Raw genomic sequence first — 61,566 nt, 5'->3', positions numbered from 1 at the left:
AGATGAGATCCTGGAGGATGGAAACAAATGAAACTCTCCCAGTAACATGAATAAGCTGACCAAGTTGAAATGTATAAAACCAACACCCAATAATCTCCAATGCCTACTGTGATGTTAAAGTTCCACTATTGTCTTAAAGCTTGTCCTTGTCTCTCTAAGGGCTGGGGACTTCCAGGAGCTGTCTCAGTCTGAAAATTGTACCTTAATAAAAAGGCAAAGGTCAGATGAGCCACAACACTATTTTTGCCAGAAAAGTTGAAAGAAGTTTTGAAAATTGAACACTTATATAATCACCAATGTGCATAACCAGGCTGATCACCAAAAAGAATAAGATGGGCAAATGAGTCAGAGGGTGGGGTAGGAAATAGGCCAGAAACCAACACCATGTAAACACGGTGTATGTCAGAGTAAGCACTGCATCTGGGGAGATGGAAGGAAGCAGTATGGTGGACTACTTGGTTGGTAAATTGTGCTGAGAACTTGGATTAACTATTAGGAAAAGAAATGAAATTGGACCCCTATTGCATGTCAATAAAAAAATAAAATTCCGTGTAGACTAAAGACCTAAATATGAAAAGTAAAACTTCATACATTTTGAAAGAAAGCAACAGGAAATTGCCTTGATCATCTCAGGGTCCTGAGAGATTTCATATGATATAAAAGCAGATTCAAAAATGTATTTGCAGGCCGGATGTGATGGCTTATGCCTGTAATCCTAGCACTCTGGGAGGCCAAGATGAGTGGATTGCTTGACCTCAGGAGTTTGAGACCAACCTGAGCAAGAGAAAAAACTAGCGGGGCATTGGGGCGGGCTCCTGTAGTCCTGGCTACTTACTAGGCTGAGGCAAGAGGATCGCTTGAGCTAAAGAATTTGAGGTTGCTGTGAGCTATGATGCCAGAGTACTCTACCCAGGGTGATGGAGTAGACTTTTTCAAAAAGAAAGGAATGAAGGGAAAAAAAGTAAAGTATCTGGAATAAAATGAAAAACTTCTGTGAATGAAATCTGGGCTGAAGCCCTGGGAAAATGACATAGGAAGACTTTGGATCTTGTCCTTTCTCACTCCAGAGGCCAATGGTCACAGATGGAGCTGGGGATGGCAAACACAGAGAATCTCCTCTGAAAGAAACAGCTTTGCCCCAACCTCAGGGCCCTTGGCCATGCTGTAGTGGTATGGGAGTTGGGGAGGAAGCTGGCTAGAGGAAGGGCCTCCCACCTGCCTTTTATTTAAGCCAGTATTCTTTGTTCCTGCTTGTAATAAAACTTTTGTTTAAAAAAAAAAAAGAAAGAAAATATCATAATAGGGCTTGGTGCCTGTAGCACAGTGGTTATGGTGCCAGCCACATACACCAAGGGTAGCGGGTTCAAACTCAGCCTAGGCCAGCTAAACAACAATGACAACTGCAACAAAAAATAGCCAGGCGTTGTGGCGGGCGCCTGTAGTCCCAGCTACTTGGGAGGCTGAGGCAAGAGAATCACTTAAGCCCAAAAGTTTGAGGCTGCTGTGAGCTATGACGCCAGGGTAGTCTGTCAAGGGAAACATAGTGAGACTCTGTCTCAAAAAAGAAAGAAAGAAAGGAAGGAAGGAAGGAAGGAAAGAAAGGAGAGGAGAGGAGAGGAGAGGAAAGGAAGAGGGAGGGAGGGAGGGAAGGAAGGAAGGAGAAAGGAAAGGAAAGGAAAAGAAAAGAAAGAAAATATAATAGGCCAGGCTCAGGGGCTCACACCTGTAATCCTAGCACTCCAAGAGGCCAAGATGGGAGAATTTCTTGACCTCAAGAGGTCAATGCCAGCCTAAGCAAGAGCAAGACCCCAACTTTACTACTAAAAATACAAAAAAGTAGGGGGACAATTGTGGCAGGTGCCTAAAGTCCTAGCTACTCAGGGGGCTGAGGCAGGAAGATTGCTTGAACCGAGGAGTTTGAGATTGCTGTGAGCTGGGCTGACACCATGGCACTTTAGCCTGGGCAACAGAGTGAGATTTTGTCTAAAAAGAAAAGAAAAGAAAGGCTTAGCGCAGTGGCTCATGCTTGTAATCTTAACACTCTGGGAGGCTGAGGCAGGAGGATTGCTTGAGCTCAGGAGTTTGATACCAGCCTGAGCAAGAACGATACCATGTCTCTACTAAAAACAGAAAAATTAGCTCACCATTGTGGTGGGTACCTGTAGTCCCAGCTGCTTGGGAAGCTGAGGCAAGCAGATTGCTTGAGCTCAAGAGATTGAAGTAGCTGTGAGCAATGATGAAACCAAGGCACTCTACCCAGGGTGACAGCGTGAGACTGCCTCAAAAAAAAAAAAAAAAAAAAAAGAGAGAGAGAAAAGAAAAGAAAATGTAATAAAATCCGAAAAAGCCACAAATTGGGAGACAGTATTTGCAATGAAATGATTCATATGCAGAATATATAAATACATAGATATGGACATATGATACAAATAAGCCTTTGACAAAAGAAGAAACAAGGATGGTTAATAGATATGAAAAGATGATTAAACTAGGGTGGCGCCTGTGGCTTGGTGGGTAGGGCACCAGCCCCATATACTGAGGGTGGTGGGTTCGAACTGAGTCCCAGCCAAAATGCAACAAAAAATAGCCAGACATTGTGGTGGGCTCCTGTAGTCCCAGTTGCCTGGGAGGCTGAGGCAAGAGAATCGCCTAAGCCCAGGAGTCAGAGGTTGCTGTGAGCTGTGACACCATGGCACTCTACAAAGGGCGATAAGGTGAGACTCTGTCCCTGAAAAAAGAAGGTAAAGTGAGATTCTGTCTCAAAAAAAAAGAAAGAAAGAAAAAGAACAGATGATTGAACTAATTATTAACCAGGGAAATACAAATTAACATCCTATGAGAGGTAATTAGCAAAAACTAAAAAGTCTGATAATGCCAAATATTGTTGAGGATGTGGAATGGCAGAATCTGTACGCTGCTGATGGGTGCACAGACTGGTTGTTTTGTGCTGGAATAGCACAGCCACATTGGAAAACTATCTTGTTATCAAATCAAATGGAAGGCTCGTTCTCTTAGGTATCTGTGAGTATAGGCTCTTGGTATAGGCTCTAAACAGTCTATCTCAACACAGACTGAACATTAGCACCATAAGGATCTTCTGAAAAATACTGACTACCAACCCTTGCCTGAGAACCATTCCTTGGAACATGCAGAGCAACACTGAATAGTACAAGACTGGAGGCAGCCCAATCTTTATCACTGAAGGAAGAGATGAAGTGTGTAGAAAACCATACAATAGGAAGAAAGTGAACAAAGTCGTTATATGTAACATTTTAGATATTTCCTGATGCTGAGAACAAAAAAGTCTCCAAATGATACTTGCCACCTAAGCTCAAAAACATCAGAACTTGTATGATAAGTACACAAAAAATAGTTGTGTTGGATTTTTACACACCAGCATCGAACAATCTGAGAAGGAAATTAAGATGATTCCATTTACAATAGCATCCAAAGGGATAAAATGCCCAGGGATAAATATAAATAAGGAGGTAAAATACTTGTACGCTGAAAACTATACAATGTTGCTGAAATAAATTAAAGAAAGAAGACCTACACGAATAGAAAGACATTCATATCAATGGATTGGCAGACTTAACAGTAAGATGGCAATATTGCCTCAGTGTCCTTAGCACAGTGGTTATGGCACCAGCCACATATACCGAAGGTGGCAGATTCAAACCCAACCCAGGCCAGCTAATTAACAACGACAACTGCAACAAAAAGTAGCCAGGCATTGTGGCGGGTGCCTGTAGTCCCAGCTACTTGGGAGGCTGAGGTAATAGAATCACTTGAGCCCAAGAGTTTGAGGTTGCTGTGAGCTATGATGCCATAGTATTCTATCAAGGGTGACTCCGTCTCAAAAAAAAAGATGGCAGTACCACCCAAAACAATCCATAGAGTCAATGCAATCCCTATCAAAATTCTTTTTTAAATTGAGACAGTGTCATGCCCCGGCCCGCGGGGAATTCAACGGGGACCTGGGAAACAAAGGGGTCAGTCGAATGAGGGGACAAGAGACACGAAAGAATGAGAGCAAGTCAAGAGTCTGATCAAGCTCCGTCGAGTTTATTTTTCAGCTGGACGTATAAGCACACAAACGAGGAAGTAACTAAGGGCTATTCCTAACAGGGCGGGGAGGGGGCTAGTTTCTGGAAAATTACTAGGAGAAGGACCCTAAGGCGAGGGGTGCATTTTTGAGGAGATACGCAAGGGGAAAGTACCGTTGCTGTTTACGGTTGAATTCCTGAGAATAGTTTGCTCGTAAAATCAAGATAGCAAGGGGCATTTTTGTGATATGTTTTGGCTCCCGGCAGTGTCACTTTTGTCACCCTCAGTAGAGTGCCATAGTGTCATAGCTCACAGCAACCTCAAACTCTTGGGCTCAAGCGATTCTCTTGCCTCAGTCTCCCAAGTAGCTGGGACTACAGGCGCCTGCCACAACGCCTAGCTATTTTTTGTTTGTTTGTTTAGCAGGCCCAGGGCCGGGTTTGAACCCACCAGCCCTGGAGCATGTGGCCAGCGCCCTAACCACTGACCTATGGGCGCACCATCCCTATCAAAATTCTAATGAACTTTTTTTAGGATATGTAAAATCCCATACTGAAATTCACATGGAATTGCAAGAGGCCCTGAATAACCAAAACATGTGAGAAAAACACGAACAAAGTTGGAAGACTCACACTTCTTGATTTCCAAACTTATAACAAAGCTACAGTAATCAAAACAGTGTGGTATTGGCATAAAGAGTGACATACAGACCAGTGGAATAGAATGAGCACAGTGGTTCCTGCCTGTAATCCCAGCACTTAGAGAAGCCAAAGGGGAGGATTGCTTGAGCCCAGGAGTCTGAGACTAGATTGAGTAACACAGTGAGAGACTCTTATCTTCAGAAAACATTTAATAATTTGCTAGGGATAGTGGCAAGTCCCTGTAATCCTTGATACTCAGGAGGCTGAGGCAGGAAGATCACTTGAGCCCAGGAGTTTGAGGTTGCAGTGAGCTATAATGATGCCACTGCATTCTGGTCAGAGTGACAGAGCAAGATCCTGCTTCAAAAGAGAAGAAGAAGAAGAAGAAACAGAAGGAAGAAGAAGAAAAGATAATCTTTTCTCCATTAAGTTGCTTTTGTACCTTGGTAACAAATAACTTGCCCTATTTGTGTGGATCTTTTGCTGGATTCTTTGTTCTGTTCCACTGGCCTACAGTAGTCCCTCTCCTTATCCATGTCTCCAGTTACTTCTGGTCAACTGTGGTCTAAAAATATTAAACGGTCTTCTACGTGCCTCTTTTCCTGGGCAAAAAATAAAAACATTAAATGGAAAATTCTAGAATAAACAATTTGTAAGTTTTAAATTGTCATATATGCTACCTGCTTAATAGTTATTTAGTATACTGCCCTTTCTGTTATGAGATTGAAACAACATAGTGTATTGTCAGTACTAGCTGAGGTTTTCAGGCATTCATCAGGGGTCTTGGAACATATCCACCTTGTATATGTTGCAAACCTTCTTTTGTATGTATGAAGTCACTCTTCTTCTCCCTAAGCTGCAAAATGCACTGTGGAGGCCCCTTGGTGTCTGTGGAGAGTTTTGATTCTCCAATCCTGTGATAGTGCAGTCCGTCTGTCAGCCCTAATGACAGGGTTGCAGGGATACACCCTATAATCAGCCAGGCTGTTGGCACCATGATCTGCCTACACTTTCCCCATTACTTGTTCCCTACATCCCATCCTGTCCTCCCAGCACCCCCCAATCAAAAGTGGATCCTTGCTCACAGGTAGTCTTCACCCACTTCTCCACAAATACCCACATCCTAGCCTCCCACAAGTGGAAGCCAGAGCTCCCCTAAAAATTCAGTGGGTAACCAGTCTCCTATGGGGGAACCCTTGGTTATCCTGGAAGAGACAAGAGTTTGTGGATGGGCTTGGTGCCTGTGGCTCAAGCGGCTAAGGCCAGCCACATACACCTGGCTGGTGGGTTGGAATCCAGCCCGGGCCCGCCAAACAACAAAGACGGCTGCAACCAAATAATAGCCCGCTGTTGTGACAGGTACCTATAATCCCAGCTACTTGGGAGGCAGAGGCAGGAGAATCGCTTGAGCCCATGAGTTGGAGGTTGCTGTGAGCTGTGATGCCACGCACTCTACCCAGGGTGACAGCTTGAGGCTCTGTCTCCAAAAAAAAAAAAAAAGAATTTGAGGATGCACTCTCAACATGGGTGGGGGTAGCCTGGCCCAACCAGGCCCTTCTGCTGCTGGGCGCGCGCGCGCGTGTGTGTGTGTGTGTGTGTGTGTGTGTGTGTGTGTGTGTGTGAGAGAGAGAGAGAGAGAGAGAGAGAGAGAGAGAGAGAGAGAAGAGCAGTGAAGACTAGAGCCACTGCTGCAGGGAGGACAGAACATTCAACCATGAGGGCTTCCTCTGGAGGAGCCCAGCCCACAGATCCCAGCTTGCCTGACTCGTGGGACAGGGCAGAGAGCTAATGGGGACAGGGCTGTCACTTTCTTACCATTGCCTCTGGGCAATCTAGTTCCGTTTTTTTTTGCCCTGTGTCATCCTCAACTGAAAAATAAGAACTTGGACTATTAATGGGACAATTTGAGAGGTCCTTTCGTCAGTCGTGCTGTGATTCCAAACAGCTTGTTTCTTGGAATATAAGGTTTCCTGGTCCTGAGCTGGGCTAGGACCTGTGTGGAGGAGCCCCCCCCCCCAGTCCTCCTTCTCTCCTCACCCCCTGAAGTTGCAGGGGGGCCTAGGAAGAAATGAAGTTGTTAATGAAAATGTGAGGCATGGAATGTGTTACTCCTGCTATGGATGGGGATGGATGGTGAAATGCTTTAGAAAAGTGGGTGTGCATGGTTAAGGCCCATCCGTTCTGTGAGCACGAGCCTTCTGCTGCTGTGAAATTAGTTTTTCAGTTGCACACCTGGCTGCGTAGATGCCATAAAAATGGATGAGACATTTTGTGAGTGGCAATCAAACTGCCACCAGGTGGCAGGCTGGTCCCTGGGGAATGAGGCCAGGGTGGGACCAAGTGACTTTATTGTATTGTTTTGTATAAAAAGGGCCTTAAGAGAAGCAATGCCTATCTCACAGAAACACATTACCGCGAGGCTTCAGGCCCAGGGGCAACAAGAGAGGGCTAGGTCTAAGGTGGCATCTTTCAAACTGTAGAGGTCCCTGAAATCCCTTCACCTTGTAGACATGAGCCCTAGGACGTAAAACAAATTGTCTTAGAAGATCTTAGAGTGTCCTTTGGTGATTTGGCTCCATCGGTACCTCTCTCTTCTCACCCAGACACCCAGAGGGTGGAGACTCACCCAAAGTCACACAGGACAGATGCAGGGGAGCCACAGTTAATGAGGGGCAGGGAAGTGGAGGGCGGGGCTCCTTCCTTAGAGCCAGCCACAAATGTCATGCCCACAAATGGACATTCACAGCCCGCTGGGGTCCAGGCACTGGGCCTGGGACAGTGACCATGACCAGCAATGGCTCCTGCCCTTGAGAATGAATGGTCAACCAGAACTACATTCATAGGCAAGATCATCTCAGGTCATGGAAAGTGACACATGAAGGAGCCTCTGAGAGGTGGTAGGTTCTGAGGGGAAGAAACAGAAAGTGTAAGTAAAAATAGCTGATGCATGTGCTGTGTTCCAGGCACCGTTCAAGGTCCTTTTCATGAATTAGTTCATTTAATCTCATCACAACTGTAGGCAGTAGTAAGATTATCATTGCCATTTTATGAATGGGGAACTGAGGCACAGAGGCTAACGAACTTGGCTCTGATAAGACCAGGACCTAAATCTAGGTAGTCTGGCTCCAGAGTCAGCTGGCCCACCCCTGACAAGCCTGGCTTTAGAATCTGGACTCTGTCTTTGCTGCAGGGGTGGGGGTAGAAACGGCAACCCTCCCTTCCTCAACCCTCATTCTGCGGGGTGTCCTGAGGTCCCAACTCCCTGCCCCCAGCCTCTTGGTTCACAGCTAACTGGGCCACCTCATTCTAAAGGGATTTGACTCTCTGAGATAACTGGAGACTGGTGAGAAAGGGCTTAGGGATTAGACAATGATACCAGAAAGGTAAGGACTTAATCAGGAGGTGTGGGAAGTGGGGCAGGGAGAGGATTTGTTTCTTCACAAAGCCGGGGTGGACTGCGGAAGTGAGGAGGAAGTGGGGCTTCTAGGGAGGAGCCAAATGGGTTTTCCCTTTGTGTTGTACTTTCAGAAACTACATGTAATAGTAGTAACAATAATCCCTCACATCTGCGCACCCACTTTTCTGGCCATTATTTCTGCTGTTATTTTTCTAACCATTATTTCACTTGGAATTCTCACAGGGGCAGGATTATTTTTCTCCCACTGGATCACAGTCTCCTGGAGAAGGCAGGTGACTTGAGGCAGTAGCAGTCCCCACATGGCCAGGCTGGGAGGAGGGGAGGAGGCTAGAGCCAGGGCCTTTCTGCACAGCTGCCTGAAAGCACAAGGGCTTTCCAGAGAGTTCCTGTTGCTCTGGCTCTGTGGAAGTGGAGTGTTCCACAAATATTTGTTGAAGGGTTTAAAGGGCTTAAAAGACTGTTCTTTCTGACTTTCAAATTATGGTGCTGATCTCTGCACCAGCTCCGTCCCATTGGGACCACAGATTCCAAGGTGAGGGCACCAAGGGGGTTGCTGATCTCAAGGCCATGTCCTGATTTTAGTGAGGAGTTAGCCAAGGCCCAGAAGGCACAGGCAAGCAGTCCTGAGGAGATTCCTATATGTGCTCCTGGCTGAATAGCCACTGCAGCACATTAATTCAAGAACAGTCTACATACAGTCTGGGCTGTGGACTCCAGTCCACTACTCCTTCCTGTTCCCAGACTGCCTCCCAGAAGAATCCAGAGGGCAGAGTTCTAACTCCCAAGACTAAGACTGCGAGCCCCATGTTCCTCCTAGATTGCTGCACTCCACCACCTTCTTTAAGTTGTTCGCCCTCCATGCTTCTGCCAGCACATCCCGGCAAGGTAGACACGGAATGACACACTTGTCACAGAAGGTTGAAGGTTCTCCCCTCCAGCCTGGTTGATCTGAGAGGCTAAGTACTTGCTGTTGGGCCAGGCTGTTCTCTGACAGTGACCACTACAATACAAAGTAGTCCATGTCAGGGTTAGGAGAGAGCAGCTTTTGGTTAGCAGAGGTCACTGTGCATTGGGTGGATTGGGGTGGTTCCTGAAACAGCATTTGATCAGGGCCTTGAGGGCCAGGGAGGACCTGACAGGAGGGCACAGCAAGGCTAACAGAGGCAGGAGGGCAGAGGTGTGTTTCAGGGCCAGCAGACAGGTTCTTTGACTGACATGAAAGTGTGTGGAGGGTGTGAGTGGCCATCGAGGCCACCAGGGATGCTGGGATGAGGTTGGGGTAAGTCTTTTTTTTTTTTTCTTTGCAGTTTTTGGCTGGGGCTGGGTTGGAACCCACCACCTCCAGCATATGGGGTGGGCGCCCTACTCCTTGACTCACAGGTGCCACCCGGTGGGCAGGGAGTCTTGAATGCAGGTCAGTGGGATTGGGCTGATTCCTGAAGGAACTGGGGAGCCAATGAAGGTTCTTGAACAGAAGTGCAACATGCTCGCAGAGAGAGAGAACTGTAGAACAAGGATTGTAGGATAGAGAAAAGGTGTGGATGGGAAGCAAGGACTTTATCTTAGGAACCAGCTTGGAGGAGTTTACTAGATTATTTATTTAGGATTTATATTATCAGATTAACGAGCTGTTTCACAGTGTCCAGGAGATAGGTACGTCTCAGTGGAGGAAGAAGGAGTGGGCACTGAACCTGGAAGGGAGGCTGAATTATGTGAATTATGTTCCTATGCTTGAGGGCACCTGGGGACATTTGGCCTAGAAGCCAGTTCTTGGGTTCAAGTCCCAACTCCACACCTGCTCATAAGACCACCCCTCTCCCTCGAGTTCCTCAGTAAATTACATGACCTGCCTATCTTAGAGGATTGTCCAACACACAAATGACAACCTAGAGCTGAAAGTGTCATGTAAAATGTAAAGTGCTGAACCAATATACGTTCTACTTTCCTTTGAGTAGACACCACCGTGTGAAAGTTCTTAAATAAAGATTCTAGGCAACTATCCAGTAAGGAAGGCAGCCCTGCCCTGCCCCAAGCCAGAAGCCAGTGCTTCTTTATCTAGGGCAGGACTGCTGGGACTGCCTGAAAACTGTTTGCAGAGGTTGGGGTCAGGGGCCTCAACCCTCACTCTGCACCCTGCAGCAGACCTCTATAGTGTGGGACACGTCAGAGGCAGAGTAGAGTCCTTCCAAATGTCATTAACAGGCTTGGTGCACCTGCCTTGGCCTTCTACTGTCTCTAGGTGAGGAGGGACACTGTGCCATTCTGCATTCTACTCTCCTGGAGATGTGAGCGCTGAGACAGCTGGGGCATGGCTCTGGGAGAGGACATCCACAGATCCCTGGGTCTACCTTTGCATTAATTCCAAGCTGGAAGGGGATGGTTCCTGAAACAGCATTTGGAGGTGTTTTCAGGTGCCAGGCAGTGGGCATTCCACAACTGTCATTGCCACTAATGACTTCAGGTAAGCCATGACCTCTCTGGATCTCAGTTTCCCCAGCTGTTAAATGAGTTGAGCTGCACGATTCCTGAACAGTCTATGCTTACCTCTCCCTCCCCGGGCACCCCCAGCACCTGGCTCTGTGCCTTTATTGCAGCATTTCTTAAATTCATTCAGCACACATTTATTAATAATCCCTGTGTGCAGGATGCTGTGCTTGGGGGTGGGAGTGGCGGGAGGTGCTGAGGATTTAGAGGTGGGTAAAACAGGTCCCTGTGGCCAAGGACCTCATTGTGTAGCAGGGCAGATGCTACCAAGCTGGACCACATCAAGGTTCCGAAGGTCCTCTTAGCTTGTTCCTTCTCTCCCCACCTCTTTGGTCAGAGCCACACTTCCCACAATCCACCAAAACTTTGTGAGCACCATTGTGCTGCCACAGAACAAACGATTCGTCCTTCAGTGTCCCCACATTTTAAGGTCCAGCTCAAATTCCACTCCCTCCATAAATTGTTCTAGGGGTCTTCCAACCCAAAGCAAATTCTCCCCTTTTAAAACACCCAGACACTTGCTACCTCTCCTTTGGGCATTTATTTTGCTCTTGGATTCTAGTTGATAGTGGCTGTTTCTTTTCTTTGGGAGGGCAGGGTGGTGTCTGATTCATTTCTGGGTCCCAGAACAGTGCCTATGGCCTGGCAGACACTAGAAGGAAAGACTGGCCCAAGGCATGTGACCAGGTGCTCCTGCCCTTGGGGGTAAAGTGCCATGGGACCCAGGCAGAAGGGGAAAGCTGTTGAGCTTGCAAGGGAGGAAATGGCTTCATGTATGGGGAAGGGGCAGTGATTGGGGTGTAGCTAGATAGTCAGATGGCACTGGCTGGTACAGGCTGGGCTGTAGTGGCCAGAGCGTCCATCCCACAAGTCAGACTTGGCTTAGTATCTGGGAACCCACATCTCTGGCCCCTGGAAGGCCACTTCATCCCTATCCAGAGCTGAAGCCTGGCCAGGCAGTTGGCAAAGGAATGTTGTGCAGGGAAAACCAAGAAGTGGTAACAAAAGAAGCCAACCCTGTGCTAGGAACCAAACTAAGTGAATCCTGGACATTAGTTCCCTTTAGCCTCCTGCTGACTTGGAATGTAGATCATCATCCCCATTTAGTAAAGGAAAATCCTGGGGTTCAGAGAAGTGAAGTTGCTCCCTGAAGTTTGACAGAAATGGAGGATTTGGGATTAAAACCAAGTCTTTGGTCTTCCAGAGAGGAAGCGCTCGGCCACCGCAGCTGAGTTCAGAACAGAGGGCAGGGTCCTAGAGAGTAGGCAGGGTCTGTGCTGCCTTGTCCCCTTAGTGTTGTGTGCTGTTCTCATCTGCCTGCCCCACAGGTGAAGGGGAAAAGCTGTCAACGGAAAGGCCCCACGCTGGATCTGGCAGCAGTAGTCATAAACCAATGGCAGGCCAGGTGGAGGGCAAAGGCCTCCTAGAAGAATGGTCAATACCATGGCTCCGGGAAGCAGGGCCAAGTTAGGCCTAGGGGACAAGCCCCTCATAGTGGCCTAAGGCCAGCTCTCTGCCGTCTTGTCATTTTGCCAGGAGTGAGGGGACAGGTTCCACAGCACTGGAGCCTGATCTTTAGGGGAGCTCATTAGATAGCATCTTCCAATCTCTTGTTGTTCAGAGGCCCAGAGAGCTCCGGTGTCTTTCCTAAGGTCACACTGTGAGCTAAGGGTAAACGTAGGACTAAACCCTGACTCTTGCTTTTCTGATGCCCACTGGCCTCAGTCCTCTGACTTGAGGAGGGCGGAGGGGCGCTGCTGCCAGCCACCCATCCCAGCGCATCTCTGGGTGCCCCGCCTCTCGGGATCCTTTAAGAGGCGGGGTTTGGCCGCCAGCCGCGCAGCCAGGGCAGAGGCTGGGACTTTACTCCCGCAGCAGCGAGAACCAGTCTGTGCTCCATCAGCTGCAGCGACCGCCAACGCCGTGACTGAGCCACGATGAGCGGCAGAGTCGGCGATCTGAGCCCCAAACAGAAGGAGGCACTGGACAAGGTGAGCCCTCGCCCTGGCTCAGGCTCCGGTCTCGGTCTGTGGCCCCCGCCCTCCCGCGGCTGCGAGACCGGGAGGGTCTGAGTAGGGGGCGAGGGAGGAGGGTCAAGTCTCCCGGCAGGCGGTGGAGGAAGCAGCCCCAGCCTCTCCTGCTGGCCCGCGCTCCCGACAGCCTATCCCTCTGCCCACCTAGGGGGCCATGAGAAATTTGGCCATCTCCGCCCCAGCCCTGCAGCCGTGGGTGTCACCTGGGAAGAAGTGTTGCTTGGAAGCCCTTAGAGGCCACTTAGGGCACAAAGGCAACATTCATCCTTGGAACTGGTAGCCAGGCCCTGGGGCAGAGTCAGGGCTCCAAGTTTCTTCCCATTTCCGGGAGGTTTTCCCCTTGCAGGGCCGGGGGCACCGTGGTAAGGGCCCTGGACAGCTCCTTAGGGGATTTGGATAGCCCCCTGCTTTGCCACCACATCGCTGTGCCACCTCGGGCAAAACCCTACCCTCTGTTTGCTCCTTGATGAAATGAAATGAAATGATATGAAATGAGGAGGTTGGACCAGATGATGTTGAAGGAAAAACTTCTACGTGTGAATTCTGGGTTCCCCCTGTGACTCACTGGGCTGGGGTTAGTTTGAGCCAAGGCCAGCACTATTTTGCAATGTAGGCCTGTGCCTTGCTAGGTACTTAGGTTGATTCTCCTCTGAAGGCAAGGAGGTGAGCCTGCCTTTGCCTCGGCACCTGGGAAGAGGAAGAGGGCAAGAGTTTGAGGACTGGACTCTCCTCTCCACCAACTGAATCTCCTCTTCTCTATCGCCCTTGGGGAGAGGGGAGGTCACCTGTTCTCCTGGCCAGCCGATTGGGTCCAGCCCCAAGGTTTGGAGGCTCCACAGCTGCCCATTGCTGGCCAAGGGGGTGGGGCAGATGTCTTTTGCCATGACAGCATTGGGAAAGCACCAGTTTCATGAAGGTTTTTTTCCCAGGCTGGGCCTCCCGCATGTCAGGAAGGCTGGACAGGGATGCTTCAGAGTTTACTGGGGAAGACAGGCAGAGAAGGGATTAGGTGGTGATTAAACTGGAGACCAGGGGCTAGGAAAGGTCCTGTCTCAGGGGTGGCTTCCTGCCTGCAGTTTGGGTGGGTAGTTTTTCCAGGGCACTGGGAGCTGCTTTTGAGAGCAGGATAGTCTGAGTCCTTGGGTGACCTAGGCAAGGGGCAGAGGTAGCCAGTCCTCATTGGTCCCCTCTGGAGATGAACTGTAGGTCAGTGACCAGGGAAAGGTGAGTGGCTGGGAGCAGAAAGCTTGGGGAGGGCACATGGGGGCCTGCTCACCTATAGCTTAGTGAGACGTTGGAGATGGGTGTGGCTGTCCCTTGAGGTCACTGTCTACCTCCTTTATTTGGCACTCCTTGTACTCTCCTCTTGATGGCTTCCTGCTGGGTCCCCACCTCCCTTTCCCTGTTGTCTCTGAAGTCCTTAAACATAGTTATTTTTCATATGAAAACATATGAGAGCATTCTCTTCCTTCCCTCTGCAGCCCCAGCACACTACTCATCATTTATTTATTTATTTATTTTTTTGTTTGAGACGGAGCCTCAAGCTGTTGCCCTGTGGAGAGTGCTGTGACATCACGGCTCACAGCAACCTCCAATTCCTGGGCTTAAGCGATTCCCTTGCCTTGGCCTCCCAAGTAGCTGGGACTACAGGTGCCCGCCACAATGCCCAACTATTTTTTGGTTGTAGTTGTCATTGTTGTTTAGCAGGCCTGGGCTGGATTCGAACCTGCCAGCTTTGGTGTATGTGGCTGGCACCTTAGCCGCTTGAGCTACAGGTGCCAAGCCTACTCATCATTTCATAATGAAGAGGGCAGAAGAGCTTGCTAGAAAGAACATGTGCTCTGGACTCAGACAGACCTGAGTTTTCATCCCAGCTCTGCTAATTACTAGCTGTTTGACCTTGGACATGTTGCTAGCCTCTCTGAGCTTTGTTTCTTTCATCAGTAAAATGGAGACAGTAATACCTCTCGGGGCTCTGAATGAGGAGTGCCAAGATCAGTGATGGGCACACAGGGAATGCTTGGTAACTGACAACTTTTGCTATGGCCTGTATCAGAGCACCTACTGTCACAGTTGGCTGGGACACATCTTTTCAGACTTTCCAGACTTTCACACTGGCATGTAGAAGTGCTTGTGGTGAGGCAGGGGCAGTGTCTTCCATCCTTCCCACCTCCTCCCCTGCTGCCTGATGGAGAGTCCCATGTAGCACAGGTTTCCAGCCAGTGTCTGCAGAGTTGAACTGAGTGAAAGAGGGGTCCACTGAAGGCCTCCATGGAGAGTCCTGGGCATAAGGGTGGTCAGGAAGGGTGTCCCACTCACCTAGCTGCCTCTCCCTACAGTTTCGGGAGAATGTCCAGGATGTGCTGCCCACTCTGCCGAATCCAGATGATTATTTCCTCCTGCGCTGGCTCCGAGGTGAGGGAAAAGGGGCTGTGGGAGGCTGGAGCAGGGGCTTGTTCTGAGTGACAGAATAGCACCCTCTGAAAATGCTGCCCCTGGCAATCTGAGAATTCAGAATGTACAACCTTTAGCAAAAGGGCTGTTGGCGGTTACATAACCTAAACCCTCCTGGTGGATAGATAGACACTGAGGGTTAGAGAGGTGAAATGACTTGCTCCAAGTCATACTGCAAGTGAGCTAAAGGCAGAGAAGTTGAGAGTCCTGGTTGGCTTCCTCTGAGCCCACAGCCCTTTCCATCCACTCAGAAAATCTGCTCTGCTGCCAGGCATTGTGGCAGGCACCTGTAATCCCCGCTACTTGGGAGGCTGAGGCAAGAGAATTGCCTAAGCCCAAGAGCTGGAGGTTGCTGTGAGCTATGACACCACGGCACTCTACTGAGGGTGACAAAGTGAGACTCTGTCTCAAAAAGAAAAAAAAAAAAAAAGAAAAACTGCTTTGCTGATGGATCTGGGGAAGTGGGCTGAGGACAAGCTAAGAAAGGCCCCAACCATGTGGGAAGTTGAAGGCAGAGTTTAGAACCAGAGTCCTGCCCTCCTGGGAGCAGCTGGCCCCTCTATGCCCTGTTGGGATGGCAGGTCCCCTGCTGATACCATGTTAGGCAGCTTGAAGGAGGAGCAGTGTGTGCATGGGGAACCTAATGAGCTCAGCCAGGGGTGGCAAGAGTCTCCTCAAACCACTGCCAGGCTCTGGAGCCTGATTTCTAGTTCTACCTTTGCCCCTGGGCCTGGGCCTGGTACCTGGGCCAGGGCAACCATCTTCCCTAGGCCCCTCCTCTGGGAGAGGAGGATGTGACAGAGTGCCCTGCCTGTTGCAGGATGTGCCATGACAGAACTCTGCATGTGGCAACGAAACATATACACTTCTACTAGCATCAGGGGTTAACTGGCCCCATCCTTTACTCTTGAGATCTTCCCATTCTTTTCCCTCCTTTTGTCTCCTGTGATTCAGGTCATGTGCCACCCTCCCTGGTTCTTCTGACACACTTTTTTTTTCTCTCTGTAGAAACATTGTTAACAGACACAGAAATAATAAAGAAAATTCCTTTGTGTCAGATTAGCAGAGTTTAAGTTGTGAGGTAGAATTGGATCCCAAAATATTAAAGTACAAATCATGCCCTATTCTTATTTGTTTTTTTCTTTTTCTTTTTTTTTGTCTTGAGACAGAGTCTCACTGCTACCCTTGGTAGAGTGCCGTGGCATCACAGCTCACAGCAACCTCAAACTCTTGGGCTAAAGCGATTCTCTTGCCTCAGCCTCCAAATAGCTGGGACTATAGGTGCCTGCCACAACACCTGGCTACTTTTTAGAGATGAGGTCTGGCTCTGGCTCAGGCTGGTTTCGAACTCGTGAGCTCAGGCAATCTACCCATCTCTGCCTCTCAGAGTGTTAGGCTTACAGGCATGAGCCACTGCCCCTGGCATCCTATTCTTTCTTTATGGGCACAGACACACACATGCATGTCCCAAAAGTCTCAGGACAGGTGAAGAGATGTATTCTCCTTTTCTTTCCAAAATTTGATAGCGCTAGCATGGTCTTGAGGGACTGCTGGAAAACACCTGAGGGCAGGTGAATCTAGTGGGGGTGCCTATGTGGGGCCCTAACCTGTGGGGCCTATGTGCCACTTGCCCCTTTGCTAAAATAAGCTTTGCTCCCACCTTCCAGTCTACCACCCAAAGAGGGTGGAGGGACAGTGTGGGGGTGGTAGTGGAGTCAGTCCAGGCTAGAGGAAATCTTGGCCCAGCATTTGCTCAAAGGCTGTAGCTAGAAGCAGATGGGTGGAGAGAGTGGGAAGACAGTAGCCTCCTTAAAGGACCATCTGCGAGATGATCCAGCCATCTAGGGAGCTGCTGTTAGGTGGTTTCAGAGAATTGTTTAACAGCAATGCAACTCTCTTATCTAGAAAGGGGCCTGCCTGGAGTCCTGGTAAGCTGGTCTCCCAAGACACCAGGTACACCAGAGCCCTGGGGTAACCCTCTCTTTGCATAAGGCCCGATAGTCTACCAAATAAACTTATCTATCAAGCACAACCTACCCCTCCCAGGAATATCAGAGAGTGTGGTTGTCCTCATTTGCCAGAGGAGAAAACAGGCTCAGAGAGGGGAGGAGACTTCCCTGAAGTCACACAGTTAATGTGAAGCAGAGTCAGGGCACAAACCTAGGGCTCCAGACTTCAGCCAGGAACCTTTCAGGAAGCCACAGTTGCCCCTGGAAGCCAAGCTCAGCCTCTCAGAAGCATTTGTGCTTCACATTTCTTGGGTAGGAGCTAGGGCCTGGTCAGAACCTATTATGAATTTCAATTAGGGCTTTTGTTGTCTTTATAAACAGAACAACAACCCCCTTTTTCTTTCTCTTTGATGAAGGAAAATGAGACATTTGCAGAATGTCTGTCTCTAACCTTGGCGTGTGCTTGGGGTTTCCTTCCTTCCTGCTTCCCCCATATAGGGTTCAGTTTTCTGCTGTCCCCCAGGCATTGGTAACAGGTACACAAGCCTCTACTGCCTCCCTCTGACTAGGGTTGTACTCTGGACACTCTGGGCACCCCAGTGCATGGGATAAGCAAGATAAAACAAGAAGGTGTTGGGAACCCTGTAAGAGAGGCAGAGCAGGTCAGAATCTCTGAATTTCACAGGACTAGAGAATGAGCAAACTAGAACCCAGCACAGCTGCTCCTGGGCCGAGCCATGCTTTGAGCCCACCCCCGCTCCACCTACCAGAGCAGCAAGAGCTCTGCAGAGGCATGATTGAGCAGGCATGGGGAGACACCATGTAGGGGACTTCCAGGAGCAAATGGCAATTCGGGGAGAGCCCTCACAGAAGATATTGGACCCTAACAGATAAAGATTAACTGGAGAGCCTCCCCCAAGAGGAGATACGGGGCTGACAGTTTGCCTCTGCTCCTATTCCCTTTGAAGATAAAGGCTCTCCTCATAGTAGGGGTATCCTTTCTATGGAAGATGAGTTTTCATGGTCAAATCCCCCATCAGGAGAGTACATTGCTTTATAGTTTCCAAATGTTTCTAGCTTATTAGATGATTTGATCAGAGATGTGCAGTATCTTGTCCAAGGTCAAACAGAGGAGTGGAGGAGCTGGGAAGCAAATCCAGATGCTAGTCCTCTAAAAGCTGCCCCCATGCTACTGTGATGGGACACGAAGGGTGGTAGTCAGTTCTGCCAGTTTGAGTCCAGCTCCAGTACCGGGTGTGGCATTGGAGGAAATCTCTTGATGCACCTGCTGGGTGCAGAAGAGAGGACTAAATTTCATGATAGCAGAGTCAGGGAATGTGCTAGGCACTCCCAGGGAGCGATGATTAAGGGACTGGTGACAGTCCAGAGGGCAGCCGATCTGGCCCAGGTTTCAGGACTGTCAGCAGATCTAGACACCAACCACAGCCACAGAGGACATACAGCTGGGCAGGATAGTTCATAGATCAGATGACAAAATTGGTTTGAATCTGGATCTTAAAAACTCTTTAAACTCTTTCATCCTGATGGTAACAGGATGAAATTTGATAGGGAAGATTTAAGGTCCAGCCTCTCCACATATGGAATAGAGGCTTAGCAGTGCACAGGTGAAAAGGATCTGGGGGTTTCAGTTGACTATAAGCTCCACCTGCGTTAAGAACATGGCTGTTGTCAAGAAAGTTCTTAGAAGACACCTGGTGCTGTGCTTGCTGCCTGGCTCTGAGAGGGACACTGGCAATCTGGAAAACTTTCTTTTTTTTTTTTTTTTGTGGTTTTTGGCCGGGGCTGGGTTTGAACCCGCCACCTCCAGCATATGGGACGGCACCCTACTCCTTGAGCCACAGGAGCCTCCTGCAATCTGGAAAACTTTCAAAGGGAAGTTATTTGGATGGACTTGGAGCTGAGCTGTGAGGCTTGGTAAAATCTCCAAGGATGGGCAGCTTGATACTAGGGGAAAACTCAGGGTGGCAGCATAAAATTTGACAGTCTTGGAAGGGCTGTCATGTGGCTGAGAAAGCAACCCTACTCTAGGTCTTTGGAGCAGATCCCAGCTCATGATAACAATAAGAACTGAGTATAGTGCCCTGCGAGGTGCCTCATTCCTGTAATCCTGGGAAGCAGAAGAGAGTAGATTGCCTGGGCTCAGTAATTTGAGACCAGCCTGAGCCAGACCGGGAGACCTCGTCTCTAAAAATAGTCAGGTGTTGTGGCGGGTGCCTGTAGTCCCAGCTACTTGGAAGGCTGAGGCAAGAGAATCGCTTGAGCCCAAAAGTTTGAGGTTGCTGTGAGGTATGACGCCAGGGCGCTCCTGCTCTACTGAGGGTGAAAAAGGAAGACTGTCTCAAAAACAAGAACTGACAGTGAATGTCAGCTAGGTAAGCTTTGACCTGGGAGCAGGTGGCCCTGGGGGACAGTGAGGTTTTTGTGTTCACCCTTAAGCAGGACAACTTGTTGGAGTTCATGCAGAAAATAAAAAGTTGGCTCATGTGGACTTTGATTATGCAACTTTTCAGGAGCCCTGGGAGAAGGGCCCTTTCTGTCCCTTTAGGATATGTGTAGGTCCTTTGAGGGTATGACAAAGTTGGCTAGAGGCTCATCAACCCCTCTGTCCCACTGGGATTTCCACCAGCTCCACCCCAGATTACAGGGGAGCTATGTTTACCTTTGAACTGTGGGTCAAGTTCTAAGGACTAGATGTTAGACTGTGGAGAAGATAAATTTTCTCTGTGTAAGAAGGAGAAGCCAAATGATGTGGGCAGGGGTGTCAGGGTTCACTTTTGCTGAGAGGAGATAAGGCCTTTCACCTGATTGCATCCACTGGAGTAAAACTTTTGGCCCTGAACTTACAATATGCTGCCTTTAGCTACCCTGAACCTTGGGCCTGTGGTGCTCTAAAAGCTCTCATGAAGGTTTCCTATTAGCTTCTGTAGGTGGGATGATTTGAGAGCAGCAGGGGAGACTGGAAGGAACTGGCCCCATCATGAGAATAGGTAAATTTCCCCATCCTTGGACCCCTAGTCTGCTGGCCTAATCCTGACCATGTTTCCCTGTTACAGCAAGAAGCTTCGACCTGCATAAATCAGAGGCCATGCTCCGGAAGGTGAGATCCATCTGGCTTCAAATCCTGCTGTTGCCTCAGTTTCTCCCCATTAGAATCCCACTTTGGGGCTGGGCATAGTGGCTCATGCCTGTAATCCCAGCAGTGCTGGGAGGCCGAGGCAGGTGGATCACCTGAGCTCAGGAGTTCAAGATCAGCCTGAGTAAGAATGAGATCCCAGCTCTATTGAAAATAGAAAAACTACCTGGATATTGTGGTGGGCACCTATAGCCCCAGCTACTCAGGAGGCTGAAGCAAGAGGATCCCTTGAGCCCAAGAGTTTGAGGCTACTGTGAGCTATGATGCCATAGCACTCTACCTAAGATGACAGAGTGAGACTTGGTCTCAGAAAAAGAATCATACCTTGCTTGGACTGCTTTTGCCCAACCCAACCCTCTCCGATCATAGCCTTTGCCTTGTGTGACATATCTGATTATTAGCTGACCACTGTTGCCCTGTCTCTCTGGGACAAAGTGCATTCCCTTCCCTGAAAATGCAGGCTTTCATAGTCCTGGGCCAGCTAAGAACGATAATCTGTTCTGTTGAGACCTCTGAACTAGGCAGAGCCATTGTTTTTCTGTTCCTGCCTATTGCCTTCTAGTGAGCACCTGTGGTCTGGTGGTTTGATCTCACTGTTTCTTATTCCTAGATTAATGTATTAACCTCCCCTGCCCCCACTTTTGAAAATTCCTGATTCTGTTTTTGCAGCATGTGGAGTTCCGTAAGCAAAAGGACATTGACAACATCATTAGCTGGAAGCCTCCAGAGGTAAGGACAAATTATCCTGCCCCATCCCTATGCTATGCCTGTGAGCTGCATGACCTCTGTCCTGGGCCTACTGAATGGGATCCCCCGAGGGAGGGGTCTGACAATGCCAAGTGAGCCCTGATGGTTTCCAGAATGGGTATCCATTGGCATGCATGGGAGGAATTTGGAGGGAGACACTGACTCCTCTATGTCTTTGTTCAGGTGATCCAACAGTATCTGTCAGGGGGCATGTGCGGCTATGACCTTGATGGCTGCCCAGTCTGGTATGATATCATTGGACCTCTGGATGCCAAGGGTTTGCTGTTCTCAGCTACCAAACAGGACCTGCTCAGGACTAAGATGCGGGACTGTGAGCTGCTTCTGCAGGAGTGTGCCCGCCAGACTGCAAAGGTGAGTGGCTTACTACTGCTGAAAATGCGTTGGCCGTGGCTGAGGCAGTAAAGCAGAAGCAGCGATGTCACACAGGAATTGAAGCACAGCTTCAGGGATGAGGTCTAGCCCTCTGGATTTCATAGCTCAGGGAAATTTCCAAGTTTTAGAGACTGAGATAATGCTGTCGTATTTTTATTTTGCCAAGTAAGAAATTAAAAAGAATTTACCATCTATCATTGCCAAAATTAACACAAAAAACTATAGGAATGACATAATCTTAGAATAAAAAGCGATTCTTTTTTTCCCCTTTGTTTGTTTTATTTTTGATTTTATTTTAATTAATTAATTTATTTTTTGCAGTTTTTGGCAGGGGCCAGGTTTGAACCCACCACCTCCGGTATATGGGGCCGGTGCCCTACTCCTTTGAGTCACAGGCGCTGCCCTTTATTTTTTATTTTTATTATTATTTTTTAATATTTATTTATTTTTGAGACAGAGTCTCATTTTGTCACCCTTGGTAGAGTGCCATGGAATCACAGCTCACAGCAGCCTCAAACTCTTGGGCTTAAGCAATTTTCTTGCTTCAGCTTCCCAAGTAGCTGGGATTACAGATCCCTGCCACAACACCTGGCTGCTTTTCAGACATGGGGTCTTACTCTGGTTCATGCTGGTCTTGAACTTGTGAGCTCAGGCAATCCACCCTCCTCGGCCTCCCAAGTGCTGGGATTATAAGCATGAACCACTGTGCCCAGTCCTTTGTTTTATTTTTTTAGACAGAATCTCACTGTCACCCTGGCTAGAGTGCTGTGGCATTATCATAGCTCACAGCAACCTCAAACTCTTGGGTTCAAGCTATCTATACTTCTTGCCTCAGCCTCCTGAGTAGCTGGGACTACATGTGCCCTCCACCACGCCCACCTAATTTTTTCTCTTCTAAGTAGAGACAAAGTCTCACTCTTGCTCAGGCTGGTCTCAAACTCCTGACCTCAAACAGTCCACCTGCCTTGGTCTCCCAGAGTGTTAAGATTATAGGTGTGAGCCACCATGCCTGGTCAAAGGCAGCTCTTTAAATGGAATAAATTTAGCTTCACAAACAACTCCTTACATTATTGTTATTTTTTCTCGTTTATCTGGGGAACACTGAAATCTTTGTCATGGATCAATCCATCTTTGGGCAAGTATTTGGGTCCCACTGGTGTAAATGATCTCAGATTCTGTGCTTCTCTAATCCTAGCATTCTGGGAGGCCAAAGCTGCAGGATCACTTGAGGCTAGAAGTTCGAGACTAGCCTGAGCAAGAGTGAGAACTTGTCTCTACTAAAAATAGAAAAAATTAGGTGGCAAAGTTACATGCACTTGGTACTTCCAACTACTCAGGAGGCTGAGACAGGAGGATCGTTCAAGCCCTTCAAGGGTTTGAGGCTGCTGTGAGCTATAATGACACCTCTGCACTCTAGCCTGGGTGACAGAGCTAAGACCCTGTCTCAGAAAAAAAAAAAAAGAAAAAGATAAGTACAGCCGATTCTCTTAGAAAGGAAAAGACTGAAGAACGGTGTGGCGCTGCCGCCATGGTCCTCTCTTCTTTCCTTCCAGCAGTGCTAAAGATCCAGTGAAACAATGTGAAAAAGTCTGGGAACACTCCAAGGATACCATCCACAAGTGTTCCCCGAGAGCCTGCTGTGTGCACAGACCTGGGGGTCTGCGGACATAGGAAGCATTAGACATGGATGTACTTGTTCAGGGCTCAGGTTGGAAAGAACATCTGTGGCTGCACGGGTGCCACGTGAGTGCTATTTGGTTGCTGCAGAGTGCTCAGTGCTTCAGAGGAAGAGAGGGACTGCCAGGCTGAATTGCAGAACAGAAGGCACCTTAGATGTGATCTAGATTCACCCAGTCATTCACTGGATGAGAACACTGAGTCCTGCCTACCTAGGTAGGAAGAGTGACTTTCCTAGGCCCCAGTTCTGGTCTGGAGTGATTATCTTGATTTGGAAAATCTTGGGTCCAGCCCTGAGCAGCTCCGGTTTGCTCTATGGGTACATGGCACGATCAGCATTTGCCCTGAACTGTGGTAGGCTTTTGTAGTGGGGCAGCTTGATATGACTTCCTGTTCTTTGTTCCCTGCAGTTGGGAAAGAAGATAGAGACCATCACCATGATTTATGACTGTGAGGGGCTTGGCCTTAAGCATCTCTGGAAGCCTGCTGTGGAAGCCTATGGAGAGGTGAAGGGCAGGGAGGAGGGCTATGGGGGCAGATCCCATCTTGGAGGAAGCAGGGCATCTCTCCTTGGCACAGAGGTCAGGAATCAGAGTGATTTTGTTTCTACAGTTTCTCTGCATGTTTGAAGAAAATTATCCTGAAACACTGAAGCGTCTTTTTGTTGTTAAAGGTAAGCTGGGAATTTCCTATGATAGAGTCAGCTGGGAAAGGGGACCAAATATAGTACTGGGGCAGATTAAGGAGAGTAAAACTGAGTGAGCCAAGGTAGGGATCTAAAGACTTGTTCAGAAGACTGGCCCTTGACGTATGCAGACCACTTTACAATTCAAAGGCCTCCAGCCTGATGAGATAGGGAGAGGCCCTTGTGTTATACCCACTATACAGATGGGAAAGCTGGACCTTGAGGAGCTACCCAAACTAAACCTGACATCCTGGCTCCACTGCACTAGGCAACGTGTGTCCCAACATAGGGTCGCAGACCTGCAAAGGACACTGTCAGGGGCAGCCTGGGCATAGCCCAGTCTCATATCACCTGGTCTTTGTTCCAGCCCCCAAGCTGTTTCCTGTGGCCTATAACCTCATCAAACCCTTCCTGAGTGAGGACACTCGTAAGAAGATCATGGTCCTGGGAGGTGAGTGGTCCAGACTCTTCTCTACTCCGTAGTATGGTCTATGGCCCAAAGCGGTCTAGCTTTAGAGGTGCTGCCATAGCCACCAGGGTGAAGGCTCCTTCTACAGGTTTGGTAGCAGTGGGACCCAGGAGCAAGCTGGGACAGAGCTGGGCCTTCCTATCTGTTTTCATAAGAACTCTTTCTCTCAAACATTCTAGAAGCAAATGCTGGCTCATCATTGTAGATTCAAAGATAAACTGAAACTCTGGTCCTTTCCCTCAAGGACCTTACAGTATAACAGGGGGAGAAGCTTTCTCTCCAGAGAAAGAAAGCTATGGTACTAGCTAGAAAAGATACTAGAAGAGGTGCCACAGAGGTCACAGGAGCTAGGCTGTCTGCAGTTGGGGACAAGTGGAGTGGCTTCATTTGGCAATGACCTAGTATGTGCCAGGTGGTGGACTAGACACCAAGGCTACAAAAGTGAATATGATAGAGTGCACTGAAGATCTCTTGGCCTCTTCCAACAGATGTCTTATCAGCATGACATGGTAAACATAGTGGAGACCACAAAGAGCATGGGAGCATTGAGCAGAGATGCTCACCCCACCTGAGCTCAGCAGGAGGTGACACCTACCTAAGCTGTGTGCTATGAATGAATAAGAGTCAGTCAGGTGGAGCAAGGGGGGAAGCTGCTTCAGTACTGAACAGATGTTATACAGCATGGCAGAGGCATTCTTGTGGATGGTGAGGCAGGGTGTGGCAAGAGATGAGGCTGGAGCGAGGACCAGAGGCCGAGGCACAGAGAATCCAGGGCACTGTGTTGAGAAGCTGGGACATGACTCTACAGGCCACTGGGAACCAGAGAAGAGTTTTCAGCAGGGGAGCACCACAATCAGAATTTAAGCTGAAACATGCTGGCAGGATCATGAAGGAGAGAGACCAGTTTTTATGCTGATGGCATAGTCCATGCAAGAGGTTTAGCAAGCCTGAACCGGAGCAGTGGTAACTGTGATAGAAGGGAGAGGATGGATTTAAGATTGATTTAGAAAGTAAAACAGCAGAACTCAATTGACTGGATGTAGGAAGTAAGGGAGAAAGAGAAATCTAGAACGATTCCCCGGTGGCTGGCATGACTGAATAGATAGTGATGCATTAGTTCAACTAGGGAAAACACTGGAAGAATAGGCTTGAACAAGTTTGGAGTTTGAGGCCTGTGTGATATATACAGATGGTGGGATTACTTGAGTCTGAAGCTTAGGAGAGAACTACCGTCTGGAGATTTTAGAGGTATCAAATAAAGGTAGCAGCCAAAACCTTGAGAGAAGATAAAACTGTCCATGGAAAAACAGAGGCTGAGCCCTGGGGAATATCCAAGCTCAAGGGAAGGCGGAAAAAGAAGAGCCCATCAGGGAGACTGAGAAGGAGTGATTAATGAGGTTGGCAGAGAAGCAGGACAGCAGGGATTGGGTGTGCAGGGGAATGGGGGAGAACATCAGGGCACAAGGGAAAAGGGTGACCCAAACCCCAGCAAGGAGGATGCACAGGAATCAAACCAGCCAGGAACAGGAAGTTCAGTTTTGGTGCAGCATGAAATGAAATGGTGAGAGAAGGGGCTGGAAGTGTGGCCTGGGACAGGCTCGTGGAAAGCTTGATGCCACCTATGAAGTTGACATGGACATAGGTAACAGGGATTCCTTTAGGTGACATGTTAAAAATGGAGATTTTCCAAATGCGTGCCAGTGACACTGGGGGAATGGAGTGAATTCGTGAGGAAAGCTAGGACTTCTGGGTTCTAGTCCTAGCTCAGGCAGGGTTCTGGTTCTTGTTGCCTCAGTTACTGTCTCTGTAAAATGGGAAGAATCCTCCTTGGCCTTCTCCCAACTCTCCAGCTGAAATGGAGGAAGAAATATAAAATCTGCACAAAAGGCTTTTATGGTTTTTGGTTTTCTGCTGCTACCACCCACCAGGTGCATGAGGCGGTTTGGTTTCCTGGCAGCAGAGCAGTGTAGGAGGTTCAGTCTGTTCTCCTACCCACACCTAAAACGCTTTCAACCAAACCTGCCTTGGGCTGGGAAGGTACAGGATCTTCAACAGAGGAGGGGAAAAATTCACTTTAGGCTGGTCATTGGAGCTTAGCAGCACAGATTAGGTCACCCCCAGACCACAGACGCTGTGTTCCCAGGAGTGGCATGGTCTCTGGTCCCTACAAATCTGAGGGCTGGCAGACCCTGGGAAGCCTCAGTGGTTTCTAGCCAGCACAGCACAGAGGACATTGGGTTGTACCCTATGACTTGGAGCCAGTGCCTATCAATGTTCTAGGTAGCAGGCATGGAAAGATTTCCAGTATCAAAATATTGTACTTGGCTAATGTCTGTTTACAAGTTTGGATTGGTGGAGAAGCAGTTCTCAGAATTGGCTGTTCTAGAATCAAACTCTCCTAGTCAGGAAAGGGCTTGGTTATTTGAAAAAAAGGAATAATGGGCCAAATCACTGGCAGCTAACCAGCTGAAAATAACAGGAGCGTTAGTGAAACCGTGGCTGAGGTAAAGCCAGGGGAACTCATTTAAGGGGTCACTCTACAGTGGCACATTTATTCATGAAGTTGCAATTAGGTGTAGGGGAAAGTGTGGGGAAAGGCACACTCGGTTCTTCACTCATGGAGAACGGCGTAACCAGGAAGGGTAATGTTGATTCAGGCCTTCCTGTCCACTGCACATGCTGTGCCCTTCCACCTTTCTTAGTCCCCCTCCTGTTTATACCTCAATGTTTTTATCACCTCCCTGGGAGTAGTAATAGACTATCTATCATATCTGTACCCCACTTTACAGTTTATAAAGCCCTCCCAAGTACTTAGTTCATTTTACTCCCACCATAACCCTGCAGGACAGGAGGAACTAGGCTCAGAACGAAGTGATGTGCCTAAGGCTGCTCAGCAGCAATGAGAACAGGAACCCAGTCTCCTGACTCCTGGTCTAGGGCAGGGTCATCCTCTGGGTGCTGGCCACTCCTGAAGCTCCTGCAGTACTTTGCATGCAGCCTGTGCTCTTACTGCTCTTACTGCTGGTATTTGGAGTGGAGGGGGTGGGTTTTTTTTGCCTGTTTACTGTAGATCACTATGGTTATGTAGGGTGAAATCTTACCTAGTGGTGTGACAGACACATCTCTCTCCTTCCTTCCTTCTCCTGTCAGCAAACTGGAAGGAGGTTGTACTGAAACATATTAGCCCTGACCAGGTGCCTGTGGAGTATGGGGGCACCATGACTGACCCTGATGGAAACCCCAAGTGTAAGACCAAGGTATGGGCTGGCAGGGGCTGGAGGTGAATAGGGAAACCTGGCTGAAATGCACATTCCAGCTCACTCCAGGCTCTGCTCCTAGATCAACTATGGGGGTGATATCCCCAAGAAGTATTATGTGCGAGACCAGGTAAAACAACAGTATGAACATAGCGTACAGATTTCCCGTGGCTCCTCCCATCAAGTGGAGTATGAGATCCTCTTTCCTGGCTGTGTCCTCAGGTAGGGCTCTTTCATAGGTGGGCTGGGTGGGAGAAGCCCTGATGCCAATACCCCAGAGAGGGTACACACAGACAGAATTATGTCTAAATGGGTGATGTCCTCTGCAGGTGGCAGTTTATGTCGGATGGGGCAGATATTGGTTTTGGGATTTTCCTGAAGACCAAGATGGGAGAGAGGCAGCGGGCAGGGGAGATGACAGAGGTGCTGCCCAACCAGAGGTACAACTCCCACCTGGTCCCTGAAGATGGGACCCTCACCTGCAGTGACCCTGGTATCTGTAAGTATCTCTGTCTTGGCGATGTCCTGAAGCCCCTTTCCGGCTTTCTGCTGTGAGGCTCCTCTTCTGCCATGGATTTTTGGCTCTCAGAAAGTTACAGCCAGAAGTGGAACTCCATTAGTTCAACACACTCCTTGTATACATGAAGAAAACTAGGTCCGGAGAGGTGATAGGACTTGCTTAAGGTGACCCAACTGGTTAATAGCAGGGTGGGACTCTGAACTGATACTACCAGGTATAGGTGAGTCACAGTTCTTAGGTGATCACAGGGGTTCAGTTCGTCTGCTTTCTGGTCCAGGTCCAACTAGGTTTGCGACTGGCCAGACATTTTTTGTGGATGCCCCTTCCTGAAGTCCAGAGAGGCTGACTGGCTAGGAGGGCACAAGGTAAGCAGAGTGCTGAGAAGTCCAGCCTTGTCCCCTCTGAGCCTCACTTATCTTCAGGTTGACTCTAGAATGGACACACAACGTGAACAGGCAGTTCACACATTAAGAGTATGAATGGCAAACAGGCATTTAAAAAGGTGTTTAGGTCAGGTGTAATCCTAACTTTCTGAGAGGCTGAGACTGATGGATCCCCTGAGTTCAGAAGTTCAAGACCACCCTGAACAAAAGTTGACACACCATCTCTACTAAAAATAGAAAAACTAGCTGGGCATTGTGGTGGTTGCCTGTAGTCCCAGCTACTCGGGAGGCTGAGACAAGGGATTTGCTTGAGCCCAAGAGTTTGAGGTTGCTGTAAGCTATGATGCCACGACACTGTATCCAGGGTGACAGAGTGACCTCAAAAACAAAGTGTTGAACTTTGGTCTTTGCAATATTGATTAAAATTCCCTTCAACTCAGCAATTCTATTTCTGGAAAATTTACACAGAAATATTTATACAAATGCGCAAAGATATTAGGAGGATGTTCCCAGTAGCCCAGAAAACTAGCAGTAAAACAAATGGCCCTAAAGTCTTCTTAAATAAATTATAGTCCATCCAAACAATGGAGTATCATATACCTGTTATACAGAATAAATTGATATGTCTGATACATTTAGATACATGTTAAATTAGTATGAAACATACATAGCATGTATGGTATGCATTCAACTTTGGTTAGAAAAAGTATGTACACAGAAAAGAACCTATGCTAACTCAGAATGGGTATCTCTGGGCTGGCAGGGTGCTTATGGATGGTTCTAATTTTTACACTATTTCTGCAAATATATTTTATAATGACTGTGTACATTTATAAGCAGAAAAACCATACACATGCACACACCCAATCAAATCTTTTTTCCTTTCTGTTAGAGCCAATAGAAAAAAATCAATGAGAACAAGAGCTTTATCATCAAACCTGAGTTGGACTTGATGACTGACTAGCATGGCCTTGGTCAAGTGACATATATTCCTTAAACATGCTTCCTGATTGCTACAATGGTGGTCTTACAGGAATACCTGATGATTAACTTTGATAAGGAGGCACTTAGTGTAATGCTTGGCATACAGCAAACACTTACTACATTGTAGTCACTACTGTTATGGTAAGGCCTGGGGGAGATAACTTAGAGAGAAGGGAGAATCCCTGTGCCCCATGTCTATAGCAGTACAGGCAGATCTGAACTAGCCCCACAGGGGTCTTGCCCCAGCCTCTATACTTGTCCACATCATCACCCAGTGTGAGGATCTGCCTTCTCTTTCGTGTCACAGGCAACTTTCAGCCTCTAATGACTCCTCACAGATGCCGTGCAGTGCAGTATAGCTCCTCAGGGAGTGGGAGTATTCTTGTGAGTGAGCAGCAGTGTACTGGAAGAGAAGGTGTGTACTGTGTGGTTCAGCAAGAACAAGGTTTAGCACCAGCCCAGACAATGTCCACCAGAGAAGATAAAGCACTTCATACGTACAAGCTTGAATTTCTTCTCTTTCCATTTTTTTTTTTTAAGAGACACAGTCTCAAGTCGTGTGGGTAGAGTGTGTGGCGTCACAGCTCACAGCAACCTCAAACTCTTGGGCTTAAGTGATTCTCTTGCCTCAGCCTCCCAAGTAGCTGGGACTAAGGGCACCGGCCACATGCCTGGCTATTTTTTGTTGCAGTTGTCCTTGTTGGTTAGCTGGCCTGGGCTGGGTTTGAACCCACCAACTTCAGTGTATATGGCTGGCACCATAACCACTGTGCTACTAGTGCCAAGCATGGGATACACTCCTGAAGGAACCTTCACCTGCTTGCAGGGTGTTGACTGGGATACGCTTCTTGTCCATTCCCCTGAGTACAGTCAGGCCACAGTGTCCATCCCCATTCCCAGTTGTAAAGACAATGAGGTGGGTTCAACTGTTGTGTGGGGTCATGACTCAGGTTAGACCTGAGCACAGTGAGAACCCAGTGTTAGGTTATAAGCTCATCTGCAGGAGGGCAATGCCCTGGGAGAACCAGGACCCTTGGACGTAGACAATAGTCACCCAGAGGAGAAATTAAAACTCTGTGCTAGCCTCGATGGCAAATATACATTGTCCCTCCCAGGTGCCCCGGGCCTTGTCCAAGTATACTAAAATACCAAGGAGGAGGGACAAACTTTGAATTGATTTAACTTTTGTTTTCTCACTTAATTTTTACTGAGTGCCTATTTAGTATAGATACTCAACTAGGAATGAAAAGATTCAGAAAAAAAGGACCTGGCCTTTGTTTATCAAGAGTACATGATGTGGCTCGGTGCCTATAGCACAGTGGTTACGGCTATACCGAGGATGGTGGGTTTGAACCTGCCCCAGGCCACCTAAACGATGACAAATGCAAACAAAAAATAGCCAGCTGTTGTTGCGGGAGCCTGTAGTCCCAGCTACTTGGGAGGCCGAGGCAAGAGAATCGCCTAAGCCCAAGAGTTTGAGGTTGCTGTGAGCTGTGACACCACAGCATTCTACTGAGAGTGACAATGAGACTCTGTTTCCAAAAAAAACAAAAAACCCCCCAAAAACAAAAAAGAGTGCATGATGTGGTGTAGAAGTTAAAGTTACACAGTTCTGCCAGACCGCGCTGCAGTGGACACAGTCCAGCGGGCACCAGCAGGCCTGGTTTCTGAGTCCAGCTTTGCCATTGACCCTCCCAGTGTCTTCTGTTTGTTTAAAGACCCACTACAGAGCATCTCTCAGTGTTGTGAGCAAATGTCTCTAAATAATTAGATTTAGGTTCCCTTCTCCTTAAAATGAAATGAGTGGACTAAACTAGGAGATATTAATCTAAGGTCCCCTGGAGCAGTGGTTCTAAATCCTAAAGATCAAATACTTCCCTTTTAGAACAAATAGTGTCTAACATCCCCTCCAGTATTCTGAAATAGTTATAGATAATATAATCCACTGAGCCATGTAATTTTAAAGTCAATATAATAAAAGCTCATATGGCAAGAGAATATATTTTTCAATACATAGATGAGAATGCAAGCTTTTACCTACTCCACCACACCACCCCACCTTCAGAATAGTATCTTTCCTATTGGGAACCACTATCTCAGAAGGTCTACGTTGGTTTTCATCAGAATGTGAAAGGGGTCAGTTACCCAACAACAGTTAAGGAGCCTTACCCTGGAGGATCTCTGGAGGCTCTATAACTACACGATTAGTGTCAAAATGAAACAAGAAGACTCTGGAGTTGCAGTGATTCCATTTCCCTTGGGCCTGTGCCTCTGATCAATCCCTTGTTTCTAAGGCCTTGCTAAGCAAAAGCTACCTCAATCCTGGTACTTTGACCAAGGAACTCAAAGGACCACTCCTACAACATGGATAACTCTGGTTGCTAAGGGCAGAGAGGAAGCTTTACTCCTTCCAGAGGAACAGTTGGTCCTGAAAGACCTCTGGTACAGAGAAAAAAATCGGTAACTTAATACTTCACACCATGAAGGAAGAGTTAGTTGGTGGTATGTCTACCTTTGGTCTAAGTGATGCACTTTATGCAGGGCAAGGAAAAGTTAAGTCTTAGGATTAAATCCAGTTTTTTTCTTGGTGGGAAAAGTGAGAAATCCCAGCAAAGGGAAGGGGCAGAGCTAGTGTTTTGTTTTCACACTCAGTTCTCTTGAAAAGGTGTTTGGCTGAAATGGAACAACTTCTCAAAGAAACTGGGTTAGGCTAAAAGCAATCTGTTCTTTTGCCAAGGCTTAGAGGCCTTCTCTACCAAGGGCATGCCTATTTTCCCTATCTAGAGCAGCGGTTCTCAACCCTTTGTAACAATGAAAATACATCGTGGCATTAGGAAGGTCGAAAACCACTGCTAACACGTCTTGGCTATTTTCCTACCAAATATTATTCAACCCTCTAGAAGCATGTTTCCAATCAACATGTTTCAATAAACAAGCATATACATACATGTACATCTTTACAGGAATTCAGTTTGTCACGGAGTGTATGTTTGAAGGAATTCTGAGATTGTAAAACTCATCACAGGATTTGAAAACTTTCCTTTAGGACAAACATCTGAGTGGTATTACCAAAGAGAACCTGGAGTGTAGGTAGACCAAGTAGTAAGGCCAAAAAAGATTTTTACCATACAGACTTACAAAATGTTATGAACTATTTTTAAGCTGTTCTGTAACTTTTTCAGCCTCAAGATATATTGTGGACATTTTCCCCAGCCACATCTATGGAGCTAATCTCTTTCTTTTTATATCAGAAAAGTATTCCATCATATGGATTACAATATAAATTATTTAAATAATTCTTTTTTGATGAACATCAAAAAAGGAAACCAGGTTTCCAAGTTTTATTATTAAAAAAAGGTATGCCATGAGCATTCCTGTCCATATAGCTTCCTTTGGGATAAAAAGCTTTCTAGTTCAAGAAGTTTGCACATTTTATCTTTTGTTAGAAAATGAACAGGGCTAGGCTTTTCAGGGCCCACGTCAGGCAAGACAAAGGCAGCAATGTGAATCAGAGTGAAACTCTAGCTCTATAATTTCCTCACTGTGCGGCACAAGAGCCTTTTTATCTGATATAAAACAGGATCAACACTGAACTCATAAGAGTAGCTGTGAGGAAGGGTAAGATAATATGCATAGATTAACCTCCCAGAGCTGGAACAAAGCAATAGTCATTATTACCATGACAATTATTACAGTGGATAACAATTCCACTTCCCCCTTTCAAGCCTAGTTCAAACTCTAACTCCTCTAAAAAGCTTTTCACATGACTTTGGTCTACTGGGCCCTCTTCTTCCAAGCTATTAGAGACATGATAAGTCTTCTGTAGTCATCTGGCACTTGGCATGTTCTGCCTCAAATTTTTTTCTCTCCATTGAATGTCTTGTCAACCTAGCTGGATTAAGTTTCAGAAAGTCAAGGGCCGTTGCTTACGCTACTTTCATTCCCATTACCTACCACACTGTCTCAGTCAATAAAAATCAACAAAAATCACTGTCCCCAAGCCTGCTGTCAGAACTGCCTGAATGTCTGGTTTCTGCCTCCCCTCAGATGTCCTGCGGTTTGACAACACCTACAGCTTCATTCATGCCAAGAAGGTCAGTTTCTCTGTGGAGGTCCTGCTTCCAGACAAAGCCTCAGAAGAGAAGATGAAACAGCTGGGGGAAGTTACCCCCAAATAACGCCTTCTCTTACAGCAGCCTTGGCCCCTCCTCAGTGTCTCCCTGTGTTCTACCCCTTCTAGCAGTCATTTCCCACAACCCTGCAGCCCAAAGAATTGGGTTGGAGGAAAAGACCTCAGGCTGGATCCGGAGGGCTTTCATTTCAGACTCAGGAAGAGGAGGAGTGGGTCTCCTTGCTTCTCAAATTACTTAGAAGTCCCCAAGGACTGGCCACTGTGATAGGGATCTATCCTGTAAGTGTGCCAACTTTGCCTGTCCAGAGACAGCTAAGATAAGCAAGGGGGTACTACACGGTGGCAGCAGGCAATTAGAAAAAGGTGAAAGATTAAGACCACACTTCAGGGAAGCCAGTTGCAGGGGAGGAACTTGCTCCCAAATGAACATGTAAGTTTCAATCACAATGAGAGGGAGTTGGTTGCTAAAGTTATGGTGGGGGTAAGCAGCTCTTCCAAACTTTTTTTTTTATTGAGATTGGATATCTTTTAGTTTTTCCCAGGCCTCAAGAGGTGGTCTGAGTCAGCACAGATCTTCCCACTCAGGTGTAGACAGGGCAGGCCTCTCTCCCGTACCTTGAAAACTACAGCAATTCTTGGGTCCCACTGCCTGCCTCTTTAATTACTACTAATCATTTTCAGTGACTCAGAGCTTCCTGGGATTTTTGGTACCTACTCACTGTTTTCCAATGCAAACAAAGCACAAGGGAAATTACCTTCAGGGATCAGAGCTCTGGGGAGGGCCAGAGAGGTTGGGGGTAGGAGTGAGTCCTAAAAGATGAGGGGAGATTTCTAATCCCCTTTTCATTGCTATCTGCCTCTCACCAAGTAATCCTGCATTTAAGCACCACCCCCCAGACAAAAATGGTAAGTGGGATCAAGAAAGTAGTACTCAAAGAGTATTTCCCAGTCTGGATTTTCTATGGTACTCGCAAACCCTGCTCCCTAACTGACCTGAGCAAGGCCTTGGCATTCCCATCTCTGTGGGAGGCGGACAATAGATGTAGTTAGTGGGTTCCTTCTGCCTGTCACGTAGCTAGGCTGCGAGGCTGCCTAGGCGGGAAGCCAAAGGCAAGGCCAGTATCTCGCAGAACCAAGGACTGGGGGTGGCCAGACAGCCCCGAAACCTCAACACTTAATCCGACCCCACACCGCCCTGCCTACAGAACGCGGGACAGCAGCCCCGAACCTTGTGAGAACTTTCTCTCAGAACCTAGGTTCTGGCCCAGCCTGGGAAACTCGTCTCGCGAAGCTGGGAGGGCTTGGGGCAGAGGAAGGGTTAGCGCCGAACACAAGAGGCCAAGGCCCGTGTTCAAGAGGACAGCCTGGCCTTGGTTTACAACGCTGTTAGGAAAATTAACCAATGAATAAAGGAACGTTCAATTCGCAGAGAGTGGAATTCTATGCCCACTGCTGGAATGCTCGCTGGCCTCACTCAGCAGACTCAACTTCCGCAGCCTCTGCAGACTCGCAGTGGCTTCACGGCAATAGACCAAGCGCATGCGCAGAAACCTTCTGCTCTCGCGGGAGCTTTCCCCTGTAAGGGGGGGAAGTCCAAAGGCCAGATTGCCATCTGATTGGTCCAGCCGGTGGTTAATCTTCGCCATCTTTACTTAGGGCACTAACGGTGCACCTGACGGCCTTCACAGTGAGGGCGTAGGCCCCGCCCTATCCGGATGCTCAGTTAGTGTTCGGAGGTTTGTGAGCTCCAATTGTGAGTACCGGCGAACGCAAATTAAACCCGCGGAGGATCTTGAGCAGCAAGGATAGGGGTAGCGGCGATCACATGGTTTTAGGGACCGTCTCCCAATTCCGCTCCTTCATTGCCGATGTTTCAGGTGCTGGCAGCTACTCCAACTTACTACCCCCACTAGAAGCCCAACTCCCCGGGACCTTATAGTGATAGGAGGCTTAAGGCTGAAAACGGGGACTACCACAGACAGTCAATGGTATTCATTTATTTCCGTCTTTATTTGATGTAAGAGCTCATTTTTAATGAGGCCTACAAGTAAGCGCTCCGTAAATATTGGCTACTCTCATTTTTTACAGCGTGGGAACTAACTGGGGCTCAGGGAAGCTAACAGCCAAATGGCGGCACAATCGGGATTTGAACCCAGGACTGCCTGTTTTTAAGGGCTGCGCCTTTGCCTCGAAGATAACCGCAAAGAAGTCACAGACTTTAGTGAAGTGCACTCATTAATCACATGAGTAAACTGAGGCAGGGGAAGGGCTTCTTTCTGTTGTAACCATTAACACCCAGGACCCTTCATTCTATTCTCATTTCCCTGGAGTTTTGTACCCAACCCTGTCTACTTTGCCCAGTTCGTGTCCTGCCCACAAGAGGCTTAGTCTGGGGGGCATACTGATCCAGTAAGATACGAGTGGCGCTTGCTGAGAAGGGACTCCAGAGTCGGGCACCCACCTCTCCAGGGCTCTCACTCTTTAATCCCCCAGCCTCATTTACTGAGATTGCCTAAAAAGCATGGAGTTTGAAACCACACTGGATTCAAATGCAGGCTTGCCACTTAAGCAGCTGTGTGTTCTTGGGAAAGTGACCCACCTTCTCTGTGCTTCTATTTCCTCACCTGTAAAACGGGATCCCAGCCTGGTGGGAGAGTTTAAGGAAGTAAGCCATTGAGAAGTCTTAGCCAACGTCTGGGCCAGTAGTAAACTCAGTAAATGATGACTTATAATTAATCCTCGAAACCCTCCCAGTGAGTGGCTATTATCGTGTCATTTTACCAACGAATAAAGTGAGGTTCAGAGAAGTACTTTTGTCCCAGGTCACACAGCTATGAAGTGTAGCATCCCTTGATACGAACCCTGGCTTCATTGGCTCCAAAAACTACAGTCACTCCTGTGAAAGGTTTCGCGCCAACTGCTCAGAAAAAGTGAAGAAAACCCATCTGTAAAACCCGAGCCTGGGAGAGGGGCTTTGGTGCGCCGGGGAATTTGCAGACGCTCCCTGCTGGCGGAGATAGTTTGACCTGTCCTTCAGTCCGGGACCTTCTAATGGTCCCAGCCCTGCGGACTGGAGTGCTCCAGGAGGTGGGGGCGGAGCAGCAGAAGCAGTGCCGGCTGCAGTAGCCAGAGGCACGGCGGGAGAGCCATGTCACAGCCGCAGCTGCGGGGCGTGGAGCGCGACCTCTACCGGGACACGTGGGTGCGATACCTGGGTGAGCGCAGGGGGACCGGCGCGGCTACCCCACCCCTGCAAGGCTGGGGATGTGAGAGTTGCCACATGCCTACCCAGCCTGGAGGAGTCGGGAGGATCTTAGTTTTCATTCTGCTTGGGCCAAAGATTGGGCTCAGAGAGGGCCAGGGACTTGGCCAAGGTCTCTCTACAACCAAGGGTGGAAGCTTCAAAGAAGTAAGCGGACTGCCCTCTCTGGCTGGTTGTGGAGTCGGTGGATCTGGACTCCTATTTTGGCCCTGCCACTCATTGACTCCCTCTGGGCCTCAGTTTCCTCCTCGGCAAAAAGCAATGAACTTGAGGGCCTCTTTCAGTGGGTGATGGTTGTAAGAGTGGAATGGGGTACCACAGAAAGGCCGGGCACGAGGTGAGTATCCGATTAGAGCGGCTGCTCATCAGTGAAGTTCTCTCTGGCTGCCTGTTACCTCATTAGTGTAGGTACACTCCTAGGATCAGGGCTAGGAAATCTAACCGATGAGCTATGATAATGATGACTCTGTGTTCAGGCTTCAGAGTCAAGGTGCCCAGAGTCCAGGTGGGCATCCTTGGCACCAGTGTACGACCCAGAAAAGGAGGGTCAGAGAGATAAAGTCAGTTGCCTAACGTTGCCCAGCTTCTGCCTTAGCAGGCTGGAGTAGAACTGGCTCTCTTTAGCGCCCCGCTGTGGAACAGTCCATGAGTCTGAGAATTAAGCCTTAGCAGGCTAGGATTAGAACCAGCTCTCTTTAGCGCCCCCTTGTGGAACAGTCCATGAGTCTGAGAATTAAGTGTCCCTTCCCCCTTAGGCTATGCCAATGAAGTTGGGGAGGCATTCCGCTCCCTGGTGCCAAGGGCTGTGGTGTGGCTGAGCTATGGTGTGGCCAGCTCTTACGTGCTGGCCGATGCCATTGACAAAGGAAAGAAGGCTGTAGAGGTGAGTGTTAGCCTGCTCTCCAACATCCGTGCTCCCAGCCCCCCTTAATGTGGTTCAGTCCTCAGCCTTGCATGTAATAAAATCTCCGTAGGACAGTGCAATCTTCACATCCTTACCTGGTACAGTCCACACTTAAGTCCTATTTGTAGGATAGTGTACCCTCGCTCCCATATCTTCACCCCTAAACCTGGATTTGACAGTCTACCAGGGGACCTCGAACTTTTTAAACAGGGGACCAATTCACTGTCCTTCAGACCGTTGGAGGGCTGGACTATAGTTAAAAAAAAAACAAAACAAAAAACTATGAACAAATTCCTATGCACACTGGACATACCTTATTTTGAAGTAAAAAAACAAAACGGGAACAAATACAATCACACGTTGCATGTGGCCTGCAGGCCGTGATTTGAGGACCCCTGGTATCCCAGTCCTGGGTGTGTCATCTCCAGCCCTGAATGTGGTACAGTCCAGAGCCTAACACTAGGGCAGTTCCCTCTGCCCCCAGTGCTCCCCTACAGGCCAGTTGCCTCTCTCTGATCCATCCTCATTCCCCTCATCAAAGGATTTTCTGCCTCTGTCCCAGCTAGATTAAATGTCTCTATGCCCACCAGGTGCCAAGCCCTGAAGAAGGCCGCAGCACCAGGATGGCAGTGGCTGTGGTGGACACATTTGTGTGGCAGGCTCTGGCCTCGGTGGCCATTCCAGGCTTCACTATCAACCGTGTGTGTGCCGCCTCACTCTATGTCCTGGGCACAACCACTCACTGGCCTGTGTCTGTCCGAAAGTGGACCACCACCGCACTTGGGCTGTTGACCATCCCCATCATTATCCACCCCATTGACAGGTAAGTGCTCTCCTGGTCTTGGGAGGGCTCATCCACCCTGCAGGTGGAGTGGGCTCTGAGAAGTATGGGGAATGCCCACTTTGCACATAACAGTGGCAACAGAGGCAGGCTGGCATTTGGAGCTCCTGAAGTAGAAAAGACAGTCTGTGCTCTTTTGTCATGTGATCTGGCAGATACTTTGACAGTTGAGGGAGAGAGGTGCCCTGAGGTTATGGGATGCAGGACAAGTAAATTCCCAGAAAATAACTAGTATTACTAAATAACTAGAGTCAGGAAAGGGCGCGAACATCGGGGAGGGGATGGGTTTGGGGAGGTATTGGTGATGGAAGTGTAACTCAGACTGAATGGTTAAATAAAATAGAAATATAATTCCAGGATTGTGTTGCTTTCAGGCATGGCTGAATCTAGATAGCTAATGATATCATTAGGTAGGGCTCTGAGTCACTTCAAATACCATTAATAGTCCAGTGAAAATCACTAATGGCTACCTGGCAATAGTTTGAAAGGATTGGAAGGAATCTGTGAAAGGGGGAAAAACAAACATGCAAAATACTCCCCAAAACATATGATCTTCTTTCTCACTTTATAGTCTAAACTTGTAAAAAGTGTTATAAATACATGATCATTCTACACAATACAGATTTTCTTTTTTTTTTTTTCTTTTTTTGAGACAGAGTCTCACTATGTCGCCCTTGGTAGAGTGCTGTAGTGTCACAGCTCACAGCAACCTCAAACTCTTGGGGCTTAAGTGATTCTCTTACCTTAGGCTCCCAAGTAGCTGGGACTACAAGCATCCCCCACAACACTCGGCTGTTTTTTTTTGTTGTAGTTATTGTTGTTTGGCAGGCCAGGGCCGGTTTCCAACCTGTGAGTCCTGGTGTCTGTGGCTGGTGCCCTACTGCTGAGCTATGGGCGCAAAGTCCACAATACTGATTTTCTAGAGCATTTCTAACAAATTACAGTTTTTGGTCTTAAGGAGTAAGATTATGGAAAGTGGATGAAAACAGTGAAATCTAAGGGAGCAGTACACTCTTTCTACACACAAAGAAGCTGCAGTTCATTCCATCAAGATAGCAGTTACAGTTCAGTGCGTGATTTTTCAAGGCAACTAAGAAATCAGGACATGGATATTTCCTCTTCTTACAGTTAATAATTCTGTTAAAAGCTCTGATCTATCCATAAAGAAATATTGGTTTTTATGGGAATTTTTCCAAAAGGAAATAAAGGATAAAGAGGAAAAAAAGTCTTCATCCCTGAATTCACATTAACAAGTTAAGTTAAACTCTAAACTAATTTTGGACTATCCTGTGAAATAGAATTGTTGGTGCCATCTGAGGCAGATGCTGTTCTCCCTAGTCGGTTCAAAACATTATACAGTAAAACGTATACGCATTTTTTTTTTTAATTGATGGGGATTCATCGAGGGTACAAGAAACCAGGTTACACTGATTGCATTTGTTAGGTAAAGTCCCTCTTAACAATCGTGTCTTGCCCTAAACAAATACACATTATTATGCCTCAAAGAATTAGAAAGCATTTAATTATTCTTCAAATACCTTGTTTAACTCCTAAGATAATGTATTTCTGGGATGTTATATCTTAATGGTTTGCCATTAATATAAAAAAGAAAATAGTGACTAATTGCATTTAATTTATACCAAAGTACATTATTGGAACAATAATTTTTAATTCAACTTGTTAATATGTTGTTTAGGATATTGCATCCTCATTTATAAGTGAAATATGTTTGTAATTTCCCTTTATAATAATATATTTTTTTCCAATTTTAATATCAGGTATATCCAGATGAAGTAGAATTAATTTGAAGTATTCTTTTTCTAAGATTTGGCATGGTTTGTTTTTTGAAATTATCTTCTATTTTTATTTATAAAAATAAATTCTCTATTTTTTGAGACTGAAAAAAAAAAAAAGTTAACCGATGACTCCATACTGAACCTCAGAGTCAAAGCATTCTATGATAGACATACTTTTATCTGACAATGTGAATGTTACTTTTTTTTGCATTATTATTATTATTATTATTGCTCAATATTTCGTTGCAGCAATCGTCTGATTTCTTTTCCGAATGTAGTTATCTTCGTTTGTTCTTTACGAGGTTTTTGTTTCTAGTCCTTATCTTAAACATTGTTATTGTTATTAAATTTTAAGCCTCTTTAATTTTGTGAATGCAAAAAGTGGAAACCAAAAAAACACATGTACATGTATAGAGAAAATAAAAAAAAAAAGAAGAAAAACAAAACCGTATGTAAAAAGAGGAAAAACTGGGTGCAAAATGCTAACACCAGATGTCTGAAGGCAGAATTTTGTTTGTGGAAGACAAGTGAGAAGACAGATGCTCCCAATCAAGACCAAATGGAAGAGGCCGGGGACAGTGACTCACGCCTGCAATGCTAGCACTCTGGGAGGCCAAGGCGGGTACATTGCTTGAACTCAGGAGTTCAAGACCAGCCTGAGCAAGAGCAAGAACCCCCATCTCTACTAAAAATAGAAAAACTAGCTGGCATTGTAGTGGGATCTGTAGTCCCAGGTACTCAGGAGACTGAAGTAGGGGGTTGCTTGAGCCCAAGAATTTGTGATTGCTGAGAGCTATGACTGACACCTCACACTCTCTGGAGAGCAACAAAGTGAAACTGTCTCAAGGAAAAAAAAAAAAAAAAGGACCAAATGGAAGGTAGTACAGAGCATGAAAAGTAGTTTGTAAAAAAAGAAGAGAGGCTTGCTGCCTGTACTCAGTGGCTAGGGTGCCAGCCACATACACTGGAGCTGGTGGATTGGAGTACAGCCTGGGCCTGCCAAACAACAATGACAACTACAACCAAAATATAGCTGGGTGTTGTGGCAGGTGCCAGCTACTTGGGATGCTGAGGCAAGAGGATCTTTTAAACCCAAGAGTTAGAGGTTGCTGTGACCTGTGACGTCACGGCACTCTACTTAGGGCGACAGCTTGAGACTCAAAAAATAAATAAATAAATAAATAAATGAATAAATAAGTAAATAAATAAATAAATAAAAATACACCAGAGCTGGCAGGTTGGAATCCAGCCTGGGCCTGCCAAACAACAATGACAACTACAACCAAAAGAATAGCCAGGCGTTGTGGGAGTGTCTGTAGTCCCAGCTACTTGGGAAGCTGAGGCAAGAGAATTGCTTAACCCTGGGAGTTGAGGGTTGCTGTGAGCTGTGATGCCACGGCACTCTACCCAGGGCGACAGCTTGAGGCTCTGTCTCCAAAAAAAAAAGAAATTACTGGACAGACCAAAAATAAGAAGAAATGAGGTGTGTGCACATGGCTCTGTCTTCTGTCCTTTGTGTTCCTAATTAACTCATAACTTAAGAGGCACATAGGCCACGCCAACAGGGAAAATGAGCCTTGTGATGGATAGAGATGAAGGATCTGGGGCTAAAGAATTGTTTAGGTTTTGGTTTTGCTTTTAATTCATATGTGGAAGCCTTGAATCTTTGCTAAATATTCCAGTTGTTTTGAAGGTTGTACTGAAGAACAAGGCGGGGGTGGGGTGGGTAGGTGGGTAGGTAGGAGAACTTTTCTGGAGGTGTTCCATTTATAAGGAGTTCCCTGACAACTGTAGCTGAACTATTCAGTGTAGGAGATATACTGAAGAAAGAGCTTGAAGGTTGGTTCGTATCTTTGGGTGACAAATAGCCTGGAGTGTCAGAGATGACAGAGATGACTTTGTGGCAGCTGGCTTCCATCTCTTGATAAACATCAGAAGACAAATGAAGAATTCCTTTTGCAGGGTTATTTGATGGTTCAGGAAGCCCAGCCTTTGGACCACTCCAGCCTTTGTTTTCCCCTATCTTCTCAAGTTGATCCTGAAGACTAGTAGATGCTTTGTAACCAAGTTGTAATAGCATTGCTTCTGCAGCATTTTTTTTTTTTTTTTTCTGGCTGTCTTTTTATTAGATCCTGTTCCTGTAGCAACTTCATTGTCTACCCTGATCTGCATCACAAATTCTTGACATGGAGGCATTCCTCTTTCTGAAAGCAAAACATAATCTGGCTCCTTTCCCTTTTTGGCCTGTTGAGTTTGAGCCAGATGGCTTCATTCCTTGACCATATTTTGGACCAGACTTTACTATTATTTTAGGGCATTAAAAAAAAAATAGTTTGAGTTTTCCACCACCGGAAGAGGTGGAAGTTTTTAAAGCTCCTATAAGATGGTAATTGCAACATGTTTCTTAGAGACTTGCTGTTTCTCTCTCCTTCTGCGGAAGACTCTCCCACAGACACATGAGTAACAAAGCTTTTCATATGTGATGATCCACTTTCTTTGATAATCTCAAAACTGACAGGCATATTTCATTTCAAAGCAATTTGAAACACTAAGCTTAGCTCAGATTTATTTGCATCTTTGTCAGCATCCATTTCTTTTCTGGATTCACCATTCTGATGTGATTTTTCTGGAATAGGTTGATTCTGCAGTGCTTGAAGGGCTTTCATTGCAGCATCGTGTCTAGTAGCTTGCTGAGTCTTTCCTTCCCCCGTCAAATTCATTATTTCCTATAGTCAGCTGAACGTAAAAGGTCTTAGGCATTGGGCAATGATACCTCTTGTACATACCCCGAGAGTTGTAATTAGCTCTATAATTTGAGAATGACTTAGGATCTAATGGCCCATAGATGGTAGGCTCTCCCCTTTTCAAGTCCATCCAGTTCCACAGTTGGAGTTGTACTACCAGGGTTATTATTAACATTACATTTGGGTGGTTTCTGAACTGGTTTGGGAAGTGTAGATTCAGTTAAAGCTTGTTTAGCTACAGCTTGTTGGGCTTTCTTTATATTGTTCCCCTCAGATTCCCATGTCTGCCCACCAAGATCTGCACTGAGAATATCTGATTTATTTGAAGCATGTTAAGACAATATTGGCCAAACCGCTATATCCTTCATGGCTCCATAAACTCCTTGCCAGGGATACTTTGCAGGTGGCTCAAACATTGGCAAACACTACAGAGAACTGACTCCTACCCTATTCCTTGTTGGCTTTACCAACTTAGCAAGCCCCATCAGAAGCCTTTTTAATAGTGACAACAAAAATTCCAAGGAAGGTTGTCATTGGTCCATCCCAGACAGGGTGCCCATCCCTGAGCCAGTTTCTCATTTCTGATTGGCCAGGCTTGGTTCATGTGTCTACTCTTAGAACTAGAAGTGGTCAACCCAGCCAGACCAACATGGAGTGAGAGGAGTCTTTCTCCAGGGGAACATAACTGATCCGGAGGCCTCAAGTGACACCTCTTTGTACTTCAATATCCCTAGTTGAAAAGAAGAGGATGATGTCTGCCTCTTTGATTCTGTCTTTTCCAAGTAGCCCAAAGTGGGAGAAGTCTCCACCTTGGATGGCATTTGTATCCTGCATCTAGGGGTCCCTTTCTCTAGCCTTGGTCTCATGCCTCCTTTGGCCACCTACTCACCACCTCCCCCTTCCTACAGGTCAGTGGACTTCCTCCTGGATTCCAGCCTGCGCAAGCTGTACCCATCAGTGGGGAAGCCCAGCTCCTCCTGACTGCACCCCAGCTCCTGGTCTGTGTACTAGCTTGCTCCTGCTCTGTGCCAACTGCCCATTCCTGCCAGGATGGCAGGATACCTGTCTTCCCGGATGACTCCAAGGCCCTGGCATCTGAGTATAAGCTGGATGGAAGCTTAAAAACAAAGGCCTCAAGGAGCAATGACTGCAGCAAGTCATAGACAGAGGCGGGACCTGAACCCTGACTGCTTATCTGAATGGGAGTGGACTCTGGGTGGGCCTGGCTCTGTCTTGTTACAGGAAAGTTATATCCTCCCATGGAGGGTGAGGGGACTGCGGCCCAGAGAGGGCAAGGAATATGCCTAAGATCATTTGGCAAGTTGAGCAGCCAGGACCCCTACCTGTGTGGCTGGAGTAGATACTCAGGGAGAAATGCAAGAATGCAGTAACTGGAACACCTCAGGCCAGATTCTCTGGCCAGTCCATCCAAGGTGTAGGGGCTGTTGGGGCCTGGCCAGAGGTCCCTACCCTGGACCCAATAAATCCTTAAGATACTGTGTTTTTGCCTCTTTCTGTTGGGAATAAGCAAGGCTGAGATGGTGCAGAGCAGGGACTTCACTCACCATGTGTGGTTCATTGGCCAGTGCTCTTCTGCAGTGTCAGGAGTTCCACCACTGGTGCCTCCTGTCTCCTTTGGAGTAGGCGTTGCCTTTCTCAAGCCTCCTAAAGCAATGAGCCCTCTGGGAAAGGAGCCTGTTGGCCAATACCTCATGAGCCTGAAGGTGCCCAAGATGGTGATGACAGCCCCAACACACAAGTATCACATGAAATTCCCTTCCCCCATGAGGGGATTCAGGGGTCGGGGAGAAGAAAGTGACTAGGGGGCTGCCTCCCACCCTCATCCTAGGTGGGGGAAATGGTCTATTTTCCTTGTGGCTTCCCCTGAGCTGCTGGGCCTGGGAGTGCTAAAGGGGCCATCCCTCCCACCCCATACCTCGGCTTCTGGGTCTGCCCCCTTTTTGTCAGCTAACTTCAAAGGGGTAGAAAGATTGGGCACTGGGCACAGGGCTGAAGCAGACCTGGGTCCTCTCCTTAGCCCTGCCCCAAGCCACACATCAGGTCCAGCCCAGACCCTGGCCCTACCCGTCATAGCCCAGGTCAACCCTGCCCTGGTGGGACCACCTACACTAGGACTGGAACTTAAAATGGTAGCAGAGCCAGGTGGGCATTCTGCTAGTGAGACATAATGGGGGCGCTAAGGTAGTGGCTCCTGCTCAGGAGGTAGGGTATCTACAGAAGCGGGATAAGTCTGAATAGCTTACCCTGGAGCTAGGGGTCCCTGAGGCATGGGGTGGGCTTTTCTCTGCTAACCTTCTGGCTTATACTGTCAAAGTCCATTTCCCAGGCTCCCCATGGCCTTCTCCATTCAGGCTCCTGCCTTCCCTCTTAGCTCCCTTAAAGGTTCCTTGTTCTCTAGACCCCTCTCCCTACCCCATGCCTGGGCTGACACCCCACATCCTCCTCTAGCCCATCGTTCTCCCAGCATGTCCCCTCCCTGCTACTTGACAGTCACAGCTTGAGTCATCCACCCCTGTGTGCTTGTGACATTTTGCTCACTGTCCACCTTCCACCCTCCAGGCTCTCCCTAAAGTTGGGAGCTGCCCAGGCTGAGCTGCAGCTTTGTGCTCATGGGCATAGCTCTGCCCTGCCTCTGCCTGTCTCGCCTCATCACCACCCTCCAGCATCTCTGAGTCCCTCCCACAACACATGATGCACCCAGTGCTCCTAGCTGGAAATCCTTTTCTTCCTGGCCAGCCCTCAGCATCCTTCTGAATCAGCTCCAGTGCCCCCTCGCTGTACCCTATTGTGGGACCCTTCTGCCGTTGAGGGCCTTGCTGGTGGCCCTGTCTTATAAGGATCTACAAGAGTGCAAGTTTGCAGGCCCCTGGCTCATAGTAGGTGCTCACATGAACGGCTTTCAGGCTCTCTTAGGTCAGGCTGGTGGGGATGAGGTCTGTGGACATCTTGTCTGTAGGAGAGAGACCCTCTGCCCTGTCCCTGCTCCTGCTTTGTTCTGGAGATGCAAGTGATGGAAGGTGGGAGCACATCAGGGGAGGCTTTTGGGCAGGCTCTGTGCATTGTGCTTTCATTGAGGATGTTCTCTGCCCACATCAGCCTGGGCTGGACTGCCAGGGGACAGCCTCCTTCAGGAATGTAATCAGACAGATGTCCTTGTGACTGTGAGGAAGGATCCCCAGCTGGACACCTGCCACCTGCATCTTGGCACCTACCCTCCGCCCTGGTCATGCATGGTTACATAGTCTTTGTTGCCCCATTCAACGCTTGGGACTTTGCCCAGGTGGTGAGAGGGCAGTTGAGGCTCGGGAGGACAAGACTGCCAAGAGTCTAGGGGTACCTGGGAGATGGTGTGTGTGTGGGGACAGAGTTTGGGTGTCTGGTCTGGAGAGTGATAGAATAAGATCATAATGCCTTGCTGTATGGCCTTGGGCAAGTCACAGCCTCTCTGAGCCTCATATCTTTCTCTAAAATTGGCAGAGGCCTGAATTGCTGTAGAATTTGGTTGCCCAGGGTATGATGCAGACTTGTCATTTATCATTTGCATGTTATACTTTATGCACTTTGTACTTACATTTAATTCTCGCACTCTCATGCAGAGGTGAAACTTCATTCCCATTTTTTGGATGAAGAAACAGATTCAGAGAAGGATAGCCCTGCTGTCTACCACCTGATGCAACTTAGTACCACATTCTCCAAAGCAGAATAGGTGTCTAAGCAAGGAAGGGGCCTAGATAGGAAACTGAGGCCCAGAGAGGGCAAGTGACTTTGAGGTCACACAATAAGATGGGGGTCAAGCTAGGGATGTACCTGTCCTGGCTTCTTCCCCCATCATAAGAAGCTGGTGTCCCTGAAGATCTCAGGAAAGATGGTGGAGTTCTTTGTGACCTGGTCTACACACCCCGACCTGGAAGATCAGAGCAACCTCTCTTCCACCATCAAGTCAACTGCATGGCCAAGGGATGAGCAGTGCCTAGGTCCCCTCAGCCTGTCCAGGGTGCTGAAACCTGGAGGCCTGCAAGAAGAGGAAGGATAGGCTGGGTGAGTGTGTGCCTCTAGTGCAGGGGTCCTCAAACTTTTTAAACAGGGGGCCAGTTCACTGTCCCTCAGACTGTTGGAGGGCTGGACTATAGTTAAAAAAAAACAACAACTATGAACAAATTCCTATGCACACTGCACATATCTTATTGTGAAGTAAAAAAAAAAACAAAACGGGAACCAATACAATATTTAAAATGAAGAACAAGTAAACTTAAATCAACAAACTTATCGGTATTTCAATGGGAACTATGGGCCTGCTTTTGGCTAATGAGATGGTCAATGTCCGGTTCCATATTGATCACTGCTAGTTGTAACAAGTGATGCAAGTGTGCATCAGTTAGTCTAGATCTGGTTGGAGATTTCAGATGTTTCATTCTGGAAAAAGTCTGTTTACAGACATAAGTGCTACCAAAGATGGTTGCCATTTTGAGTGCATGGTTCTTGAGATTAGGATATGTCTCAGAGGGGAGAGATGTATAGAAATTAGGAAGGCTGCTTCCTTGAAGACTTGAATGCGTCTTTCAGAGAGTCACAATTCTGCAGTTCAGCCAGTTTCATTTGGTAAATCGTATCCACATTTTCAATGTCAAGAGAAAATGGGTTACAGAAAAGCTGTATGTCCTGTTCATGGAGATGAAGCTCTTTAAATCTAAATTGGAACTCCTTTTGCAACTTTTCCAGTGAATCCACACGTTTTATTTGGGAATGCAACCAATGGATTTTCCGCTAACAGATTTTGAGTTGTAGGGAAGATGGCAGAAATTTTCCTCCTTCTCTTGTTTGATGAGGAGGCCTAATTTTACTTCAAATGCTTTCACATGTGATTGCATATCACAGATGCGCTTCCCCTTTCCTTGAAGTTGCACATTGAAATTGTTGAGTAGCTCTGTTACATCTGTCAGAAAGGCAAGGTACCATTTCCATTCTTCATCATTGAGCTCTGGTTCTTCTTTGTTTTTTGAAAGCAGAAAAGCTGTAATCTGTAGAAGTAGGTCATAGAAATGTTTCAAAACTCTCTTTCGATTCAGCCAATGGACTTCTGTGTGGTACAGAACATCTTCACAGGCAACATTTAGCTCAGACAGAAATTCCTGAAATTGTCTGTGGTTTAGTGCATTACCTCTAATGAAGTTAATACAAGATACCACAGTTTTCATAACAGAGTCCCACTTCTGTGATTTACTACACAGCACTTGTTGGTGGATGAGGCAGTGTATGGCTATTGGATGAGAATGGTTATGTTTGTCCATCTCTTGGTTAATGTGAGCAATTACTCCTTTCTTAGACCCCACCATGCTAGGAGCACCATCAGTTGTCACACTGGCTAGTTTTGCCCAGTCCAGCTCCAAACTATTCACAGTTTGGCAAACCTTTTTATAAAAATCCTCTCCTGTACTTGTTCCTTTGATGCTTTGCAGTGCCACAAGCTCTTCTGTGACTTCAAAATAGTCATTCATCCCACGAATAAAAATTAGAAGTTGTGCAGAATCATGAACATCATTACTTTCGTTGAGTGCCAAGGAAAAATAGGAAAGTTTTTTTGCAGAGTATTTCAAATGCTGATGTAAATTGTCTCCCATTTATTCAATCCTTTGTGTAATTGAGGGTCCTGAAAGACTCACTGTACTAAATAAATTGGCCTTCTCTGGACACATCTCTTTGGTAACAGAAAGAAGGCATTCTTTAACAAATTCTCCCTCCATGAATGGTCTGCCAGTGCACGCTATTAGCTTGGCAACTTGAAAACTTGCTCACAGTGATGAAGTATTTAGCTGTTTCTGCTTCACAAAAGTATTTTGCTGAGTTGTCAATGTATAGTCCAGTTTTAATATTTTATCTTTTCTCACTTCTTTGACCAAACAATCACGTTTATGTTGAGTTTGATAGTGTCGATGCAAATTGTATTCTTTGAACACAGACACTATATTCTGGCATATCAAACACACAGCTCTTTCCTTGTACTGCATGAAAAAGTAATCATAAGTCCACTGTTCTTTGAATATCCTACAGTCTGAGTCAATTTTTCTCTTTCTTGATATCATTGTTTCCTAGGGATTCCAAATTGCTATTAGTAAAATACCAATATATATATATTGCACTCCAAAAGCAATATATCAGCAATAACTTTGCCCACACAGAGACATATAGACTGCACTGCCCATCAATCCAGTCTGATCAGCATCCATCAATGCAGCCTTGCCAGTCCATATATTTTCAGCCTCGCCAGTGCCCATATGGTGGAACTCCGCTTTTACCTCAGGCTCACACTAGTGCAATGTGGGAACAGGCGTGATTACAGAGCCGGTTTCTCCACCACCTTTTCAGTTCACACTACCCTGTGCGAACCGCACTGCGATCTGTGAACTCACCCATGTGATCAGATTCCACTGCAGGAAAAAAGAAGGCACATATGCCTTTTTTCTTCTGAATCTAGTGAGAGTTCAGCCATACAAGCATATGGCTGAACTCGCACTGCTCAGAGATCGCAACAGTGTGAACTGAGGCTTACACAGCACACAACATACAACATCATACACAACTGAATAGCAATCAGAATATAAATGCACTTACTGTCAATTAAATTGGGTTTCCTACTACTCAGCTGTCTGCAGAGACAGATTAAGTTCCCATGGGGCACTAGGCAGATTACCACTGGGGCCCCCATGTGATACCACTGAACACTGACTATTTGCATTAACACTGACCACTGATCATTTGCGATAACACTGAGCATTGACCATTTGCATTAACACTGACCACTGACCATTTGCAATAACACTGATTGCTGACAATTTGCATTAATACTGAGCACTAACAATTTGCATTAATGCTGAGCACTTACAATTATCATTACCACTGAGCACTGACTATTTGCATTACCTCTGAACTCTGACCATTTACATTACCTCTGAGCACTGACAATTTGCATTAGCACTGAGCGCTGACTATTTGTGTTATCACTGAATATGTGTGTTGTCACTAGACACCACCCCCAACCAACTAACCAACTTAAAAAAAGGCTCTGTGGCTCAGCAGGTAGTGCGCTGGCCCCATATGCCGAGGGTGGCAGGTTCAAACCCAGCCCCGGCCAAACTGCAACAACAACAACAAAAAAAAATAGCCGGGCGTTGTAGCGGGTGCCTGTAGTCCCAGCTACTTGGGAGGCTGAGGCAGGAGAATCGCCTAAGCCCAGGAATTGGAGGTTGCTGTGAGCTGTGTGACACCACGGCACTCTACCGAGGGCCATAAAGTGAAACTCTGTCTCTACAAAAAAAAAAAAAAAAAAAAAAGATGCCCCATCTGCAAAAAAAAAAAAAGACCTCCTATCTTCAGAAAAAAAAGGCCCCACTTTACTGCAAAAAGGCCTTACTAACTGCAAACTAAAAAAAAAAAAAAAAAAATAGACCTCCTAACTTAAAAAAAAAAAAATCCTAACTTGTTCTTACCTCAGTCCTTAGGCAGCAGCAGACTCTGCACAGGCAACCTGGTGACTCCTCTGATTACACCAGAAACTGAGCGGAGGAGTGGAGGGACAGAGAGAAGGAGGAGACTCGGAGAGTAGGAGGGGATCTGAAGAGTGTGGGGCACATTCCACACATGCGCACTGCAGGCCGGGACCAGTGGGCTGCTAAGCAGGACGGCAAAAACATCTGGCGGGGAGAGACAGAGAGAAGGAACGGAGTTGGAGAGTTGGCACACATTCCACACATGCGCACTGTGTCCCAGAACAAGTCAGCTGCTAAGCAGGACAGGCAAGACAGCAAAAACACCTGGTGGGCTGGATAAATGTCCTTAGCGGGCCACATGTGGCCTGTGGGCTGTAGTTTGAGGACCTCTGCTCTAGTGAGTGGGCACCAGGTACAAACCCCATGGACTTCCCCGTAGTATGAGGGGGAAGTCAGCCTGGGCATGCTTGCCTGGGAGTCTAAAGTTAGAATTCCTGGATTCTCTGGGCCCTTTCTCTTTTTCCCTCTGCATGGGCTGCCTTGGGAGATCTGTCATGGGCCTTTAATGTTTGTTTTCTGAGCCTCCTCACATGCCAGACTCAGGTGATCTTCCTGCTTCAGCCTCTCAAGTAGCTGGAACTACAGACACCTGCCAGAACGCCTGCCTGCCACCTCTCCCATCCACCTGTGTGGTCTTCCAGGTCTTCCATAGGTCTCTGCAGGGCTGTGTGTCCTCCACAGCTGCTGCAGGCTCATGGGACCACCTGGGTGGATTCACAAGCTGCCTGGCTTGTTATGGAAGCCTGAAATCAAGGCCCCCCCCCCCCCCCCGCCCCAGGGTAGTAGTCCTAGAGGTCGAAGCTCTGACTCAGAGATGTGGCATTGACGCCCTGGCACAAACCAGACTATCCTGCCCAAGGCCACTTGCCTGCAGGAACCCACCTCCCTCACATCTGTTGACTGTCACCTCTTCTTTTTTTCCCCTTATTTTCTTTATTTTTTTATTACATCATAACTGTTCACATTGATGCATTTATGGGGTTCACTGTGCTGATTTGATACAGAATGTGAAATGGTTACATTGAACTGATTAACACATCCATCGCAATTATATTATTTTCTTAATAGTTTTGAAATGCACCATTGCATCAGGCACATTAGGTGAGGTCCCCACAAATACCCTCTCTCCTCTCAACTCACCTCTTTCCTCCCCTCTTTCTTCTCTTCTCTTCTATGTTCTGGACTATAGTTATGTTTTACCATTCATATGAATATGTAGGTTCTTACATATTGATTTCATACTAGTATTGAGTATATTGGATACTTTTTTCCATTCTTGACATATTTTGCTAAGAAAAATATGTTCCAGCTCCATTCAGATAACCATAAAACATGTGAAGTCACCATCTTTACAAATTGTGGTATATGTCTGTGGTATATGTCTCCAAAGGTCTGCTGGAAAACTCGGGTCAATGCCTTGGACCCCATCATTTCAGAGTCTGGAAGGTCCCTCTAAGGCAGTGGTTCTCAACCTTCCTAAAGCTGGGAACCTTTTATACAGTTCCTCATGTTGTGGTGACCCCCAACCATACAGTTATTTTCATTGCTACTTCATAACTGTAATTTTGCTACTGTTATGAACCATAATGTAAATATCTGATATACAGGATATATTTAGGCAACCCCTGTGAAAGGGTCATTTGACCTCCAAAGGGGTCGTGACCCACAGTTTGAGGAACTGCTGCTCTAAGACATCAACCACCGTCTCCTTCCCCCAACCAAAGCCATCAAGAAATGATGGGTCGACTTGACCACAAAAGTTGTCCACCAATCCTGCCTCTGCATAGACCATGACATAGTTAATAGACAGAAGGACAGAGGAAAGGAAAAGGAAAACAAGGAAAGACAGGGAGAGAGATAAGGAAAGACAGAAATCCAGAAAAAAAGGAAAGAAAGAAAACAATAAAGGAAAAGGCAGAAAAAGAGAGAGAAAGAAAAGAAAAGCCCATCAGAGCCCAAAATGGGCTCCCTGAGATGGCAGCTGGACTCTGTATCACAGCATTGTGGCTCCAGCTCTGCCCTGGTCCTGGGCCAGGCTCAAACCTCAGAGCCAGGAAGAACCATGTTGGCAGGATTACAACATGGAAGGGAAGGCACAAATAGTTCTTTAACGGAAATAGGAAAGAAGACTTAGATGGTTTACTGCCAGACCCTAGCCTGTTGTACAAGTTTGTGAAAATGTGTAAACACAAGAGGTTCCACCCAAATAGATTGTGCTTTAACTTTCCCACAATTATTCTGATTTTAGTTATTCCTATAGGTTTAGTTGGTAACCAATCAAAGCATTCATTTCTTTATCCCTAAGTTGGTGATGAACTGGCACAGAGCACTGTGTAATGCGTGGAAGGGAGGACTTACCTAAACTTTGAAAGAAGTTATTTTCTTTCTGGCTTCTCTAGTACATACTTGATATGAGAATAATGCTTTAGCACAATTGCTTTTTATCTGTGTAAGGATGTTCTCCAAAACAGTCTGGGAAGGGTTTTGTCATTAAAGCTCTATTATGAGTAGGTGTCTGTCATGGGTGAAAGAAGCAATAGAGGGAAATTTAACAAAATTAAAAGGTGTTTATTTTAACTTTTATGTCTCAAAAACTATTTTAAAAACTTATATTTTATAAGTTGTCTACCAAAACTCAAAGTTATATTCATGGGCACCAGGTTAAAAGTTGGCATCTGTTAGCTTGTCAATGTCATCGTTTTGTCCATAATCCTATGAGCATGGAAAGCTTGAACATTGTGCTCCTTCTGTGTACCTGAGTTGATGGGAGCTGTAATTCATTAGCTCACTAACTGTTACATTGGTCATCATGAAAGTTTCGAGAGACAGAAAAATCAAGAAATTTAAAACCTCTACAGACAGAATCAAATGGAGCCCTGCCAGCAACACCAATAAGTTGAAACTTGCATGGAAAAATCTGACACAGTCTACTGTGGTTTTTGGAAGTGAAATAACGGACCATAACACAGGCTACAGTTTATGATCTTAATTTTGGTAAATATTAAAGCAACAAACAACTTTTTACTAATTCATGAACTGAAGTCATACAGAGGAAATGACCTATTTCCCTTCTCCAGGAATTCAGGTTGGGAAAGATCGATAAACCAAGAAATTACCTTAATAGTGCAGCATAATCAGTCATATGAGGGAGATATTTAGAGAATACTGTGGGAGCACAGCAGAGAACCACTTAGATCCTTCAGAAGTGTCAATGAAGGGAGTTTCACAGTGTCAGTAAGATAACAACAACAACAACAACAAAATGAATTGTTTCTACTCATGCCAAGGGAAATTGTGGGGAGAACTAGAAAATATAGTAATGAAAGAAAGCTTGACATATATGTGAAAGTGATACAAATGAGGCAAGATTTTGAACAAAATCACCCTCAGAAGATGGTGGAGCAGAGAATAAACTCTCAGAATGGGCTGGGTGGTCTTTACAGCTGGGGTTTGGGTCTTCACCTAGAGACAGCATTTCTGTGTTGCTAATTAGAAATAAAGGAGCAATTTAAACTTAATTGCTGTTTAATTTTATCAGAAAGATTTTTGTGGGTTTTCGTTGATAGTACTCTGAATGTTACAAGATTTACTTAAGCTGCAACATATCCCATTAGTTTCAGGGAAGTATTTATGTAGGGTATTATTTTTTAAGTGACACTTCTGTGAAATATTTATGTTTTCATTGGGTTGTGAGGACAGTGTATAAATATACCCCAAATAGTCCCCAAAGTTTATTTTTCTCATTCTCTCCGTGCAATTCTCACATTTTTGGGTTCCACATTAACTGAAACTTGGGTATCTGAGCTGGGTTCCTATTTGCCTTGTAACCTTGTGCAAAGTTAGTGTTGACTGTCTTTACAAGTTTGAAATAAATTGCCTTGCTTTTTACAAGTGCATTTTTCTGTGTTAAGGCAGTTAGACCAGCTACTGAGAGCAAACATTGTGCTCTTGCGGTATGTATTTCTGGTCTTAAACAATATTGCTCAACTTTCCTCAGCAAATCAAATGGACACTTTATACTTAGGGGTATGTATGGCTCCAAGTGTTATTTGGCACCCTTCTGCATGCAGAGAAGAAATGGACTCTGCAGAAAAGGTAATGAAAATTTTTTTATTATACTTGCTAGGGGACTGATTCACCATTTGGAAATGAAGTGGGGGGGGTATTTATTCTGAAAGACAATTTCTTAAATAAGTTAAATAGAATACACTTTCTCAAATTTCAGTTTACTATATAAAATGTAATTTATCAACATATTATATGAAAACAAGTGCTTCTTTCTTAATAGGCTAATCTGCTTATGGAATTTTTGGTAAAATACTGCCACAACTTATTTGGAGAACACTTAACTGCCCTTTTCAGAGTCATCAGGAATATGCAATATTCAAGAAAAGGCCTCAGGTAATGTCAAAAATTGGGTTGCTTTTTGTGAAAAATTGACACGTGTCTCTGAAGATGCTGGCACAGTTGTTTTCATCAAAGCCATGGAAGCTGAGGTAAAGCAACCCTCTTATGTGGGTCAATAGAACCCTGGGCTTCTGATCCTTTCTTAGAAGGCCTGCTGACAGGTCAGAGTATTTTAACAGGTTGGTAGGGTTAAATAAGTTGTGTGATAAGGTTCTAGCTTTTTTTTTTTTATTAGTGGGTCCACATATGGTTCTAGCTTTCTTAAGTTATCAAAGGCAGCATGCTATGGGAGGATGGTTTGAATGTTCTTTTAAAAATGCAAACTTCAATAGGAATTCTAATATATGTAGTATTTATTGTTGAAACTGGAATAGAAAGCTCACAAATAGTAGAGGCAGGACTGGTGTTCTTGCCCTTCTCTTTTTCTTCTCACTACTTCCTGAGACATTACTCAGAATTGCAGTGTGCTGTGAGATCATTTGACAACAACTTGCATTATTAGCATTTAGGCAGATGTTAAAGACAAACAAACTTCCAGGTTATGAATTCCTGTATCACTAGCTACTAGTTATGTTATTTTGGCTATTTATGGTATGCCACTGAGCATCACTATTTTCATCTATAAAATGAGGATTAAAATTTCTTTGTGGCTAGTATAAATATTAAATAAGATAATGGATACTAAAGAACTTTGAACAGAAAAAAGTGATAGGTTTAGTTAATGGATTTCCAAAGACTAGAGTTAATTATGTATAACATCCAGCAATCCATGTTAGAAGGTACAGTCTTAGGCAGAACTGAGTATTTGGAATTATTATTTTTTTATTACTTGGAAAATTATAATTTAATTTTACATATGTAATTTAATTATCTTTTTTTTTCTTCTTCTTTTTTTTTTTTTTAGTATTGTTGGGGATTCATTGAGGGTACAATAAGCCAGGTTACTCTGATTGCAATTGTTAGGCAAAGTCCCTCTTGCAATCATGTCTTGCCCCCATAAAGTGTGACACACACCAAAGCCCCACCCCCTCCCTCCATCCCTCTTTCTGCTTTTCCTGCCCCCCATAACCTTAATTGTCATTAATTGTCCTCATATCAAAATTGAGTACATAGGATTCATGCTTCTCCATTCTTGTGATGCTTTACTAAGAATAATATCTTCCACTTCCATCCAGGTTAATACGAAGGATGTAAAGTCTCCATTTTTTTAAATAGCTGAATAGTATTCCATAGTATACATATACCACAGCTTGTTAATCCATTCCTGGGTTGGTGGGCATTTAGGCTATTTCCACATTTTGGCGATTGTAAATTGAACTGCAATAAACAGTCTAGTACAAGTGTCCTTATGATAAAAGGATTTTTTTCCTTCTGGGTAGATGCCCAGTAATGGGATTGCAGGATCAAATGGGAGGTCAAGCTTGAGTGCTTTGAGGTTTCTCCATACTTCCTTCCAGAAAGGTTGTACTAGTTTGCAGTCCCACCAGCAGTGTAAAAGTGTTCCCTTCTCTCCACATCCACGCCAGCATCTGCAGTTTTGAGATTTTGTGATGTGGGCCATTCTCGCTGGGGTTAGATGATATCTCAGGGTTGTTTTGATTTGCATTTCTCTAATATATAGAGATGAACATTTTTTCATGTGTTTGTTAGCCCTTTGTCTGTCATCTTTAGAGAAGGTTCTATTCATGTCTGTTGCGCATTGATATATGGGATTGTTGGCTTTTTTCATGTGGATTAATTTGAGTTCTCTATAGATCCTAGTTATCAAGCTTTTGTCTGATTGAAAATATGCAAATATCCTTTCCCATTGTGTAGGTTGTCTCTTTGCTTTGGTTATTGTCTCCTTAGCTGTACAGAAGCTTTTCAGTTTAATGAAGTCCCATTTGTTTATTTTTGTTGTTGTTGCAATTGCCATGGCAGTCTTCTTCATGAAGTCTTTCCCCAGGCCAATATGTTCCAGTGTTTTTCCTATGCTTTCTTGGAGGATTTTTATTGTTTCATGCCTTAAACTTAAGTCCTTTATCCATTTTGAATCAATTTTTGTGAGTGGGGAAAGGTGTGGGTCTAGTTTCAGTCTTTTACGTGTAGACATCCAGTTCTCCCAACACCACTTATTGAATAGGGAGTCTTTCCCCCAAGGTATGTTCTTGTTTGGTTTATCGAAGATTAGATGGTTGTAAGATGTTAGTTTCATTTCTTGGTTTTCAATTTGATTCCAAGTGTCTATGTCTCTATTTTTGTGCCAGTACCATGCTGTCTTGACCACTATGGCTTTGTAATACAGACTAAAATCTGGTGTGCTGATGCCCCCAGCTTTATTTTTATTACTAAGAACTGCCTTAGCTATACGGGGTTTTTTCCGGTTCCATACAAAATGCAGAATCATTTTTTCCAAATCTTGAAAGTACGATGTTGGTATTTTGATAGGAATGGCATTGAATAGGTAGATTGCTTTGGGAAGTATAGATATTTTAACAATGTTGATTCTTCCCATCCATGAGCATGGTATGTTCTTCCATTTGTTAATATCCTCTGCTATTTCCTTTCTTAGGATTTCATAGTTTTCTTTATAGAGGTCCTTCACCTCCTTTGTTAGGTATATTCCTAGGTATTTCATTTTTTTTGAGACTATGGTGAAGGGAGTTGTGTCCTTAATTAGCTTCTCATCTTGACTGTTATTGGTGTATACAAAGGCTACTGACTTGTGGACATTGATTTTATATCCTGAAACATTACTGTATTTTTTGATGACTTCTAGGAGTCTTGTGGTTGAGTCTTTGGGGTTCTGTAAGTATAAGATCATGTCGTCAGCAAAGAGGGAGAGTTTGACCTCCTCTGCTCCCATTTGGATTCCCTTTATTTCCTTGTCTTGCCTAATTGTATTGGCTAGAACTTCCAGCACTATGTTGAATAGTAAAGGTGACAGAGGACAACCTTGTCTGGTTCCAGTTCTAAGAGGAAAAGCTTTCAGTTTTACTCCGTTCAGTAAAATACTAGCTGTGGGTTTGTCATAGATAGCTTCAATCAGTTTTAGAAATGTGCCACCTATGCCTATACTCTTCAGTGTTCTAATTAGAAAAGGATGCTGGATTTTATCAAATGCTTTTTCTGCATCTATTGAGAGGATCATGTGATCTTTATTTTTGCCTCTGTTAATATGGTGGATAACGTTTATGGACTTGCGTATGTTAAACCAGCTTTGCATCCCTGGGATGAAGCCTACTTGATCATGATGAATGACTTTTTTGATGATAAGCTGTAATCTATTGGCTAGGATTTTGTGGAGAATTTTTGCATCTATATTCATGAGTGAGACTGGTCTGAAATTCTCCTTTTTGTTTGGGTCTTTTCCTGGTTTTGGTATCAGGGTGATGTGTGCTTCATAGAATGTGTTGGGGAGGATTCCTTCTTCCTCAATTTTTTGGAATAATTTCTGCAGTACAGAAATAAGCTCTTCCTTGAAGGTTTGATAGAATTCTGGAGTGAAGCCATCTGGACCTGGGAATTTTTTGGTTGGAAGATTTTTTATTGTTTCTTTGATCTCAGTGCTTGAAATTGGTCTGTTCAGGAGGTCTATTTCTTCCTGGCTGAGTCTAGGGAGAGGGTGTGATTCCAAATATTGATCCATTTCCTTCACATTGTCAAATTTCTGGGCATAGAGTTTCTGGTAGTATTCAGAGATGATCTCTTGTATCTCCGTGGGATCAGTTGTTGTTTCCCCTTTATCATTTCTGATTGAGGTTACTAGAGATTTTACTTTTCTATTTCTCGTTAGTCTGGCCAATGGTTTATCTATTTTATTTATTTTTTCAAAAAACCAACTCCTTGTTTCATTAATTTTCTGAATGATTCTTTTGTTTTCAATTTCATTGATCTCTGATTTGATTTTGGATATTTCTTTTCTTCTACTGAGTTTAGGCTTAGATTGTTCTTCTTTTTCCAATTCCATAAGATGGCTTGTAAGATTGTTGATGCGCTCTGTTTCTGTTTTTCGAATGTAGGCATCTAAAGTGATGAATTTTCCTCTCAAAACTGCTTTTGCAGTATCCCACAGGTTTTGGTAGCTTGTGTCTTCATTGTTGTTATGCTCAAGGAAGTTAATGATTTCCTGTTTTATTTCTTCCTGCACCCATCTGTTATTCAACAGAAGATTGTTTAATTTCCATGCCTTTGGGTGGGGTCGAGCGTTTCTGTTAGAGTTGAGTTCCACCTTTAGTGCCTTATGGTCTGAGAAGATACAAGGTAAAATTTCAATTCTTTTGATTCTGTTGATATTTGTTTTGTGTCCCAGGATATGATCAATTTTGGAGAATGTTCCATGGGGTGATGAGAAGAATGTATATTCTTTATCTTTGGGGTGGAGTGTTCTATATGCGTCTATCAAGCACAGTTGTTCTAGGGTCTCATTTAAATCTCTTATATCTTTGTTGAATTTCTGTTTAGAGGATCTGTCCAGCTCTGTAAGAGAAGTGTTAAAGTCCCCTGTTATGATGGTATTATCAGATATCATATTGCTCAGACTGAGTAAGGTCTGTTTCAAGAATCTGGGAGCATTTAAATTGGGTGCATAAATATTTAGAATTGAAACATCTTCTTGTTGTATTTTTCCCCTGACCAATATAAAGTGGCCATCTATGTCTTTTTTGACTTTAGTTGCTTTACATCCACATGTATCTGAAAATAAGATTGCAACTCCTCTTTTCTTCTGAATGCCATTTGCCTGAAAAAATTGTCTTCCAACCCTTGACTCAGAGCTTTAATTTGTCTTTTGAAGCCAGGTGTGTTTCTTGCAGACAGCAGATGGATGGCTTGTGTTTTTTAATCCAGTCAGCCAATCTATGCCTCTTCAGTGGGGAATTCAAGCCATTAACATTTATTGAGATAATTGATAAGTGTGGTAGTATTCTATTCATCTTATTTGGTGAGATTCCATTGCTTAGTTTTATCTTTTGCATCAGTGTGGTGGTTAGGTTCTGTCCTTTAATTTCTGAGTTCTTACTTTGCTGCTGATCCATTGTGGTGGTCAGTGTGCAGAACAGGTTGAAGTATTTTCTGTAGAGCTGGTCTTGTGGCGAAGTTTCTCAATGTTTGTATATCCATAAATGATTTGATTTCTCCATCAATTTTTAAGCTTAGCTTAGCAGAGTACAGAATTCTGGGCTGGAAATTGTTCTGTTTAAGTAGATTAAAGGTAGATGACCATTGTCTTCTTGCTTGGAAAGTTTCATTAGAGAAGTCTGCGGTCACTCTGATGGATTTGCCCCTGTAGGTCAACTGGCGCTTACTCCTGGCAGCTTGCAGAATCTTTTCTTTTGTCTTGACTTTGGACAGGTTCATCACAATGTGTCTTGGAGAAGCTCGGTTAGAGTTGAGGCGACCTGGGGTCCGATATCCCTCTGAAAGCAGTGTGTCAGAATCTTTGGTGATATTTGGGAAATTTTCTTTTATAATATTCTCTAGTATGGCTTCCATTCTTCTGGAGCATTCTTCTTCCCCTTCTGGGATTCCTATAACTTGTATGTTGGAACGCTTCATAAAGTCCCATAATTCTGACAGTGAACGTTCTGCTTTCTCTCTCTTCTTTTCTGTCTCTTTTACTATCTGAGTTATCTCAAGAACTTTGTCTTCTACCTCTGAAATTCTTTCTTCTGCATGGTCTATAACCTGTTGCTGATACTTTCCATTGCATCTTAAAGTTCCCTAATTGACTGTTTCAGTTCCTTCAGGTCAGCTATATCCTTTTTATATTCTTCGTATCGTTCATCTCTTATTTGATTCTGTTTTTGGATTTCCTTTTGGTTATTTTCCACTTTATTAGCAGTTTCCTTCATTGTTTCCATCATTTCTTTCATTGTTTTCATCATGTGTAATCTAAATTCCCTTTCTGTCATTCCTTACATTTCTTTACAGGTGGAATTCTCTGCAGTAGCTACCTCATGGTCCCTTGGCAGGGTTGTTCTGGACTGGTTCTTCAAGTTGCCTGGAGTTTTCTGCTGATTCTTCCTCATGAGTGATTTGTTTTATCTGTTTCCTTGCCCTAATTTTCCTTTCACTTCCTCTTGCTCTTTAAGTTCTCATGCCTGTGGACTAAGGTTTCAATGAGTCCTTTTGGTAAAGGACCAGAAGGGTGAGAAGGTTGAAGAGCAAGAAAGGGCTGAAAGAAAGGAGGACTGAGTGAAAAGAAAAAAAAATAGAGAAAGGAGAGGGGGTGGGTAAAAGGAATATTGACAAACAGAAGAGAGGCACAGAAATAGGGAGACAGAGCAATATAGGTGTACAGTAGGGTACTTTGACACAATCTTAAAAAGAAAACCCACCTTCTGGGGGTGCCCAGTTCCGTGGTTCCCTTGAGGTCAGCAGCTCTTTGCTAATCTGGTCAGACACAGTACCCCCCACCCCTGCACCAAGTAGAGAGGAAATACAAAAATGCTATAAATCAAACCAAAACAAGCAAACAGAAAACTTTACGGCATAAAATTGGGTGAAAAACCAAATAATAGTGGTAGAAACACTAGCAAAAATGAAGTTCTAGTTATTAAAAAAAGGCAGCAATGGGAAATTATAATTAAACTAGAAAAATTGAGAAAGAAAAAAGATCTGTATGGAAATGGTTGAAATTA

At 45.7% G+C, this 61,566-nt stretch overlaps 2 protein-coding genes and 1 pseudogene across 3 annotated transcripts; 2 read left to right on the top strand and 1 right to left on the bottom strand.

The window, feature by feature from the left end:
- Positions 1–12,447: 12,447 nt before the first annotated feature.
- LOC128584864 (SEC14-like protein 2) lies at positions 12,448–33,490 on the top strand. 2 transcript variants are annotated; one of them, XM_053590140.1, is made up of 12 exons: positions 12,448–12,581; positions 14,963–15,038; positions 20,101–20,144; positions 20,850–20,909; positions 21,111–21,299; positions 23,408–23,503; positions 23,610–23,670; positions 24,050–24,133; positions 27,302–27,408; positions 27,491–27,630; positions 27,738–27,907; positions 33,343–33,490. In XM_053590140.1, exons 1-12 carry the CDS (start codon positions 12,528–12,530, stop codon positions 33,471–33,473), a joined length of 1,212 nt encoding a protein of 403 aa, XP_053446115.1. In that variant the 5' UTR covers positions 12,448–12,527; the 3' UTR covers positions 33,474–33,490. The 2 variants fall into 2 exon arrangements, with proteins under 2 accessions (XP_053446115.1, XP_053446116.1); XM_053590141.1 differs by lacking the exons at positions 12,448–12,581; positions 14,963–15,038 and adding an exon at positions 16,245–19,419.
- Positions 33,491–36,452: 2,962 nt separating this feature from the next.
- On the top strand, positions 36,453–44,097 carry MTFP1 (mitochondrial fission process 1). Its single transcript, XM_053590143.1, has 4 exons — positions 36,453–36,642; positions 37,445–37,572; positions 38,184–38,416; positions 43,883–44,097. The coding sequence occupies exons 1-4, from the start codon at positions 36,576–36,578 to the stop codon at positions 43,953–43,955; spliced, it is 501 nt and encodes a 166-aa protein (XP_053446118.1). The 5' UTR covers positions 36,453–36,575; the 3' UTR covers positions 43,956–44,097.
- On the bottom strand, positions 41,673–43,876 carry LOC128584861 (double-stranded RNA-binding protein Staufen homolog 2-like; annotated as a pseudogene).
- Positions 44,098–61,566: the final 17,469 nt, after the last annotated feature.

This window comes from Nycticebus coucang, chromosome 4 (genome assembly GCF_027406575.1).
Source record: "Nycticebus coucang isolate mNycCou1 chromosome 4, mNycCou1.pri, whole genome shotgun sequence".
Classification (NCBI taxonomy): domain Eukaryota; kingdom Metazoa; phylum Chordata; class Mammalia; order Primates; family Lorisidae; genus Nycticebus; species Nycticebus coucang.
The sequence above is the reverse complement of the archived record's forward strand: the minus strand, read 5'-3'. Positions and strand labels throughout refer to the sequence as shown.

Coding starts and splice junctions, on each gene's coding strand:
- LOC128584864 (XM_053590140.1), top strand. CDS start 12,528: ATGAGCGGCAGAGTCGGCGATCTGAGCCCCAAACAGAAGGAGGCACTG. Junction 15,039..20,100: donor CCTCCTGCGCTGGCTCCGAG/GTGAGGGAAAAG, acceptor TCCCTGTTACAG/CAAGAAGCTTCGACCTGCAT. Junction 20,910..21,110: donor TTAGCTGGAAGCCTCCAGAG/GTAAGGACAAAT, acceptor GTCTTTGTTCAG/GTGATCCAACAGTATCTGTC.
- MTFP1 (XM_053590143.1), top strand. CDS start 36,576: ATGTCACAGCCGCAGCTGCGGGGCGTGGAGCGCGACCTCTACCGGGAC. Junction 36,643..37,444: donor CACGTGGGTGCGATACCTGG/GTGAGCGCAGGG, acceptor CTTCCCCCTTAG/GCTATGCCAATGAAGTTGGG. Junction 37,573..38,183: donor AAGGAAAGAAGGCTGTAGAG/GTGAGTGTTAGC, acceptor TATGCCCACCAG/GTGCCAAGCCCTGAAGAAGG.